General features: G+C 45.0%; 3 protein-coding genes and 1 long non-coding RNA gene across 4 annotated transcripts in view; 1 reads left to right on the plus strand and 3 right to left on the minus strand.

Annotated features, from left to right (window-relative positions):
* Positions 1-1,401, minus strand: part of LOC132385953 (gastrula zinc finger protein XlCGF8.2DB-like) — a 3,994-nt gene extending 2,593 nt beyond the window's left edge. Inside the window, exon 1 of the mRNA XM_059958184.1 lies at positions 1,382-1,401. The gene's annotated coding sequence lies outside the window, so the exon portion shown is untranslated. The remainder of the gene's footprint in view (positions 1-1,381) is intronic.
* A 26,354-nt stretch (positions 1,402-27,755) lies between these two features.
* LOC132385954 (uncharacterized) lies at positions 27,756-37,467 on the minus strand. Its single transcript, XR_009509353.1, has 3 exons — positions 36,248-37,467; positions 35,890-36,198; positions 27,756-27,931 (listed from the first exon to the last, which is right to left on the minus strand). It is a non-coding gene; the product is annotated as an uncharacterized LOC132385954 (long non-coding RNA).
* Positions 37,468-53,898: 16,431 nt separating this feature from the next.
* LOC132385952 (uncharacterized) lies at positions 53,899-55,021 on the minus strand. Its single transcript, XM_059958183.1, has 3 exons — positions 55,010-55,021; positions 54,227-54,706; positions 53,899-54,190 (listed from the first exon to the last, which is right to left on the minus strand). Exons 1-3 carry the CDS (start codon positions 55,019-55,021, stop codon positions 53,996-53,998), a joined length of 687 nt encoding a protein of 228 aa, XP_059814166.1. The 3' UTR covers positions 53,899-53,995.
* On the plus strand, positions 54,924-66,927 carry LOC132385959 (zinc-binding protein A33-like). The gene is made up of 6 exons (XM_059958191.1): positions 54,924-55,689; positions 56,131-56,226; positions 56,628-56,861; positions 59,553-59,575; positions 59,650-59,768; positions 66,364-66,927. The coding sequence occupies exons 1-6, from the start codon at positions 55,279-55,281 to the stop codon at positions 66,915-66,917; spliced, it is 1,437 nt and encodes a 478-aa protein (XP_059814174.1). The 5' UTR covers positions 54,924-55,278; the 3' UTR covers positions 66,918-66,927.
* The last annotated feature ends 5,162 nt before the right edge of the window (positions 66,928-72,089 follow it).

Raw genomic sequence — 72,089 nt, forward strand, 5'->3', positions numbered from 1 at the left:
TAAACTTTGGAGCGATGGAAGATGAGAGGTGACCTGAGAGAGTTGTATAAGATGATGAGAGGCATTGATCGTGTGGATAGCCAGAGGTTTCTCCCCAGGGCTGAACGAGCCAACATGAGGGGGCATAGTTTTAAGGTGCTTGGAAGTAGGTACAAGGGGGATACCAGAGATAAGCTTTTTTTTTCACTCTCTTTTCACACAGAGAGTGGCAGGTACATGGAATGCACCGCCAGCGACGGTGGAAAAGGTGGATACAATAAGGGTCTTTTCAGACACTGTTCGGTAGGTACGTGCAATGCACTGCCAGCGACGGTGGTAAAGGTGGATACAATAAGGGTCTTTTCAGACACTGTTCAGTAGGTACGTGGAGCTGGGAATAATAGAGGGATATTTGGTAGTGAAACTCTTGGCAGATTCTAGAGTAGGTTATATGGTCGGCATGAGGTTGTCATCCGAAGGGCCTGTAATGAATTGCAGACTTATGTTTCTGTGTTTATATGTGAACTCCCCATCTTCTAACAAGGCATGGATCAAGCCTCCTGACTGACCAACAAAATCTCTGACTGTATTCCTGTCTGTATGAGAAAGGGCTCTACTTCTGCCTTCAATCAACCTATGACTTGGCTCAGTCTGTCTCTGTCCTTTGGTATTATTTCAAGTTCATGTTCCACAACACGACAAAGTGAACTTGTTACTACATGTCTGATCCTGGAGATTTTCTAATTACTGGGATCCCCTCCCCCCAGCTGAGTGACAGTGATGAACCCATCGATGGCAATGCCAATGACTATGAAGGGGTGGGCAGTAGTTACTCTCATTGGAGTGTGGCACTTTTGTGATGTGAAAGCTACAGGTCACCTGTCATCGAGGACAAAGGTGTTTCATATCGTTATTTACCCAGAGAGAACTAAAGCTGACCGGAGGATTTTTTTTATGCTATACAATAGTAATTGACATTCTCACCGACTGGGAGGTAGACTCTTTATCTGAGAGTAACCGGACACTATATTTTTGTTCCGAGGTACTGATCCTCGGATTTACATGGCTGGAAGTCGCTGCGTTAGGGACAATCTCTATGGGGACAACGCTGGCCTGTCAACCATGGCTGCCTCCTTACCCAGAAGACAGCACGGCGGAGAAACCTGTCCATCAGCCATCCAAGGACCCAGCGATGCGCATGCGCCGGAGAAATGGCGGCGCCGCCAGCTCTCAACCGCCGTAAACTCCCCGTGACTCGGGTAAATCGTGGGACTGAGAGAGACGGAAAGGACCGGGATTGTCCTGAGGTGCGGGACCAGTGTGGACGGAGCTCATGGTAATTTTCCTTTAATCGCGGTTCAGACGCCGGTGATTAAGCTCCCACCCGCGGCCCCGCTCCTACCTGCGTCCGATCCCCGAGAGCCTCTCGTCTGCTGAGCGCATGCGCAATGTTCACGATTGGCTGTGCCGCCCACGCATGCGCATTGGTTTAAACAGGATTAAAAAATCTGCAGACGCGGAAATCCAAAGCAACACGTGGAGGAACTCAGTGGGGCAGAAAGCAACTATGGAGAGGAGAGAACAGTCGGCGTTTCAGACCCACACCCTTCTTCAGGACTGGAAAGTCAGTATGTGGGGGGAGATGAAGTGATAGGGCAAACCGGGAGACGGGGAGAGTAAAGAGCTGAGAAGTTAATGAGTCAGAGAGATAAAGGGCTGGAGAATAATAATATTTTATTGATCCTGAGTGGGAAATTCATTTCGTTACAGCAGCAACATTTAGAAATACACTTAACAGTGTGCAGACTTTACTAATAAGAAAGTAGAGAATAATAATATACACAGTAATACTGTACCAATGTGCAATAATATTGCATGAAATAATAATGCAGGGATTATTGAACTAAGATGTGTGTTCACCTATCTCAGAAAGATGAACTCTTGCAGTTGGTAAGAAACAATTTCTGTAACTATGCTTGAGACGGCGGGGATGAGTGAGTCTGTTAGAAAGAGGGATGGGGAATCTGCTGCCTGTCGGGTAGGTGATGGAGAGGATATGACAGATTGTCCATAATCGGTAAGTTTATCAAAGAATGGATCCATGTCTCCTGATGAGTTTACTTTGTCTTTTTGCACCGATGCTGCTCCCCCAACAGAAAGCAGCAAAGAAGACTGCACTCGCTACAACAGACTGGTAAAAGATCTGCACCAACCTGCCTCACACATTCAAGCATCTCGGCTTCCTTAGAAGACAAAGTCTACTCATCCCCTTCTTGAAAACAACCTTTCTGTTGGTTTTTCAGTCATGTCTTTACCCGAGGTGAACACCCAACTAATTGTCCTCCACCACAGTGACCTCTGCTCCCAGAATGTGTGCAGGACTCGTCACTGTCCTCTTCCTCCTAAAATCAATCACCATTTCCCTGGTTTCGGCCACATTCAGGAGCAGGTGATTCCTCCTCACTATTCCACAATCCTGTCCACCAGTCCTCTGTACCCCGACTCCTGCCCATCTCTAATGCACCCAACTACCGCAGAGTCATCAGAGAACTTCTGCAAGTGGCCAGACTCAGAGTTGTACTGAAAGTCTGAGGCGCACAGTGTGAACGGAAACGGAGACAGGACAGTCCCTTGTGGGGCTTCAGAGACACTCACCTCCACTTCAGGCACAGAACTACCGAGCGGTACAAACTGGGGTCTGTCTGCCAGGAAGGCAGTGATCCAGGAGAGAGTGAATTTGTCTACACCCATTCTTTGCAATTTCTTGCTCAGAAGACGCGGATAGATTACACTGAAGGCACTAGAGCGATTTAAAGTGATGATTCTCACAATGCCACCAGCATCATTCCAGTGGGAGTGAGCTCACTGCAACAGGTGGATGACAGAACACAGAAGCAAAGAAAACCTGCAGCACAACACTGAGCCCAACATGTCCTTATCGTAGAACTGCCTCGGCTTGCCCATAGCTCCATGTACCTATCCAGGAGTCTCTGAAAAGACCCTATCGTTTCAACCTCCACCACGGTCGCCGGCAGCCCATTCCACGCACTCAGCACTCTCTGCGTAAAAAACACAGGCCACTGACATCTCCTCTGTATCTACTTACAAGCACCTTCAGTATACCTCCATTCGTGCTCGCCAGTTCAGCCCTGGGAAAAAGCCTCTGACTATCCACATGATCAATGCCTCTCATTATCTTGTACACCTCCATCAGGTCACCTCTCATCCTCCGTCGCTCCAAGGAGAAAAGCCAGGTTCACTCAACCGATTCTCATAAGGCATGCTCCCCAATCCAGGCAACATCCTTGTAAATCTCCTCTGCACCCTTTCTATGGTTTTCACATCCTTCCTGTAGTGAGGCGACCAGAAATAAGCAGAGTAATCAGAGTGAGGTCTGACCAGGGTCATATATAGGTGCAACATTACCTCTCAGCTCTTAAACCCATGCACCGCGTGCCTTCTTTACCACAAATACAACTTGTGTAGCAGCTTTGAGTGTCCTGTGAACCCGGACCCCAAGATCCCTCTGATCCTCCACACTGCCTAGAGTCTTACCATTAATACTACGTTCTGCTATCATATTTGACCTACCAGATGAACTACCTCACACTTCTCTGGGTTGAACTCCATCTGCCTCTTCTCAGCCCAGTTTTGCATCCGATCAATGTCCCGTTGTAGCCTGTGACATTCCTGGGCGATCTCTACTCTCTTTCTTGGAAAAGGGAACAGCATCTGCATCCCTCCAATCGTCTGAAACGTCTCCCGTCCTCATTGATGATGCAAAGATCATCGCCGGAGGCTCAGCAATCTCCTCCCTCACTTCCCACAGTGTCCTGGGGTACATCCCATTGGGTGTCGGTGACTTATCCAACAGATGCTTTCCAAAAGCTCCAGCACATGGGATTGTCCACTCCTGACACACAGTAATCCAGAATGTCTCACAGAACACAGAAAAAAAACGGCGAAACGTAGGAGCTGCAGCAACAAGCTGTCACAAGCGCAGCACCATCTTAGAATGTAAGTAGCCTGGAGTGTCCCGTCTGACAGTGACCGCAGGTCAGGGTAGGAGACAGCCGGAGAGACTACATCTGCTGTCCCGTCTGACAGTGACTGCAGGTCAGGGTAGGAGACAGCCGGAGAGACTACATCTGCTGACCCGTCTGACAGTGACTGGTCAGGGTAGGAGACAGCCGGAGAGACTACATCTGCTGACCCGTCTGACAGTGACTGGTCAGGGTAGGAGACAGCCGGAGAGTCTACATCTGCTGATCCTGTCAGTATCAGCCCCAGGACACTGAAGGCCTGTGTGAGCCTGCTCTCTGGTACTTTGTCTCACCTTTACAATCTGAGACTGAGTCGAGAAAAGATACCGGTGCTGTGGAAGACTTCCTGTTTGGTTCCTTTGCTCAACAAGGCGACTCCATCTGAACTTAATAACGACAGACTAACTGCCCTCACATCTCCTGTGATGACGGTGACCGAGAGGCTGGTTCTGACTTATCCTGGACGCTCTAAAGTTTGCCTACCAACCTCATGAGGGTGTGGATACATAATCTACCTGTTGCAGCGAGCTCACTCACATTGGTATTGTGAGAATCGCTTTTTTTTAATTTCGCCAGTGCCTTCAATACAATCCAGTCGCGTCTTCAGTGCAACAACCTGCAAAGGATGGGCGTGGACAAACTCACTCACTCCTAGATTACTGCCTTCCTGACAGACTGATGCACCATCAATAACTCACTCTGAGACGCAAGGCGAGATATCGGCTTTTATTGATTGGAAGAAGGAACAAGCAGTGAGTGACCACCATACTACATCCTGGAGACTGAGAGGCCGGGCTCAGGCCTTGATCGCCTTTATCCAGGGGTCTGTGGGAGAAGCCACAGGAGCAGTCGGCAGGGGGCGTGTCCAGACAGGTATATGTAGTTCACCACACAGACAGACCCCAGTTTGCACTGCAAGTGGTTCTCTGCCGGAAGTGGTGATGAGTGGTACTGGAGACCCACAAAGAACTGTCCAGTCCACGTTTCTGTTCACACTATTATCTCACCTCCCCTCACATTCTTTCTCCCTCCCTTCCGTTCCAGTCCTGAAGAAGGGTCTCGGTCTGAAACGCCGACTGTTCTCTCCTCTCCATAGTTGCTGCAGGCCCCTCTGATTTTCCTCCAGCATTTCCCGTCTGTTGCTTTGGATTTCTCACATCTTAAGTTTTTCTCCTGTTTACTCGCATGCGCATGCGCGGAGGTCGCAGGTCATCCCGAATATCGCGCATGCGCTCAGTAGGCGAGAGGCACACAAGGACCGGTCGTGGGTAGAAGGGTCTCAGGGGGGGAAGTAATCTCCGGTGTCTGAGACACGATTGAAGGGTTATTACTGTGAGATCCTGCCGCACTGGTCCTGCACTCCAGGACAGCCCCGGTCCGTTCCCTCTTTCTCAGCCCCCGATCCGTACCCGAGCCCCGGGAAGTTTTCAGCTGACGAGCGCTGCAGCCGCCGCCATCTCTGCGGCGCATGCGCATCGTAGATTTTTGGTGCCTGATAGATAGGTTTCTCGTTCGTGCGGCCTTCTGGGTAAAGAGGCAGCCATGCGTGTCTCTGCCAGCGTTGTCCCGGTTCAGTCGAGGAATTGTGAGCGAATATCTCTCTCAAACACTGCCGAGGTCCAGCTGTATAAATGCAAGGATTAGAAACTCGAAGCAAAAATATATTTCCGAGTTAATCTTGGATGAAAAATCTACCTTCCAATCAGTAAAAATTTCATTTAATGCTGTATGGCAAAAAAAAATCCTTCAGTCAGATTTAGTTCTCTCTGGGTAAAGAAGGAGAGAAAACAGCTTTGTCCTCGATGCCAGCTGAGTTATGGCTTTCACATCACAAAAGTGCCACACTCCAATGAGAGTAACTACTTTCATGTCATTGCCATTGCCATCACTGTCAATCAGCTGGGGGGAGGGAGTCCAAGGAATTAGAACATCTCCAGGATCAGACATGTAGTAACAAGTTCTCTTTGCAGTGTTGTGGGACATGACCAGAACTGAAATAATACCAAAGAACAAATTGAGTCAAGTCACAGGTTGATTAAAGACAGAAATTGCCCATTCTCATGCAGACAGGAATACAATCAGAGAATTTGATGGTCAGTCAGGATGCCTGATCCTTGCCTTGTTAGAAGATGAGGAGTTCATACAGAAACATAGAAATCTACAGCACATTACATTACATGGTATGAACTAATTTAATAATTGTTTTAAATATTTACTGAACCATCATGTTACACCCCAGCCTGACTCTCTTTATACCTGGAGAAAAGTAAAAACGAGCTGCTGGAGTTACACAGCTCGTCAGGCAGCGTCTGTGGAGGGAAATGGAAAATCGACATTTTGGGTTGAGACATTCCAGATGAAGGATCCCAACCTGGAAAGTTGATTGTACATTTCTCTCCACATTTGCTGCCCGACCCACTCAGTTCCTCGTCATCACGTTTCTTACTCAAGATTCCAGCATCTGCAGTCTCTTCTGCCACTCTTTACAGAACTTGCCCCTTTCAGTCCTGCCTTAGACTGAACCGGGCTCTTCTCTCTGGCTTCATTTCTGTTCTGCTTCTAATTTAGCCCATCACGCCTACCGGGACACAGGCGGCCAGCAGCATCTCGTCAGAGTCCCCTGTCCAGGGCCTGGGATTGATTGGCGTCTGGCTTCTCCTCTCACCACACGACTTCAATCGTCAATCGTCTTCCAGGGGAAGGTCCTTCCGACCGCAGGGATGAGGCCTGTGGAGATTCATTTGACGTTTCTGTCACACTGGGTTTTTACGGGATGCCCGACCCTTCTCCTATCATATCAGGGCTTAGGCAGTCTATGGCTGAGTTTTCATTCAGTTCTGATCTGCTTAATCTATTTCTGATCCCTCACTGATCTGGAAATTACCACAATTCCTTTCCACAGAGAGCAACATAATGTTCACTCCCTAAGACTACAGCGCGCGTAGTGGACAATCGCGGTACTGCAGGGGATCAGCAACTCCCCGAAAGTGAAAGCATTCTGAATCAGGAAGTGCTGGGAATTAACATGGCTTCGAAAGGACAGGTCGAGAGTTGGACCGAGGAGGTAATTTGTCCCATCTGCCTGGATTTCTTCACCGATCCGGTGTCACTGGAGTGCGGACACAACTTCTGTCGCTCTTGTATCACACGGTGCTGGGAAAGGGAGGAGAGAAACTCCTGCCCGGAATGTAGAGAGGTGTTTGCTGACCGCACCCTCAGGGTGAATCGGGCCTTAGGAAATCTGGCTGAAAGAGCTCGAAATCTAAACCTGAATCCGAAAGGGAAGGGAAGTAAATGTCACTGCGAGGAACATAAGGAAGAACTGAAGCTGTTTTGTGAAACGGACAAGACACTGATCTGTGCAGGTGTGAAGGAACACAAAGAAAACCGATTCATGCTGATTAAAGAAGCTGTTAAAATGTACACGGTAAAATGAACGTTAATTTGATACTCAATTCATTTTCTCATACATATATACCATCAGCCTCCAAAATAAACTGATCATTCAGTTTAAACTTCTACCATCTATCCCTCCTGCTGCCCACCTCCTCAACCCGCAACTCTCCGCTCTCCATACGGATCGTGCTCTACGTACTGTATCGCCCTGATCCATTCGCTCCTCCCCACTGATCTCCCTCCTGGCACTGACACCTGCAAGCAGGACAAGTGCTACACCTGACTTCTAACCTCCTCCCTCGTCACCATTCAGGCCCGTTTCTTCCATGATCGATTGTCCTCTCGTATTAGATTCCTTCTTCTCCAGCCCTTTATCTCTTCCACCTGTCCCCTCGCAGTTTCTCACTTCATCATCCTCCCCCACATTCCCCCTCACGTTTTCTCATCCGTCATCTGTCAGCTGGTTCTTATCCCCAACCTTTTTATCCTGGCTTCTATCCATTCCTTCCCAGTCCTAATGAAGGGTCTCATCCCAAAACACCAACTGTTTATTTCCCCTGAATAGATGCTCCCTGACTCACTGAGTTCCTCCGGCATTTTGTGCGATAATCGGGTTTGATCACCTGTTTCTTTTGATGCATCTTTGTTTCTATTCCCTTCACTCTCTGACTTCCAGGATGAGCTAAAATCTTCCTTAGACTCTCTCACAAAAAAGAAATCAGACTTCCAGGAAAAGGAGCAGCAACAGAAAGAGAAGATTTCCAGAGTCCGGGTGAGGCTTCCTGAGTGGAATTTCTGATATTACTGTCGAGTTTTGCTCCATTTAACGCAGAATCGCAGAGTATCGCAGCTCCAGTGACCTGGGTTCGATCCTGACCTCTGCTGCTGTCTGTGTGGAGTTTGCATGCTCTCCCTGTGAAAACGAGAGACTCCGACACATCCCAAGGACATGCCGGATGTATGGCTAATTACCGTTAACCCTGTAAAGGTGGGAAGGGTGTGCATGAATCAGATGGGAGTTTATGGGTCAATAAGTGAGGACAGGTTTCAGGAAAATGTGAGTCTAATAGACCAAACTTAATGACAAAAGGAAACAGAATACAGCAATGCTGTATATTAATCTTCACCTTTCATTCAACAGAAAGAGTCTCACAGCCTTCAGTCCCACGTCACATCCCAGTTTGCTGAACTGCGCCAGATTATCACTGAGAAAGAGCAGTGCTTACTCAGGGATCTCAGGGAGGAGGAGAAGAGGATTCTCAATCGAATGGAGAAAAATCTTCTTGCTATTCAAGAGAATATAAGGATTGTTCAGGAGGAAATCACTAAGTTAAACGAACAGATGGATCAAAAAGACAGTGTGATATTTCTCAAGGTGAGGGATTATATTTCAATTTGTTTCTGTCAAAGGGCACTACAAGAACAGTGGTATATTTGAAATAAACACAGCACAGAGGCCAATTGTAACAGATCAATTGCCGCTGCTGGCGACCTCACACAAGTTGTTATACCTGCATGATGCACCCTCCCATCACTCAAATAATGACATTTCAAAATGTCCAAGATATGCTTTCAGTCCTTCATTTGCAAAACACAATCTTGAAGCAATGAAACTTCAGGGTAATTCATTGTAAATTAAGCTGCAACACAGCGGACAAGAACAGAATGACATCCGCCTGTCCCCAGCTCAAAACTGCCCAGAGCAAAGTACAGATACGTAACTCTTTCCCTTCGCTTTTACCACATCCCCACTCACGTGACGAGTTACCATAATAAACACGTAACACAGAATACAATGCAGATAGAAAACAGACGTGTTGCTCCTACACACAGCATTTACAAATGGCAGTAAACTGTTTCTCACCAGACAATTGATGCAACTATTCAGGGTTGTTGTTGTCCCATAATAACAAGATTATTAAGGGATTGGACACGCTGGAGGCAGGAAGCATGTTCCCGCTGATGGGTGAGTCCAGAACTAGAGGCCACAGTTTAAGAATAAGGGGTAGCCCATTTAGAACAGTGATGCGGAAAAACGTTTTCACCCAGAGAGTGGTGGATATGTGGAATGCTCTGCCCCAGAAGGCAGTGGAGGCCAAGTCTCTGGATGCTTTCAAGAGAGAGTTAGATAGAGCTCTTATAGATAGCAGGGTCAAGGGAGAGGGCAGGAACAGGGTACTGATTGTGTATGGTCAGCCATGATCACAGTGAATGATGGTGCTGGCTAGAAGGGCCGAATGGCCTACTCCTGCACCTATTGTCTATTGTCCCATAACTGGACTTCCACAACTTCTGTACATCCCAGGACTGAATGCAAACTTCTCTGAAATTATCTACTCCGATCATAACACAGAGCTGCTGACTGTTTCCTTAATTACCGCATTAAATATCCTCTAAAACTCCCATTAACACCCAGTTCCAGTCACAGGCTGTGAGTGTGTCTGGTCCGGTTTGAGTGAGGGTCTCTCTGTCAATCAGTGAGAACAAAGAATGTGACCCACACAATTAGACTTATTCTCCGTATCCGGTTTCCATCAGATTATGGAAACTTTCACTGTCTCTTTATTTTTTGGATATATTTCACATGGGATTATATCCCATTCTCTATCATAAACAGGCCATTAGGTCCATCTTCTATCAGTTTCCCTGCTTCACAATCCTCCACCCACCTACTCACCACAACCAGCAACAGTGCCCTGAACTCCCTGGTCCCTCACGTGTTTATTCAGCCTCCCCATTACATTCAATCTCTGCCGTTCCATTTCAACCACTCCTGTGGCATTGAGTTCCACATCCTCTTCACTACATTTCTTGTGGAATTTTTCATAATCCATCTGGGATTACATCACCCCACGAGTCTCCCCATAAATAGAGGTACTTCCTCCACCCGCACACAATCACATACATCACTGATCTTAAATTCCTCCATCCTATCAGACTGACGTCATATCCAGATGATAATGCACAGCCTGTCCTGTCTTCCCTGTAAGTTTCATCCTCTCGATAATGGTCTGACATTCAGAAACTTTCCCTGTAATTTACCCCGTGGTTCTGTATTGTCCGTGTATGTGAGTGACTGTGAAATTGGGAATTTTCTACGCCTTGTAATGATTTGGATGAAATTCAGGATGTGGACAGAAAGTCCAAGTCTAATCTGATTTGTGTTTTATTTATTTCAGGAGGAAGCTCATCGGAACAGAAGGTAGGACAGGCTCTTTACTGAAACCCTGAATGGATTTGTAAAATAGTTCAGAATAGCAATTTATAACCAGCAGTTTAATATTTACAGGATTAATGACGATGACCAGGAATTGTCAGTGACAGATGAGACCCTACCGGTTGAAAAATTCGATCACCTCTATTTGTTGAACACAGTGCTTAGAGAAACACTTGATGCTATTAATCGAGGTAAAACTTACAAAGATTCATTTCTCCTTATTTATGAAGCTCAATTTAGTTTCAATTTGAGGCAAAGATTGTCTATAATACTGGGCTGAAGGGGAACTGAAGTTTATTTCACATCAACCCCACCGACTGGGAGGCATCACTGTCACATGGTCAGCTGGAGATGTCAGACCCCTGAACACACCACCACAGGGTCCCAATAGAACCAATACACGGAACAGGCAGATGGACCACTGTGTCCTGATCCCAGTCAAATGCACTAACACAGCAGGACATGAGTTAGGATCTACCAGAGGAGCTGGGAATTTAATACTGATGATAATATTGTAGGGAATAAAAGCAGGTATCAGTGTGGTGACAGGGATTGTCAGGAAAATACACAAGTCCTTCATGTGTCCTGTGAGTGCAGACTCTGACTGACACAGGTCTTCCCCCTTCCGGATCAGCAACTCTCACTGTTGTTAGAGGCAGAAGAGGGGAGTGGTCGTGATCGGGGACTGAATCGTCAGGGGAACAGACAGGAGAATCTATTGATGTGAACAGGACACCCGAATGGTATGTTGCCTCCTGGGTGCCAGGGTCAGGGATGCCTCGAATCGTGTCTGCAGCATTTTAGAGAGGGAGGGAAAAGAGCCAGATATCCTGGTAAATTTTGGGACAATGACATTGGAAGTAAAAGCAAAGAGGTCCTGAAAATAGAATTTGGAGAGCTTGGTAGAAAGCTCAGAAGCAGTACCCCCAGGGTTGTAATTTCTGGATTGCTGCCTGTGCCACGTGCTGGTGAGCGTAGAAACAGGATAAATTGACAGATAAACCATGGCTGAGAAGATGGTGCTGGGGACAGGGATTCAGGTTCTTGGATCATCAGGATCTGTTCTGGTGGAGGAACGAACTGCTCAAAAGGGATGGGTCGCACCTCGACCCGAGGGAGAACAATATTCTCACAGAGAAGTTTGATAGAGCTGTTGGGGAGGGTCTGAACTAATTTGTTGGGGGGGGTGGGTTCGGGAACTGGTGTGAAGGGATAGGATTGATGGTAAAATGCAAAGATAGCGTGCAGTCAGACTCAGATAGGGCGGACAGATGCGAGGACAAAATTGCAGCCAGCAGGGTGAGTATCAGTGCATTAGGGATGCAGGATTAAAAAGGGTAGCAGATACAGTACACAAAGTGTTATGTCCCAATACATGGAGTATGAAAAATAAGGTGGATGATCTTGTTGCACTATTACCGATTGTCAGGTATGATGTTGTGGCCATCACGGAAACGTGACGGAAGGATGGTTGTAGTTGGGATTTGAATGTCCAAGGTTACACAATGTGTTGGTGGTATAGGAAGGTCGGGTGAGGGGGTGGTGTGGCTCTGCTGGTAAATCAGCAGCAAGATGTGACATAGGATTGGAAGATGTTGAATCTTGTGGGTTGAGGTAAGGAACTGCAAAAGTAAAAATGACACTGGCACCAGTCATATACAGGCCTCCCAACAGTCAGTGGGTTGAGGCCCCCAGATTACAACTGGAAATAAAAAAGGCTGATGAAAAGGACAATGTTATGATAATCACGGGAGATTTCAACATGCAGGTCAATTGGGAAAATCAGGTTGGTAAAGGATCTCAAGAGGGTGAGCTTGTTGAATACAATGTGATGGCTTTCTAGAGCAGTTTGTCGTTGAGCCTACTCGGGGAACAGCTCTACTGGATTGGGTGTTATGTATTGAACCAGAGGTGAGTAGTTAAAAGAAACCTTAGGAGGCAGAGCTCACAACATGACCGAGTTCAACTTGAAATCTGATAAGGAGACAGTAAAGCCTGACATTGTAGTATTTCACAGGAGTAAAAGAAATTACAGTGGTCTGAGAGAGGAGGTGGCCAAAGCAAATTGGAAGGAGATGCTGGCAGGGATGAGAGCAGAGCAGGAATGGTGTCAGTTTCTGGGAAAATGAGAAAGGTGAAGGATAGGTGCATTCCAAAAATAAATGAATACTCAAATGGCAAATTAGTAAAGCTGACAAGGGAAGACAAATTATTGTAAAGGCAAAAGAGAGGGCATACAACTAAACAAAAATTAGTAGGAAGACAGAGGAGCGGGAAGCTTTTAAATATCTACAGAGAGGAACTAAAAGGATGATTGGGTGGGAAAAAACAAACAAGAAATTGAGTTGAATTGAATTGACTATTAAATACATCTTCATATACATGAGGATTAAAAATCTTTACGTTACGTCTCCATCTAAATGTGCAATGCGCAATTTATAGTAATTTACGATGAATTATATGTATAACATGCTGGTCAATATAACATAGAAATACAGTTGTGTCCACACGAGTTAATCAGTCTGATGGCCTGGTTGAAGAAGCTGTCCCGGAGCCTGTTGCTCCTGGCTTTTATGCTGTGGTACCGTATCCCGGATGGTAGCAACTGGTACAGGTTGTAGTTGGGGTGACTCTGATCTCCAAAGATCCTTCAGGCCCTTTTTACATACCTGTCTTTGTAAAACAAGTCAGCAAACAATATCAAATTGTTTTTCAAGTATTGTAAAAAAATAAAACAGAGATGAGAGTGGATATAGGGCTGCTAGAAAATGAGTCCAGATATAGAATAACACAGGATAAAGAGATGGCAGATAAACCAAATATTTTGCACCAGTCTTCACTAGCACTGTGCCCGGTGTTGAAGAGTGCGAGGGAAGAGAAGTGAGCGCAGTAACTGTTACAAGGGAGAAGCTGCTCAAAAAGCTGAAAGCTCTGAAGATACATGTCACCCAGACCAGATGAACTGCACCCCAGTGTTCTGAAAGAGGTCGCAGTAGAACTTAAGGAGGCATTTCAAATGATCTTTCAAAAATCACTGGACCCTGGCATGGTGCCAGAGGACTGGAAAATGGCAAATGTCACTTAACTCTTTAAGTAAGGAGGAAGGCAACAGAAAGGAAATTATTGACCAGTTTGCCTCACCTCTGTGGTTGGGAAGAAATTGGAGTCAATTGTTAAGTGTGAGGCTATGGAATGACTGGTGACACTGGACAAGATAGGACAAGTCAGCATGGCTTCGCTAAGGGAATATCCTGCCTGACAAACCTGTTGGGATTCTTTGAGGAGATTACAAGCAGGATCGATAAAGGGGATGCAGTGGATGTTGTATATTTGGAATCTCGGAAGGCCTTTGACAAGGTGCCACACATGAAGGTGGTAACCAGGTTAAGAGGCCATGGTATTACAGAAAAGGTACAGGCATGGTTAGAACATTGGCTGATTGGTAGGAAACAGCGGATCCATTTCTGGTTGGCTGTCAGTGACCCGTGTTCCACAGGGCACCTTCATTTTATGCTGTATATCAAGATCTAGCTGATGGAATAAACCATAAGATATAGGAACAGAAATAGGCCATTCAGCCCATTGAGTCTGTTCCACCATTCAAACATGGGCTGATCCAATTCTTGCAGTCATCCCCACATCCGTGCTTTCACCCCATTCCCTTTGATGCCCCGACAAATCAAGAACCGATCTATCTCTGCCTTAAATATGACTTGGCCTTAACAGCCACTTGTGGCAACAAATTCCACAGATTTTCGACACACTGACTATAGTAATTTCTCTGCTTCTCAGTTCTAAAAGGACACCCTTCAGTCCTGAATTCATGTCCTAGAGTAGATGGCTTTGTTTCCAAGTTTGCAGATGATACAGAGATTGGTGGAGGGGCCGGTAGTATTGAGGAAACAGTTAGGCTGGACAAGGACTTAAATGAGGAGAATGGGAAGGAAAGTGGCAAGTGATATATAATGTTGGAAAATGCATGGCCATGCACTGTGGTAGTAGAAATAATGTGCAGATTTTTGTTTTCAAATGGGGAGAAAACCCAAAAAGCTGAGATGAAAATGGACTTAGCAGTCATTCTGCAGAACATCCTAAATGTTAACTTGCAGGTAGAGTCAGTGGTGAGAAAGGCAAATCCAATGTTAGCATTCAATTCGAAGGGTTCAGATAGCATTCAATCCAAGAGCAGGGATGTGATGCTGAGGCTTTATAAGGCACTGGTGAAGCCTCACCTTGAGTATTGTGAACAATTTTGGGCTCCTCATCTAAGAAAAGGTGTGCTGGCATTGCAGAAGGTTCATTTCATAAGGATGATTCCAGGAATGAAAGGATTATCATACGAGGAACGTTTGATAGCTCTGAGTCTGTACTCGCTGGAATTTAGAAAGATGAGGGGGGATCTCATTAAAACCTTTCGAATGTTGAAAGGCCTGGACAGAGTAGATGTGGAAAGGATGTTTCCCATGGCGGTGGAGTTCAGGACAAGAGGGCACAGCCTCAAGATAGAGGGGGGTCTATTTCAAACAGATGCGGAGAAATTTGTGCCAGCAGCTGGTGAATTTGTGGAACTTGTGTGTATTTCAGGCAGAGCTTGATAGGTTCTAGATTGGACTCAGCATCAAAGGTTACGGGGAGAAGACCAGGGAGTGGGGCTGAGGAGGGAAATGTGGATCAGCCATGATTGAATGGCGGAGCATACTCGATAGGCAAATGGCCTAATTCTGCTCCTATGTCTTATGGTGACCAGACCACCACATTGAAGCATTGTGAGAATGAGCTCAGACACCAGCATTGACATGGTCAGGGAAGGGAAATGCCCAAATAGTGGAGAGCACCCCTGTGGCTGCCCCCCTCAGCAACAAGTATATCGTTTTGGATGCTGTTGAGGGGGATGATCTGACAGGGGACGGCCACGGTGACCGGGTCTCTGGCACTGAGCCTGGCGCTGTTGTGCAGGAGGGAAGGAGGGAGAAGAGGAATGCGGTAGTCATAGGGGATTCCATAGTCAGGGGAACAGACAGGAGATTCTGTGAGCCTGGTAGAGATATGTGCTGCCTCCCAGGTGCCAGGGTACGGGATGTCTCGGATCGGGTCCAGAATATCCTGAAGGGAGAGGGCGAGCAGCCAGCTGTCTTGGTACATGTTGGTACCAATGACATAGAGAGGAAAAGGGAGGAGGTCCTGAAGAGAGATTTCCGGGGGTTCGGAATGAAGCTGAGAAGCAGGACCTCCAGGGTAGTAATCTCAGGATTGCTACCTGTGCCACGTGCTAGCGAGGGCAAGAATAGTAGGATCAGGCTGATGAATGCGTGGCTGAGAGACTGGTGCAGGGGGCAGGGCTTCAGATTCTTGGATCATTGGGATCTCTTCTGGGGGAAGTACTACCTGTTCAAAAAGGACGGGTTACATCTGAACCATAGCGGGAATGTTTAATAGAGCTGTTAGGGGAGGGTTTAAACTAATTTGGCAGGGGGATGGGAAACTGGAATGATAGAGTGGAGGAGGGGGAAAACAGAAATAAATCTAAGATAGTGAGCAGTAAAGATGTCTGGAAGGACAGGCAGGTGATGGGGCAAATTTGCAGCCACTGGGATGAATTGCAGTGCAATCAATGCAAAAAGTACCAAATACTGGGCTTAAGGTGTTAAACTTAAATACACACAGCATAAGGAATAAGGTGGATGATCTTGTCGTACAGCTACAGATTGGCAGGTATAATTTTGTGGCCATCACTGAGACGTGGCTAAAGGATGCATGTCTCAGAGAGCTGAACGTCCAAGGATACACGGTGTATCGGAAGGATAGGCAGGTAGGCAGAGGGGGTGGCATGGCTTTATTGGTATGAAATGATATTAAATCATTAGAAAGAGGTACATAGGATCGGAAGGTGCAGAATCTTTATGGGCTGAGCTAAGAAATCGCAGGGGTAAAAGGACCCTGATGGCAGATATCTACTGGCCTCCTAACAGCTGCAGTGATGTGGACTACAAATTACAACAGGAAATAGAAAAGGCTTGCCAGAAGTGCAGTGTTATGATAATTGTGGGGATTTTAACATGCGAGTGGATTGGGAAAATCAGGTCGACACTGGATCTCAAGAGAGAGTATTTGTGGAATGTCTACGAGATGGCTTTTCAGAACAGCTTGTTGTTGAGCCCACTAGGGGATCAGAGGTACTGGATTGGATATTGTGTAATGACCCAGAGGTGATTAGAGAGATTGAGGAACCGTTAGGAGACAGTGATCGTAATATGATTGACTTCACTGTGAAATTTGAGAAAGAGAAGCCGAAATCCAATGTGTCGGTCTTGCAGGAGAGTAAAGGAAATTACAGTGGCATGAGAGAGGAACTGGCCAAATTTGACTGGAAAGGGACACTAGCGGGAAGGACTGCAGAACAGCAGTGGCTGGAGTTTATGCGAGAAGTGAGGAAGGTGCAAGGCAGATATATTCCGAAAAAGAAGAAATTTTAGAATGAAAAAGGGAGACGACCGTGGCCGACAAGAGAAGTCAAAGCCAAAGTAAAAGCAAAGGAGAGGGCATTCAAGGAAGCAAAAATTAGGGGGAAGACAGAGGATTGGGAAGTTTTTAAAAGCTTACAAAAGGAAACGAAGAAGGCCATTAAGAGGGAAAAGATGAACTATGAAAGAAAGCTAGCAAATAATATCAAAGAAGATACTAAAAGATTTTTCAAGTATATAAAGAATAAAAAAGCGGGTGACAGTGGATATAGGACTGATAAAAAATGATGCTGGAGAAATTGTAATGGGAGATAAGGAGATGGCTGAGGAACTGAACGAGTATTTGCATCAGTCCTCACTGAGGAAGATATCAGCAGTATACCGGACACTCAAGGGTGTCAGGGAAGAGAAGTGTGCGCAGTCACAATTACGACAGAGAAAGTACTCAGGAAGCTGAATAGTCTAAGGGTAGATAAATCTCCAGGACCAGATGGAATGCACCCTTGTGTTTTGAAGGAAGTAGCTGTGGAGATCGCGGAGGCATTAACAATGATCTTTCAAAAGTCAATAGATTCTGGCATAGTTCCGGAGGAGTGGAAGATTGTAAATGCCACTCTAGTATTTAAGAAAGGTGCAAAGGCTTGTGCAGGATACACTTAAGGTTAACGTCCAGGTTGAGTCGTTGGTGAAGAAGGTGAATGCAATGTTGGCATTCATTTCCAGAGGAATAGAATATAAGAGTAGGGATGTGATGTTGAGGCTCTATAAGGCACTGGAAAGACCTGACTTGGAATACTGTGTGCAGTTTTGGGCTTATTTAAGAAAGGATGTTCTGACATTGGAGAGGGTTCAGAGAAGATACACTAGAATGATTCCGGGAATGAGAGGGTTAACATACGAGGAACATTTGACCGCTCTTGGACTGTACTCCGTGGAGTTTAGAAGAATGAGGGGGAACCTCACAGAAACATGTCGAATGTTAAAAGGCATGGGCAGAGTGGATGTCGCAAAGTTGTTTCCCATGGTGGTGGAGTCTAGTACGAGAGAGCATGACTTAAAGATTGAAGGGCGCCCACTCAGAACGGAGATGCGAAGAAATTTTTTTAGCCAGTGGGTGGTGAATCTGTGAATTTGTTGCGGCAGTGGAGTGCAGGTCATTGGGTGTATTTAAGGCAGAGATTGATCGGTATCTGAGTAGCCGGGCATCAAAGGTCACGGTGAGAGGGTGGATAGTGGCACTAAGTGGCAGAATGGATACACTTCATCAGGACCTGTGTTGCTTTAGGGTTCCTGCAAAATCATCCACTGTCCTTATGAGGGGCTGCAGGGGATGGGGTTGTGGGAACGGGGACAAATTCATCCTCATCTGCCATCTTTGCCCCCTCTAGCTTCTCATTACGTCTACACACACAGTTCACCCACAGGCTTTCCACCCCTCTCCCTCCTGGTTCAATCTGCCATTCATCTCTCCCCTACCGGTTCCCATCATCACCTCTTTTCTGTCTCAAACCATCACACTGCCCCACTTCCCACTCACAAATGAATGTGAACATTGTATGACGGGCCGGTTCCTGTGCTGTACTGCTCTATGTTCTCTGTTCCCAGTTTTGGAGAATGAGAGGAGATCTCATGGAAACACAAAATTCTTTCAGGGGTCAACAGGCAAGAGTGAGGGGGGATGTTTCCGCTGTCTGAGGAGTCAAGGGCCAGGGGTCTCTCTGCTCTCCGTCCAGCGGAAAACCCTTGGGAAGACATTAGTTGTCCATCCGCTTTTGTCGAGTCAACGGTTCGTGTCGGGCACCCGACTGCGCCTGAGGCCCAGCGGCCTTTCCCCGACCCCCGAGGCCGCGCTGCCCGCCTCCCCCCAATCCCTGGGGCAGCGCTGCCCGAGTCTGCACCCGATCCCCGAGGCCGTGCAGCCCGAGTCTCCCCCCAATCCCCGGGGCCGCGCTGCCCGTCTCCCCCAGATCCCTGGGGCTGCGCCGCCCGAGTCTCCCCCCGATCCCCGGGGCCGCGCTGTCCGAGTCTCCCCCCGATCCCCGGGACCGCGCTGTCCGAGTCTCCCCCCGATCCCCGGGGCCGCGCTGTCCGAGTCTCCCCCCCCCCCCGGATCCCCGGGGCCCCGCTGCCCGAGTCTCCCCCCGATCCCCGGGGCCGCGCTGTCCGAGTCTCCCCCCGATCCCCGGAGCCGAGCTGTCCGAGTCTCCCCCCGATCCCCGGGGCCGAGCTGTCTGAGTCTCCCCCCCACCGGATCCCCGGGGCCCCGCTGCCCGAGTCTCCCCCCGATCCCCGGGGCCGCGCTGTCCGAGTCTCCCCCCGATCCCCGGGGTTGCGCTGCCCGAGTCTCCCCCCGATCCCCGGGGTTGCGCTGCCCGAGTCTCCCCCCGATCCCCGGGGCCGCGCTGTCCAAGTCTCCCCCGCCCCGATCCCCGGGGTCGCCCTGCCCGTGTCTCCCCCCGATCCACGGGGCCGCGCCGTCCGAGTCTCCCCCGATCCCCGGGGCCCCGCTGTCCGAGTCTCCCCCCGATCCCCGGGGCCCCGCTGTCCGAGTCTCCCCCCGATCCCCGGGGCCCCGCTGTCCGAGTCTCCCCCCGATCCACGGGGCCGCCCTGCCCGAGTCTCTCCCCCGATACCCGGGGTCGTGCTGCCCGAGTCTCCCCCCGATCCCCGGGGACTCTCTAATTCTCTGCTTCTCCCCCCAGTCTCTGTCACCCTGGATGTGGAAACGGCGCATCCGTGGCTCGAGGTGTCTGAGGATCGGAAGAGTGTGAGATGGACCGGGACCTGGAGGAATCTCCCTGACACCGGGAAGAGATTCACAAACTGGGATTGTGTGCTGGGATCGGAGGGATTCACATCGGGGAGACATTACTGGGAGGTGGAGGTGACGGGGAATCGGGACTGGTTTTTGGGAGTCGCAGTAGAGTCTGTGGAGAGGAAGAGACAGGTCAGTCTGATTCCGGAGACCGGATTCTGGGTCATCGGGCGGAGTTATGACGTGTTACATCGAGGTTATGACGTGGACCGTGGTCTCATCTCCCCCGAGTCCCGTCTCGCTGCCGGTCCCATCCCCGGGAGGGTGGGAGTTTATCTCAGTTACGAGTCCGGGACAGTTTCATTTTACAACGCGGAGACCAGGTCCCATCTCCACACCTTCACTGGGAATAAATTCACGGGGAAACTTTATCCTTTCCTCGCATCCGGGGATGGAAACCAGTGGCTGAGAATCTGCTCCGGTTCCGCTCCGGGTCTGTAAACGGGTCGGGTCCCGGGACCGGCGTCAGGAGTAAAGTCCCTGTAAATATAAATGTGCGGAGAGTGCAGCTAAATACGTGGCTAAGGAGATGGTGCAGGAGGGAGGGCTTCATGTTTCTGGTCAATTGGGCTTTGTTCCCGGGAAGGTGGGGCCTGTTCCGACGGGACGGTTTGCCCCTGAACTGGAGGAGGACTAACATCCTTGCGGGTAGATTTGCCAGTGCTGCTCGAGGGGGAGGGGGGTAAAAAAGATTTTCAGAGGGAGGAGAACCAGAGTGTTAGAGCAGATAGTGAGGTGGAGGAGGATAAAGGTCATGCGAGGACTGCATGTATAGACAGAAATCAAAGGTTTGTACATTAGGTTGTAAATTAATTTTGTTTAATCTTTAGTGATTAAGTGGATCTGTTCTTTTTGCAGATTTATTTATTTTTATTATCATTTATTTTGTGATGGTCGATTGATGACTTTTGAAGAGATAATTAGCAAATATTCTCTCTCTCATACATACTTACTGCAATATCTTCAGGTTAGACATTTTTTACAAAAATAATTTTCTAAGTTCCCATATATGCAAGAATCTGATTTGTTGGATACTATTTTGAATATGAATCCTTTAGTAAGAGAATTTGTAATTCTCATTGGTAGTAGTATTTATCATTTATTCTTAATACATTAATACAAAAAGATAACCTCCTACATAAGGTTTATACATGATAGAAATATTTGTTGTTTCAGACAAGATAGAGGGGGAGGGATGAAAGGGGGAGGAGTGGCATTACTAGTCAGGGAAAATATCATGGCTGTGCGTAGACAGGACAGCCCAGAGGGCTTGTCTACAGAGGCCATATGGGTGGAGCTGAGGAACGGGAAAGGTGTGACCACACTAATAGGGGTGTATTATAGACCGCCCAATAGTCAGAGAGAATTGGAGGAGCAAATCTGTATAAAGATAGTAGACCGACGTAAGAAACAGGAAGTTGTAATAGTATGGGATTTTAACTTTCCTCATATTGACTGGGACTCCCAAACTGTAAAAGGGCTAGATGGCTAGAGTTTGTCAAATGTTTTCAGGAAAGTTTTCTAAATCAATATATAAAGGTACCTACGAGAGAGGATGCTATACTTGATCTCCTATCAGGAAACCAGACAGTCAGGCGACAGAAGTATATGTGGGTGAACATTTTGGGTCCAGTGACCATAATGTCATTAGTTTCAAGTTAATTATGGATAAGGATAGGTCTGGTCCTCAAGTTGAGATTCTAAATAGCAGAAGGGCCAATTTCGTGAAAATGTAAAAGGATCTAGGAAGAGTGGATTGGGATAAGTTTTTTTCTGGCAAGGACATGTTCAGAAAATAGAAGGCCTTCAAAGGTGAAATTTTGAGAGTGCAGAGTTTGTATGTTCCTGCCAGGATTAAAGACAAAGTTAACAGGCACAGGGAACCTTGGTATTCAAGGGAATATTGGTGATCTGGTTAAGAAAAAGAGAGAAGTGTATAGCAGGTATAGGCAACAAAGAACAAATGAGTTACTTGAAGAATATAGAAAATGTAAGAAAATACTAAAGAAGGAAATCAGGAAGGAAAAAAAGAAGACATGAGGTGGCTTTGACAGATAATGTGAAGGAAAACCTGAAGGGTTTCTACAAGTATATTAAGAGTAAAAGGATAGGAAGGGACAAAATTGCTCCCCTAGAAGATCAGAGTGGTCGTCTATGTGTGGAGCCTCACGAGATGGGGGAGATCTTAATCAGTTTTTTTGCATCAGTATTTACTCAGGAAACTGGCACAGTGTATATGGAAGGAAGGGAAACAAGCAGTAGTGTAGATTAACGAGGAGGAGGAGCTTGCTGCCTTACAGCGCATAAAGGTAGATAAATCCCCCGGGCCTGACTTGATATTTTCTCGGACCTTGAGAGAGACTAGAGTTGAAATTGCAGGGTCCCTGACAGAACTATTTAACATGTCCTCAGCCACGGGTGCAGTGCCGGAGGATTGGAGGGTAGCTCTTGTTATTCCATTGATTAAAAAAGGCTCCAAAATAAACCAAGTAATTACAGGCTGGTGATCCTGACATCAGTCGTAGGTAAATTATTGGAAAGTGTACTGAGAGATTGGATATACAAGTATTCGGACAGCTGATAAAACACAGTTAGTATGGCTTTGTGCGTGGTAGATCGTGTTTAATAAATGTTGTAGAGATTTTTGAGGATGGAGGAAAGTCTGTGGATGTTGTCTAGATGAACTTTAGTAAGGCCTTTGACAAGGTCTCTCATGGGAGGTTAGTTCAGAAGGTTCAGACACTAGGTATCCATGGAGAGGTTGGAAACTGGATTCGAAATTGGCTATGTGGGAGAAGAGAGAGTGTGGTAGTGGATGATTACTTCTCAGACTGGAGGCCTGTGACTAGTGGTGTGCCTCAGGGATCTGTGCTGGAACCTTTGTTGTTTTTTGTCTATATAAATGATATAGATTTGGTAAATTGGATCAGCAAGTTTGCTGATGACTCCAAGATTGGAGGCGTTGTGGACAGTGAGGAAGGCTTTCAAAGCTTGCCGAGGGATCTGGACCAACTGGAAAAACGGGCCAGAAAATGACAGATGGAATTTAATGCAGTCAACCGTGAGGTGTTGTGTTTTGGAAGGACAAATCGATGTGGGACATACACAGTAAATGGTAGGGCACTGAGGAGTGCGGAGGAACAAAGGGATCTGGGAATTCAGGTACATAAATCCCTGAAAGTGGCGTCACAGGTAGACAGGGTTGTAAAGAAGGCTTTTGGCATCCTGGCATTCATAAATCAAAGTACTGAGTATAGGAGTTGGGATGTTATGCTGAGGTTGTATAAGGCATTTGTGAGGACAAATTTGGAGTATTATTTGCAGTTCTGATCACCTAACTATGGGAATGATATCAGTAAGATTGAAAGAGTGCAGAGAAGATTTACTAGGATGCTGCCAGGTCTTCAGGGAGCTCCCAGTTGAGTTACAAGGAAAGATTGAACAGGACTTTATTCCTTGGAGTGTAGAAGAATGAGGCGAGATTTGATGGAGGTTTACAAATTTATGAGGGTATAGACCAGTGGCTCCCAATGTGGGGCGTAATTTGATTTTTAAGGGGGACAATTCGAGAATGAGTTATTAACAGTGAATTTTTTCTAGTCAGTCTGTGTGAGTATGAGTGTGTGCGAGTTAATACATATGTGTATATACAGTATGCATACATAAAAATACTTGTGTGTATGTACATGTGTAATTGCGTATGTACTGTATATATAGTGTATCACCATCATTACAACCATCAAATGGCTTTCATAATTAAATTAATGAATTGACTGATGTAGGAAGGAACGAATGAACAAGTCCAAACGCGTATGAAACTCGTACGAGGTCGCGCCAATACTGCTTTTTGCAATAGCTTTCGGTTCTAGGTGGTGTGAAGGTGTGTTCATTGCGTCATCTCTTTTAAACGGTGTAGCTGTCTTTGTATGCTGTAGAAACGAATCAGCATTGTTTTATTGATTTATTATTATTATTATTTTAATATCACTTAATGTTCTTTTTATTACAATTTCTCAGTAATTTCTTCCTCAGAACTTTAACAGTCCTTTGGTTCTTTTATTTTTCTCTTTCATGAATGCCATGTTCTTTGGAAGCTTGTTTAAACCAAGTTAATGGTCTTTTAGGCTTCCTCCAGGTGAATAGGAGTTTACTTTTTGAATAATAAGAATTATATATCACCACAGGGGGCATCAGGATTTTAGAGATGATTAGGTGGGGTATGGCCAAAAAAAGGTTGGGTACCACTGGTGTAGACAGTAAATGCGAGTAGATTCTTTCCATTTAGATTAGGACAGATAAATACGAGAGGACATGGCTTTAGGGTGAAAGGGGAAATGTTTAGGGGGAACATTAGGAGGAACTTCTTCACTCAGAGAGTGGTGGGAGTGTGGAACGAGCTGCCATCTGACATGGTAAATGTAGGCTCACTCTTAAGTTTTAAGAATAAATTGGACAGATACATGGATGGGAGAGGTCTGGAGGGTTACGGACTGGGTGCAGGTCAACGGGACGAGCAGAGTAAAGTTTCCACACAGACTAGAAATGCCAAATGGCCTGTTTTCTGAGTTGTACTGTTCTATGGTTCTATGGAGTGAAAAAACATGAGATGAGAATTATCGATTGATTAATTTTAACTCATTCACCGCATCCGTTAACAGAACAGAAACACCGGGGATTCAGCAGCAGCTGCAGGCGGCGGGTCCTGAGCTCCCCCGGGTCCTAAAGTCCACCCGTAATGAGACAGGTTAAATGGGACAAGTGGGGGCAGTGCTGACCGGAAAAGGCAGTGAAGATTGTTCATTAAGTTCATCTGCCATTTCTTTGTCCCCCATTACTACTTCACCAGCATCATTTTCCAGTGGTCTAGTATCAACTCTCATCTCCCTTTCACTCTTCATGTAACTGAAAACTAAACTTTTAGTATCCTGATTTATATTATTGGCCAGTTTGCCCTCAAATTTTGTCTTGACCATTCTTATGGCTTTTTTTCATTGCCTTTTGTTGGATTTTAAGAGCATCCCACTAATCCAACATCCCACTCATCTTTGCTACCTTATATGCCATTTCCTTAGGTACTGAAGACCGCATTCGATTTTTCTTCAACCTTATATGCTTCACATTGAAATAGTATGTGTTTCGACAGTTTCGTAATGACAAAATGTACGCAACACAGAATGAAGTTTTCCAATTAGTTACAAGGCATAATTAAGCATAGTGTGGGCATTTCTAAGTCGAGTCAATATCATTCCTTCCCTTGTTTTAAGCCCTTCTTGTAGAAACCCAACAGGTTTATGTATTCTGTAAAGGTGTCTGTCCTTATGTCCATTATCCTACGTCTTGCCATAAGCCCCTAATTCTTAACACTACCAACCCTTTAGCTTCTAATTTGCTAAGTGGAAGGTCTATATCCACAGCTTAACATTTAACAGCTTTTGGTACTAAACAGTCAACACTATCATTTCCCTCAACAGTGTGATGTGCAGGGCCATAATGTGTAGACATATAAATCAAACTTTATATATCAAATACCGTTTGAGGAGTTTTCAACCATCAATCTGACCTAATGCCAGAATGGACTGTTTAAGACTCATCAAAACCGAAATGTATTCTGAGCAGATTATAAGGACCAATTTCCTCCACCCACTGTAAGCCTAAACTGTTGGTCAAGAATTCTGCTTTCTATGCTGATAAATGATTACAAGTCATTTCTTTATTATTACCTGCAATTCAGGCACAAAGACAGCCACACCAACATCCCCAGTTAACTTATCATCTGTAAAAATGGCTACTGTATGATAATAACTTTCATTAATATACTGATGAACCAACAGACTCTCAGGCAGAACCGAATCCGATTGTGTAACTAAACTCAGCTGAAGTCATTGGAAAAAACAAGTTGGGGTTACGGAGAAAGCTACAGTGGGACATATTGTATCATCAAATACACCCATATTCCCAGTGTGATAAGAACCCAGCCACCCAAAACAAAAAACACTCTTCTTGTGATGTCCCCAACCATCCTCCAGCACACCTTTAACAGGATAATCATATCCTTGCCCCCGCAAAATATTCCAGTATGTTGACATCAACTTGAACCACTGTTACTTTGAGGGCAATTGTCCCATTGCAATCAGTAAAGCCAAAACAGGAGACAACATTACCGCACCAGAACACAATCTTAAAGTCTGTAATTGTATCACATACAAACATTTTTAACTTGAAGATGAAGCTGATCCATAAGCCACACAGACATAATCAAGAACAGATTAAATTAAACAAATATAATTGGTCAACAAAGATTTTCATGTTGCACCCAAGAATACCCACATAGATGTCTGAGGAGATTTAAAGCTCCTTTACATTTATCAATTATTTTACTGATAGGTGCTTCCACGTCAGCTTATTATCCATCCACATACTGAGAAATCTTACCACTGACACTTCCACAAGACATTAATCATATAATTTTAAATCAAGTGCAAGGCTATTGATGCTGTTTGTAAACCACGCAATGTGTTTTAACGACTGAAAGCTTAAAATCCTCATCAATCTGTCCACTGTTTGATCTATTAATTGTAAATTGCAATTAATACCTCTAATCTATAAAGCTACGTCATTTGTATATTGTGATTTACCCAGGCTATCCCATTTTCCCATCTCAGAGAAAAGAATCATTAATCATAATATTAAATAATGAAGGGCTTGTGGGATCCCATTCTTGGACAGTCCATCCAAAAAAAACTCAGAAAAATTATACAGTGTCCCTCTCACTCCTAATTTAATCAAAAGTCCTTTCTTCCATTTCATTTCCCTTTTCAGTATCAAGAAATACTGCTATTACAACATCTTTATTTAATTCTGTTCTCAGAATATCATTTTCCAAACCTAAAACTGAATCTAATGTCATTTTATCCTTCCAAAATCCACTCTAATAAAACACTTTATCATCACTCTTTCCAAAATATAACTCAAGTGCTTGATTACCATACATTCCGTAAGTTTACATAAATGAGACTTTCACGATATAGGCCCCATGACTCGAAGGATCAAATGGGGATCAGTCAGGTTTTAGAATAGGCACTACTATTTCCATTTTCCATGAGGAAAGGTAAATGCACAATTCAAACATTTAATATTTTCACAAAAGCGAATTATATACAATTACAATTTCAAATATCACTCTTTCCTGGGAACACCTGACCTGCATTATTAATAGACTTCTTAAATTCATACAAAGAAATCTCTCCATCAGTGATACTATCACTGCTACAGCTGACTTCCAGCACATCAGGGTATTCACTGAAAAACATATCCCTACATTGTTTAACTTCTTCACTTAAATTATCCTGATTATGAATCTCAACAAATGACCCAGCCAGTAACACAAACTTCCCTGTTTCAGTAACAATCATTTTGCCCTCATTAATCAACACTGGAATATTATGATCCCCACAAACTCCCCCATTTTCCAAATCATATCCCAAACAATTCCAAGTTTGATATCCCTTCCAATATTATCTCCATATAACCTCCGGTAAATCACCTACTTCCTCACCATGGCCTTTGCCCTTTTATTGTTAATAATGTCACTCGGAGACTGATGCACCATCACATACAAACTCACATTTCTCCCAATTTGCTTCCTGTCCCGTTATAAATCCAAATCCAAACTCATAGACAGGAAGGCTGACTGACGTTCACATAAACTAATCACCCTCGGAGTTCCCATTTGAGCGACAGTCAGTACAGCCAATGACAGCAGCGGTCAGTGTTAAGTCTGAGCTACGATAGGCTGGAGGAAATCGGCCCATGTTTAGCCCCCCCTCTTCCGCTCCGTTGCCATGGCGGAGATCAGCGAGTCGCTTCTGTCGGTGTCGCCGGCCTCGGCGCCCACAAGGACGGGTGTGATTCCCCTTCGCGCCTCGGTGGGTCTGTTTCGGTGACGTCTGTGGTGGCTGACGAAACATGCTTTGACAGGGAGCGAGCGAGGTCCAATGACTACAACTCCCAGAAGGCCGCACTGATGACGTTATGGTGTTGTTAAGGGGTAAGGTATAAAAGCAAAATGGAGGAAAATGAAATGCATTACGTTTTCTGGACTGTGTCGTACCTTCAATAAACAATTAAATTAAAAGAGAGATTCGAGCGAGAAATAGATAGAACAATACCGCACAGTACAGGCCCTTCGGCCCACAATGTTGTGCCGACCCTTAAACTCTGCTTCCCCAAGCTTAAATTCCTCCATATATCTGTCTAGTAGTCTCTTAAACTTCACTAGTCTATCTGCCTACACCACTGACTCGGGCAGTTCATTCCACGCACCAACCACTCTCTGAGTATAAAATCATCCTCTAATATCCCCCTTGAACTTCCCTCTCCTTACTTCTTGTATTGAGCAGTGGTGCCCTGGGGAAGAGGCACTAGCTGTCCACTCTATCTATTCCCCTTAATATCAACTATACCTCTATCATTTCTTCTCTGATCCCCCTTCTCTCCAGAGAGTAAAGCCCTAGGTCCCTTAATCTCTGATCATAATCCATACTCTCTAAACCAGGCAACATTCTGGTAAATCTCCTCTGTACCCTTTCCAGTGCTTCCACATCCTTCTTATAGTGAGGTGACCAGAACTGGACAGAGTACTCCAAGTGTGCCCCAACCAGAGTTTTGTAGAGCTGCATCATTACTTCGCAACTCTTAAACTCTGTCCCTCGACTTATGAAAGCTAACACCCCATAAGCTTTCTTAACTACTCTGTCTACCTGTGAAGCAACTTTCAGGGATCTGTGGACATGTAGCCCCAGAGCCTTCTGCTTCTCCACACTGCCAAGTATCCTGCCATTTACTTTGTACTCTGCCTTGGAGTTTGTCCTTCCAATGTGTACCAGCTCACACTTCTCCAGGTTGAACTCTATCTGCCACTTCTCAGCCCACTCCTGCATCCTATCAATGTCTCTCTGCAATCTTTGACAATCCTCTGCAGTATCCACAACACCACCAAACTTTGTGTCTTCTGCAATCTTGCCAGCCCATCCTTCTGCCCCCACATCCAGGTTGTTAATAAAAATCACGAAAAGTAGGGGTCCCAGAACTGATCCTTGTGGGACACCACTCGTCACAACCCTCCAATCCGAATGTACTTCCTTCACCACAACTCTCTGCTTTCTGCAGGCAAGTCAATTCTGAATCCACCTGGTCAAACATCACTGGTTCCCATGCCTTCTGACTTTCTGAATAAGCCTACCGTTTGGACCCTAATCAAATGCATTACTAAAATCCATGCAGATCACATCCACTGCACGACCCTCATCTATATGCCTGGTCACCTCCTCAAAGAACTCCATCAGGCTTGTTAGGCACGATCTGCCCTTCAGAAAGCCATGCTGACTGTCACTGATCAGACCATGATTCTCTAAATGCCAATAAATCCTATCTTTGTGAATCTTTTCCAACAGCTTTCCCACCACAGAGGTAAGGCTCAATGGTCTATGATTATCCGGACTATCCCTACTACCCTTTTTGAACAAGGGGAGAACATTCGCCTCCCTCCAATCCTCCGGTACCATTCCCGTGGACAATGAGGACATAATGATCCTAGCCAGAGGCTCAGCTAACTATTTCCTCGCCTCGGATGCAGAACTGTGAAGTGACAGATGGAGTTCAACACAGATGAAGAGATTCATTTCTGCAGGTCCAATTTGAACACAGAATGGTAATTAATGGTAGGACTCTTGGCAGTGTGGAGGGTCAGAGAGATCTTGGGGTCCATGTCCATACGACACTCTAAGCGGCTGTGGAAATTGGCAGTGTTGTTAGGAAGGGGTCTGGTGTGATGGCCTTCATCAACCGTGGGATTGAGTTCAAGAGCTGTGAGGTGATGTTGAAGCGATATTTCTCCTAACCTGTACATAATTAATTGTATTAAGATGATGAGAGGCTTTGAACATGTGGATACCCAGAGGCATTTTCCCAGGCTTGAAGTGACTAACACGAGGGGACGTAGTTTTAAGCTGCTTGGAAGTCGGTACCGAGGGAATGTCAGGGGTAAGTTTCTTACACAGAGAGTGGTGGCTGCATGGAATGCACTGCCTGCAGCGATGGTGGAGATGGATACAATAGGATATTTTAAGAGACACTTAAACAGGTTCATGGAGCTTAGAAACCTAGAGGGATATACGATCAGGAAATCCTAGGCAGTCTCTAGAGTAGGTTACATGGTCGGTACAACATTGTGGGCTGAAGAGCCTGTAATGTGCTGTAGATTTCTGTGTTCTGTGTCAGAGACAGGCAGAGGGATTAGTTTAAATGGACTGGAGGACAGCATGGAAAGGTTGGGCCAAAGGGCCTGTGTTAGTGCCGTAAGGGAGGGGTTCTGTCCCAAACATCGACTCTATTCCCCTCAACAGATGCTGCCTGACTTGACAACGTTCTTGAAAAGTTGCATTCAGTTCTGCTTAGCACTCTGTACAAAGGATGTTTTGTGCTGGAAGAGTGCAGAGGAGATTCATCATGATTGAGGGGGCTTGTGTTCATAAGTCCATAACACATAGGAACAAAATGAGGTCATTCAGCCCATTGAGTCAGCCACCTTTCCATCATGGCTGATCCCAGATCGCACTCAATTCCAGATATCTGACCTCCCGCCGTATCCTTTGATGCCCTAACCGATCAGGAAACGATCAACTTCCACCTTGAATATACCCACACACTCGGCCTCCACCGCAGTCAGTGGCAGAGCATTCCACAGATCCAATACTCTCTGGCTAATAAAAAAAATAAGCTGCTTACCTCTGTTTGAAAATGTGGCCCCTCAACTTTGTGGCTGTGCTCCACCATAGGAAATACCTTCTCCACATCCACCTTATCCAGTCCTTTCAACATTCGGTAGGTTTCAATGAGATGCCCCGCATTTTTCTGAGTTCCAGTGAGCACAGGGTCAAAGCTGCTAAATGCTCCTCATATTTTAACCCCTTCATTCCCGAAATCATCTTTCTGAACTTCCTCTGGACTCTCTCCAATGACAACACATCCTGTCTGAGATATGGGGCCCAGCACTGTTGACAATACTCCGTGCGGCCTAACTAATGTCTTATAAAGCCTCAGCATTATCTCTTTGCTGTTATATTCATGGGGCGAGATTGGACTGTGTTGATCTACAGGGGGATCTTGGAATCCAAGTTCATAACTCCCAGATAGTGGTTCCATTGTCAGGCAGTTATGTTGCAGTTGTATAAATTTCTAGTTTAACCACATCTGGAGAATTCCATTCAAAGTCAGGAATAAGGCGGAGGTTTTGGATGGTGCTTGGAAGAGACTTAACAGGATGCTGCCCGGATAAAGTGAGACCGGACAATCTCGGGGAATTTTCCCTGGAGTGGCAGAGGCTGAGGGAGGTCTGACGGACGTTTACAGGAATGTGAGAGACACAGACAGAGTGGACAGCTGGGATTTTTTCTCTAAGGAGGGAAATGTCCAATGCGAGTTGGCATGAACTTTAGGAGCAGGGGGGAACAGATCCTCATTGGTCCTTTTTGCAGTATTGAAGTATTTTGTAATTTAGTGCATTTTGTATCTTTTCTCTGCATTGCTGCTGTTGAAAAAAAACAATTAGAAAAGACGATGATGTTAAAAACCTGACTCAGAATGTTTAAAGGAGATTTGCGTTTCAAGTTTTGTTTTTCATTCCCATAGTGGTGGGTGTCTGGAGTGAATATCGGGTGGTGGGGGAGGCAGATATGATAGAGACTATTAGATACCACGTGGATGTGAGGAGAATGGAGGGATGTGTTCCTTGTGTAGGCAGAAGGGATTGGTTTAGTAAGGCATGAAGTGACCAGTTCAATTGGTTCAGAACAACACAGTGAGCAGAAGGGCCTGTTCAAGGACAAGTACAGCAAGCAGAGCAGGTAAACTGGATAAAGTGATCGCACTCAGAGAACAGACTGTGACATCAGTGGATATATGCCGGCATCACAGTTCTCTCACCAAAGATACTTCACTGCTGGATAAAATGAAGTTTGTGATGTTCATAACCGATGTGGTGAATTGTCCTGCTCAGACATCTCATCCTGCTGAGGAAATTAAAGTTATTGTGAAAGCTGCAGAAAGTTGTCTCGGTGTAACTGGTGTTTTGTCGGAAGCTTTAAATGAAGTTTTGTTGGGTGGGGTATCTGTATCCCAGTCTACTTGTGAAGATACACTATTGTAATCAGATTACAATATTGAATGAAATGCAAGAACTCTGTTTTATAATCGCCTATACTTTAAGAAGTTTATTTCTCATTTGTCAGATTCTTCTGATGTTATATCTGTTCAGGAAACCTGCACATTTTAGGTTTTTATTCCTGTGCGGGATTATATTGTCGTTCGGCTTGACAGGTTAGTTGGTAGGGGGGGTGGTGTTGCCAGATTTATAAGGAAAGGGGCCGGGTATAGAGTTGTAAATGGCAATAAAATGTTTGAGGAAATTGTAGTAGAAATTCTTTATTCAACAAGTATGTATGTAATTTGCTTTTCTGAAAATATTAACTTACTGAATCATATTTAGAGGTTCAGCCATCCACTTTCCTCATGGAAAATGGTTGTTGTCACAGTGTCCATTCTAAAACCTGCAGCTCCTCGCCTGATCCTCCTTGTTATAGGCCAATATCATGAACATCTCTGTTATGAATACTTCTGGAATGTGTGGTAATCGAGCGTTTGAATTATATTTTCGATAAAAGAGGTGATTTCACGTTTTATCAGAGGGGAATTCAGAAGGGTAGAATAACATTGGAATCAGTTTTGGGTTTGGAAGATGATATTAGGAAAGCACAGTTAAATATAGATGTTGTAACAGCAGTTCTTTTACTATTTAAAAGGCAGATGGTGTTTATGGTAGGAAAGACTTATGAAATTGTGGAAATGAGGATGGAGGAGGTGATTATCGAACCTTTTCTCAGTTTTTTAAAATTGAATGTCTTGGCTCAGGTACAGGTGGGCAAGTTATATTCAGGTTGGTATGAGATAGAGATTGGGATCCTAACAAAGCAGTATGTATTACTTCACAATATAATTAATGATACTTTTTCTGAAATAGATTTTGGAATGTGTAAATCACTGTATGCAGATAATGGAGCTTTATGCATTAGAGGTAGAAATTTTGATTTCACTATACAAGGGGTGATTGATCAGTTTGTGGCCTAAGGTAGAAGGAGTCAATTTTAGACAACCTAGCACATTTATTTTTCAACATAGTCTCCTCCTACATTTACACAGTCCAGCAGTTGTGGAGCATACGGATGCCTTCTTTGTAAAAGTTGGCGTCTCCAGAAAGTGGTCCGCAACAGCAGTGATTGATAAGTTTGTGGCCTAAGGTAGTAGTTATACAGCTCTCATTACATGCACGTGCAGTTCAACTCCTTGAGTGATTATGCAGAAAGTTTGAAGTTAATAATTTTTGTGGTATTTCTGTTTCAAATAATTGAAAATTGCAAGTAAGCACTGTCTGAGAAAATGGACAACATCGGCCTTTGTGGAGTCATCTGCTACCTCGGTCTCAAGGGCTTCTCACCCAAGGAGGTCCAAGAGGACATGGTGGCAACACTAGGGGAGGGTGAAAAATAAATGTGTCAGGTTGTCTGAAATTGACTCCTCCTACCTTAGGCCACAAACTTATCAATCACCCCTTGTATAGACGATGGACTCTCAATTAATAAGCTCAAACATTTGGCAAATTAGATGGGATTTAAGCTTTTACTAGCTACAAGACAAGTTATGTGTTTTCCAAACAGGATGAACAGACCTGCACTTGATTGGAACTGATATGGTCAAACTCCTTAAAAGGTGTCAGTGGTGAGATTTCCAGGCATGTGGACAGATAATAAGCTGACATTGAAGCACCGGATCAGAAAATAATTGATAAATGTAAAGAAACATTAAATATTCTCAGTTATCCCTGTGGGTAGTCTATGGTGTTACATGAAAATATTTGTTGACCAAATTTATTTGTTTAATTGGATCTGTTCTCGATTATGGTTGTGGTTTATAGATCAGCTTCATCTTCAACTTTATTATGTTTGTGTGTGATACAAGCACAGGCTTTGAGATTGTGTTGTGGTGCAGTCAGGTCGTCCTCTTTTCGGCTTTACTGGTTGAAATTATGGAGTTGGAATTTAATGTTAACATACTGGACTAATTTAAGGGGGAGGAAATTATCATCCTGTTCAAGGTGAGTTGGGGGACTGTTGGGAACTTCACAAGAAGAATGTTTTTAGTTTTGGGTGCCTGGGTTCTTATCACGCTTGAAACGTGGGTTGATTCACAATATGTTAAGAAAGTTACTGAGATAGTTTAACAATTTTTACAGAAGGATGAAAATATAATTGAACTGGGAATGTTGGTGTTGCTGTGTTAGGCGTGAATTATAGGTAATGATAAAGAAATGACCAACCATCCATTTATCAGGATCTACAGCAGAACTGGTCACCATCATTTCGTGCTCACAGTGGGTGCAGGGAATCTGTCCATGTAAAGTTGTCATTTGTTCAGATTCCCTTTCGGTTTTTAAAAGTCTTTAAACAGGTCATTCTCACAGCAAGTCAGATTTACTCATCAAACATTATTTCATATACAGAGGATTGGACTCGGGGTTTGAGGGACTACAGAGGGACTTAGACAGCTTCGGAGACTGAGCAGTGAAGTGGCAGACGGAACACACTGTCGGGAAATGTACGCTCATGCTCTTTGGTCTCAGAAATAAAAGGGTTGGTTATTTTCTAAATGGAGAAAAATGCAGAAACGGAGATGGAAAGGGAAGTGGGAGTCCGTGTGCAGGGTGGATTTGCAGGAGTGGGGAAAGCAAATGTGAGCTCACTATTCATTGGAAGAGGATGAGAATACAAAGACACAGATGTAATGCTGAGTCTTTATAAAGCATTGGTGAGGCCTCACCTGGAGTACTGAAGCAGTGTTGGGCTCTTACCCTGGAAAGATGTGCTGGAACTGGAAATGGTTCACTGGCTCATGAAGATGATTCCAGGATTAAACGGCTTGTAATGTGAAGATCGTCTGATGGCTCCGGGCCAGTTTTCACTGGAATTCAGAAGACTGACAGAGTGGATGTGGAGAGGATGTTTTCTCTGGTGGGCGGGTCTAAGACCAGAGAACGTAGACTCAGAACAGAGGGTTCTCCTTTTGGAACCGAAATGAGGAGGAATATCTGCGCCAGAGAGTGTTGAATCTGTGGAACTTGTTGCCCCAGGCAGCTACAGAGGCTAAGTCATTATGTATATTTAAGACAGAGGTGGATAAGACTCGTGATTGGTCGGGATATGAAGGGATACGGGGCGGTGTGGAGGGGGTGTGGCAGGAGAGGACTCCGAAAGAGAGGTAAAATGGATCCGCCGTGATGAAATGACGGAGCAGACGTGATCGGCAAAATGGTCCTCTGGGGTCTAATACAGGAATGACGAACTACTCTGAATTTATCCGGGGTCCTGGTGAGAGAGTACATAGGTCTGGTCCCCTCTCAGAGTCAGTCTGTGAGATAAAAGGAATGAAGTGGTTTCCCAGATTGATTCTGGGGCTGTGCTGGTATCCTCAGAGAGATTACACTGACTGGGACTATCTCAAAATGAGAGAAATAAGAGGTGGTCAGACTGGGACAGACACAGTCTCACAGGGTATTGACAGGGTCGGGTCAGGAAAGATGTTTCCCCTGGCTGGAGTGTGGAACCAGGGGTCACAGACTCAAAATCCGAGGTCAGCTCATCAGGATGAGGGGTATTTTTCTCAAACACAGTGTGGCGAAACTTTGGAATTTTCTCCACTAGGTTTACGAATTTAAAGAAAAAATTAGGGGCCCAGCGATTATGGGAACGTTGCAGGAAAGTGGAGCTGATGTCAAAGATCAGGCGTAATCGCAGGAAAGGACAGAACAAGCGTAAAGGGCCGAATGGCCACGCCTACTCCTGTTTCTTATTTTCTAAAGCACGGGTTTACCTTTGCGCCTTGTTCTCCTTTGTCCTTCAGCTGTTCGGATTGCACCGGAGATCCATCGGCAGCCGCTGCGGGGTAGCTTCCGTCTGGGAGACAGCTCCAGACAATAAGCCCTGATCCACGGCGGGGAAAGGGCGGGCGCCCTCCGTGTAGCTGAAACATCTCATAGTCTCTTCACATCTGCTATCGGAAGGATTCAAACACCCGGCCGGTGTTGCAGCCTTTACTCGAGATACAACTCGCGATCTGCCACCTCTCCCCGGATCCACTCGCTCCCGGTTCCATGTTCGGTGAGCTCAGCGTCCCGCCCACCTACACTCCCCAGCCAATGAGAATATGCGTCTCCCAGCGTACCGCCCACCTAAACTCCTCCGCCAATGAGAACATGCTGCTCCCAGCGCTCAGCGTCCTGCCCATCTACACTCCTACGCCAATGAGAAAATGCCGCACACAGCGATGTTCACTGATTGGCTGAGTGTGTCTGAAGACGCTCTCGGGAGCCGGAGATGTCAGTCTCCATTTGTTCCCAGGATCAGGGGGACGTTCCCTGAAACTCAAAGTGCAAAGCAAATGTTATTATCAAAGCACATCCAACAACCTCGAGATTCATTTACCTGCGGAATAGCCAGAAAATCCATAGAATGGTGCCTATAACGGCATCAGTGAAATATCAACCAGAAGAAAACAAACTGTGCAAATACAAATATAAATAAATAGCAATAAATAACGGGAGGTGAAATAACAAGATATAAATTCGCTAAAGTGCGAGCATTGGTTGTGGGAACATCTCAATGGATGGACAAGGCAGTGTAATTATCCTCTGTTGTTCACGATCCTGATCACTGGGGAAGGGATCTGTCCCTGGGGATGGCAGCCGCTGTCCCTGAACCTGGTGGTGCGAGTCCTGAGGTTCTTGTACCGTCCATGTGATCGCAGCAGAGAGACAAGAGCTTGGACATCGATGGGTTCACCACCGTCAGTCAGCTGGAGTGGGTGGGTCAGAGTCATTGGAAAGTCTCCCGGATGAGCCAGGTAATATCACGGGCTCTTTGTGGCGCTGTGGAACATGGCCACTGTTCTGGGCAGGAATCTTTCTGCATGGCCTGAACACTGCACGGCACTTCCAATGAAAGGAAATTCCATCAGCGCCGCACCGACTGCGATCTGCGTGGGAGTGTTTCAGATACTGGGCAACCGCGCACACGGGCAGCACAGCGACAACAGGGAGTAACACCAATGAGAGAATGAAATTGTGGTACGTCATAGGCTGACGTTTACGGTCAGTCCAGAGGCCACAAATCCCACAGATTAGCGACTCCCTTGGTAAAGAAATTCCTCCTCATCTCCACTCTGAAAGGATGCCTCTCTATTCTGAGCCTCTGTCCTCTGGGTCACCACAGGAAACATCCTCTCCACATCGAGAAATTTCAACACCTGATAGGTTTTCAATGAGGTCCGCCTCATTCTTCAGAATTCCAGTGAGAGAGGCCCAGAGTCATCGAATGCTCCTCATATGACAAGACTTTCATTCCCGAGATCATCTTTGTGAGCAACACACACAAAATGCCGGAGGAACTCAGCAGGCCAGGCAGCATCTATGGAGAGAAAGAACAGTCGACCTTTCGGGTCGAAACCCTTCGGCAGGACTTCAGATTAAAAAAAAATCTCTCAGAGTAGGTTGAAGGAGCGGAGAGCGAAACGGCGTGGACAGTATCATGAGCTCCCGCTTCATTAACTGTGAGTGTCCCTTTAAGAGATTGGACTGTGACGTCAAAATGGCGGAGCTGGGTTCTGAGTGACAGCCAGGAAGAGAGAGAGAGAGAGGATACATGAACAGTTTGTGCTCGAAAAGACAGTGTGACTTGTGTGGGGGGGGGGGGGGGTAACTGGAAGAAGCCAGCCATGAAGACTGGCTGAAGGCTCCCCTGAAGACTGTTACCATCTTATAAAACATCGCACCACGAGCTGACACGGCTCGTTGCAAAATCCGGACAACTTTGATTATTCTCCCTGCTCGGAGAATTACTGAAACATCGACGCACTGCCTGTGGCTAAAGTAACTGTCACGTTGATTGATCCATGTGTGGTTCTCTGAAGTATTGGTGGCGATCGCATTTTCGTTTCCCTTGTACAAGGAGTCGAGGGGTGTTGTCACGACCACTCGTGTCAAAGGATACTTCTCCGGACACACTTCTGCGTGGATTCTTGGGATTTCGACGACTTCAAACGGCGGTGCCTGTCACTCGGTTAACCAGTCTGACAATCCTCTCGTAAATATTTCTCCGAGTTATCTTACAAGTTGTACGTTTCGACACTGGATTTCAGAGACTGATTTGGGGAAAAAGCTTTTCAGACCTGTTCCTAAGCTTAATTGTTTGGGACACACACACACACACACACACACACACACACACACACACACACACACACACACACACACACACACACACACACACACACACACTACAGTTTACTTTGACTAATGTCTTACATTATAAGTAATTACTAATAAAAACTGTGGATTTAGAATAAAACCTGCCTCCGGTTGTGATCCGCAGTTGCTGGTATTTTGTTAAGATCGTAACAAGCGATTGGTGAAATCGGGAGGGAAGATGAAGGAATACGCTGAGAAGTGGATTGGTGAAGACGATGGAAGAACAAAATCGGGAGTGGAGCACCAGAGGGAGGCAAGGGAGTAACATGCGAGAGGAAAAAGGGAATGGGAAATGGCGAATGAGGGACATCACCGGAACTTTGAGAAATCGCTGTTCATGCCACCAGGTTGCAGTCTATCCAAACGGAATAGAAGGCGTTGGTTCTCCAATGTAAGTGTAGCGTGATTATGACAGTGGGGGGAGGCCATGAATGGACACATCAGAATGGGAATGGGAAGTGAAATTAAAATGGGTGTCTCCTGGGAGATCCCACGTTTTCTGGCGGACGGAGCTTAGATGCTTGTCGAAGCGATCTCCCAATCTCACTCGGATCTCATCGATATACAGGCGGCCACAGCGGGAACACTGGACACAGACTCACAGGTGCCGGCTCACCTGGAAGGATTGTTTAGGATCCTGAATGGTAGTGAGGGAGGAAGTGTATGGGCAGCCACCCATTTTAATTTGTTCCGCTTGCCAGGAGGGATATCAGTGGGGAGGGATGAATGGACAAGAGGGTTGCGTAAGGATCACTGCAGAAAGCACAAATTTGGGAGTGGGTGATTGTGCGCGGGAGGGAATGATGTGCTTGGAGGTGGGAAACATTTGGAGGTGCCAGAAGTGTCGGAGATTGATCTGGGGTGGTAGGTCTGGACAAAAGGAACCCTATCCCAGGTAGGGTTGCGGAAATATGGGGTAGGAGTAGATGTGCGTGAAGTGGTAGAGATGCGGTTGAGGGCAACGTTGATGGTGGAGGAAGGAAAGTCCCTTTCTTTGAAAAAGGAGGACATCTCCTTCGTTCTAGAAAGGAATCCCTCATCTTGAGAGCAGATGCAGCGGAGACGGGGGAATTGAGAAGGGGACGGCGCTTTTACAAGCAACACAGTGAGATGAGATCTCGTCCAGAAAGATATGAGAGTCCATGGATTTTCCACGGACATAGATGGATAAGCTGTCTCCATAGTTAGGGTCATTGAGATGGAGAAAGGGAAGGGAGGTGACAGAAATGGACCAGGTGAATTTGAGGGCAGGGTGGAAGTTTGAGGTGAAGTGGATGAAGTTGACGAGTTGCAGGAAGCAGCACCAATGCTGTCATCGATGTAGCGTAAGAAAAGTGCGGGACGCTCACCAGTGTGGGTTCAGAACACAGACTGTTCCACGGAGCCGACAAATAGGCAGGCCCAGCTGGGACCCATGCGACCCATGCGAGTGCCCATGGCTACCACTTCTGTTTGAAGGAAGCGGGAGGAGCCAAAGGAGAAATTATTGTGAGTGAGGACAAGTTACGCTAGGCGGAGGAGAGTGGAAGGGAAATGGTTGGGTCTGGTGTCCAGAAATAGACGCAGAGATTTGAGGCCTTCCTAGTGGGGGTGGGGTGGAGATGTGTTTGGACTGGACTGGATAGTACAAATAAGGTGATGGGGCCAGGGAACCTGAAGTCCTTGAACAGAATTACAGCGGGTGAGATGTCACGGATGTTGGTAGGAAGGGACTGAACCATGGGGAAAAAAAAAACAGAGTCGGGGTACCTGAACCTGAAGTCCTTGAACAGAATTACAGCGGGTGAGATGTCACGGATGTTGGTAGGAAGGGACTGAACCATGGGGAAAAAAAACAGAGTCGGGGTATGCTGAGGGTTCACTGGGGAGGAACAAGCTGAAACAATGGGTCTACCTGGACAAGGGGGTTTAGATTTAGCGGAGGAGGTAGAAACAGGAGCTGAGGTTTCCGGGAAGTTTGAGGTTGGTGGTGTTGGGAGATCCTCAGGGTCAAAAAGGTTGGTGATGGTGTGGAAGACGATGTCCAGGTGTTCCTTACTGGGGTCCAGTTGGAGGGGTAAGTAGGAGGAGGTGTCTGAGAGTTGGTGATGGGCCTCAGCAAGGAAGGGGTCAGTCCGACAGACTACTACAGCACCTCCCCTATCTGCGGGTTTGATGGAGAGGTTAGGATTAGTGCAGTGATCAATGTGTGTGTGCAGTGATCAGTGCAGTGCTATGGAGCTGTTGTTGAGGGACCAGGTGACTGAGAGTTGGCGATGGGCCTCAGCAAGGAAGGGGTCAGTCCGACAGACTACTACAGCACCTCCCCTATCTGCGGGTTTGATGGAGAGGTTAGGATTAGTGCAGTGATCAATGTGTGTGTGCAGTGATCAGTGCAGTGCTATGGAGCTGTTGTTGAGGGACCAGGTGACTGAGAGTTGGCGATGGGCCTCAGCAAGGAAGGGGTCAGTCCGACAGACTACTACAGCACCTCCCCTATCTGCGGGTTTGATGGAGAGGTTAGGATTAGTGCAGTGATCAATGTGTGTGTGCAGTGATCAGTGCAGTGCTATGGAGCTGTTGTTGAAGGACCAGGTGACTGAGAGTTGGCGATGGGCCTCAGCAAGGAAGGGGTCAGTCCGACAGACTACTACAGCACCTCCCCTATCTCCGGGTTTGATGGTGAGGTTAAGATCAGTGCAGTGGGAGTGGAGAGTCCAACGTTCGGAAGGAGTGAGGCTGGAATTGGAGAGAGGACGTTGAAGTCTAAACGGTTAATGTCACGTCAACAGATATAGTGGGGTCCTGTTCAAATTCCTGTGGATCCTTTGAGTCCCTTCCGAGGTCAGCACATCTTTTCTTAGACATGGGGCCGGAAACTGCTCACAATGTTCCAAGTGAGGCCTCTTTGTAAAGCCTCACCAATGCATCCTTGCTTTTATGTTGTCCTCTCGAACTGATTGCCAACATCACATTGGACTTCCTCACCATCGACTCAATCATCGTTACTTCCTCACCATCGACTCAATCATCGATACTTCCTCACCATCGACTCAATCATCGATACTTCCTCATCATCGACTCAATCATCGATACTTCCTCATCATCGACTCAATCATCGATACGTCCTCACCATCGACTCAATCATCGATACATTCTCATCATCGACACTTTCTCATCATCAACTCAGTCATCGATACTTCCTCATCATCGACACTTGCTCATCATCGACTCAATCATCGATACTTCCTCACCATCGACTCAATCATCGATACTTCCTCATCATCGACACTTCCTCATCATCGACTCAATCACCGATACTTGGTCATCGACACTTCATCGACACTTCTTCATCATCGACTCAATCATCGATACTTCCTCATCATCGACTCAATCACCGATACTTCCTCATCATCGATACGTCCTCATCATCGACTCAGTCATCGATACTTCCTCACCGTCGACGCAATCATCGATACTTCCTCATCATCGTCCCAATCATCGATACTTCCTCGTCATCGACTCAATCATCGATACTTCCTCAACATCGACTCAATCATCGATACTTCCTCATCATCGATACGTCCTCATCATCGACTCAGTCATCGATACTTCCTCACCGTCGACGCAATCATCGATACTTCCTCATCATCGTCCCAATCATCGATACTTCCTCGTCATCCACTCAATCATCGATACTTCCTCAACATCGACTCAATCATCGATACTTCCTCATCGTCGACTCAATCACCGATACTTCCTCATCATCGACACAATCATCGATACTTCCTCACCATCGACTCAATCGTCGATACTTCCTCACCATCGACTCAATCATCGATACTTCCTCATCATCGACCCAATCACCGATACGTGGTCATCGACACTTCATCGACACTTCCTCACCATCGACTCAATCATCGATACTTCCTCACCATCGACTCAATCGTCGATACTTCCTCATCATCGACTCAATCGTCGATACTTCCTCACCATCGACTCAATCATCGATACTTCCTCACCATCGACTCAATCATCGACACTTCCTCATCATCGACACTTCCTCACCATCGACTCAATCATCGATACTTCCTCTCCATCGACTCAATCATCGATACTTCCTCACCATCGACTCAATCATCGATACTTCCTCAACATCGACTCAATCATCGATACTTCCTCATCGTCGACTCAATCACCGATACTTCCTCATCGTCGACACAATCATCGATACTTCCTCATCATCGACTCAATCATCGATACTTCCTCACCATCGACTCAATCATCGATACTTCCTCACCATCGACTCAATCGTCGATACTTCCTCACCATCGACTCAATCATCGATACTTCCTCACCATCGACTCAATCATCGACACTTCCTCATCATCGACACTTCCTCACCATCGACTCAATCATCGAAACTTCCTCACCATCGACTCAATCATCGACACTTCCTCATCATCGACACTTCCTCATCATCGACACTTCCTCACCATCGACTCAATCATCGATACTTCCTCTCCATCGACTCAATCATCGATACTTCCTCACCATCGACTCAATCATCGATACTTCCTCACCATCGACTCAATCATCGATACTTCCTCACCATCGACTCAATCATCGACACTTCCTCATCATCGACACTTCCTCATCATCGACTCAATCATCGACACTTCCTCATCGTCGACACAATCATCGATACTTCCTCATCATCGACTCAATCATCGATACTTCCTCACCATCGACTCAATCATCGATACTTCCTCACCATCGACTCAATCGTCGATACTTCCTCACCATCGACTCAATCATCGATACTTCCTCACCATCGACTCAATCATCGACACTTCCTCATCATCGACACTTCCTCACCATCGACTCAATCATCGAAACTTCCTCACCATCGACTCAATCATCGACACTTCCTCATCATCGACACTTCCTCATCATCGACACTTCCTCACCATCGACTCAATCATCGATACTTCCTCACCATCGACTCAATCATCGATACTTCCTCATCATCGACTCAATCGTCGATACTTCCTCTCCATCGACTCAATCATCGATACTTCCTCACCATCGACTCAATCATCGATACTTCCTCATCGTCGACTCAATCACCGATACTTCCTCATCGTCGACACAATCATCGATACTTCCTCATCATCGACTCAATCATCGATACTTCCTCACCATCGACTCAATCATCGATACTTCCTCACCATCGACTCAATCGTCGATACTTCCTCACCATCGACTCAATCATCGATACTTCCTCACCATCGACTCAATCATCGACACTTCCTCATCATCGACTCAATCATCGACACTTCCTCATCATCGACACTTCCTCACCATCGACTCAATCATCGATACTTCCTCTCCATCGACTCAATCATCGATACTTCCTCACCATCGACTCAATCATCGATACTTCCTCATCATCGACTCAATCATCTATACTTCCTCATCATCGACTCAATCGCCGATACTTCCTCACCATCGACTCAATCCTCGATACTTCCACATCATCGACTCAATCGCCGATACTTCCTCACCATCGACTCAATCCTCGATACTTCCTCACCATCGACTCAATCATCGATACTTCCTCACCATCGACTCAATCATCGATATTTCCTCACCATCGACTCAATCATCAATACTTCCTCACCATCGACACAATCATCGATACTTCCTCACCATCGACTCAATCATCGATACTTCCTCATCATTGACACTTCGTCATCATCGAGTCAATCATCGATACCATCATCATCGATACTTCCTCATCATCGACTCAATCGCCGATACTTCCTCACCATCGACTCTATCCTCGATACTTCCACATCATCGACTCAATCGCCGATACTTCCTCACCATCGACTCAATCCTCGATACTTCCTCACCATCGACTCAATCATCGATACTTCCTCACCATCGACTCAATCATCGATACTTCCTCACCATCGACTCAATCACCGATACTTCCTCATCATCGATACTTCCTCACCATCGACTCAATCATCAATACTTCCTCACCATCGACACAATCATCGATACTTCCTCACCATCGACTCAATCATCGATACTTCCTCATCATTGACACTTCGTCATCATCGAGTCAATCATCGATACCATCATCATCGATACTTCCTCATCATCGACACTTCGTCATCATCGAGTCAATCATCGATACTTCTTCATCATCGACATCCTTCAGGGAATCCTACACGACGATTCAGAATGCCCTTCATTTTTCTTGTTTTAATTTTTTTCCCAATTAAAAAATAGTCTGCCGTTATATTTCTTCTGTCAAAGTACATGACTATTCCGTCTCTGGAATTTCAATTCACATGCCGGTGATAATAAACCCGACTCTGACTGCACTGGTGTTACCTTCTGCACCAAAGCTGAGCAAGTAGACTTCATCAATTTCACCCTGCCCTCAAACTCACCTTCTACATTACTCCCTTCCCCTTTCCCATTGCACTGTCTCTGGCTCTGGTCACAGTTTATCCACTGATGTCTATTTCAAACCTACTGAACTGGACTCTACCTCTTTTACAAGTTGTTACTTATAACATTGCCACCCCTCCCCCCCCCCTCTCAATTCCTCCGTCTTCGCCGCATCTGCTCTCCGGATGCTGCTTTTCGTTACAGAATGAAGGCGATGTCCTCCTTCCTCAAAGAGAGGGGCTTCCCTTCCTCCACCATCAACGCTGCCCTCAACCGCATCTCTCCCATCTTGCACACATCTGCCCTCACCCCATCCTCCTACTACTCCACCAGGGATACAGAGAGAAGAATCCTCTTGTCCTCACCTACCACCCCACTATCGTCTGTGTCCCGCACATAATTCTCTGCAACATCCGCCATCTCCAGCAGGACCCAGTGTCAAGCACATCTTTCCCTCCCCCCTCAACACGTTTTGCTTTCCGCTGAGATCGCTTCCGTTCTCCCCTCCCTACTGATCACCATTCCGGCACTTATCCTTGTAAGTGGAACAACTGTTACACCCGCCGCCTCACCTCCTCCGTCACTACCATTCAGGTCTCCAAACAGGTGATAGATAGATAGATACTTTATAGATAGATAGAGGCAACTCTTGGACTGTGAGTCGGTTGGGGTTATCTATCGTATCTGCTGTGTCTTCTTGTACATTGGTGACGTAGACTGGGACAGCGCTTCGCCGAGCACCCCCTCTTCATCCGCCAGGAAAAGCAGCATCTCCAAACGGCCCCCGTTTTAATTCAAAGGTTTCAAAGGTACATTTAATGTCAGAGAAATGTGCGAGGCCTCTTGACCCGGTGAGTATGGATTTACTGTCAATAGAACCCGATGCCAGCAACACGGCGAATGTCTCAGTCATCACGGATCACTTCACCAGATACACGCAGGCTTTCCCTCCCAACGATCAGGGGGCGTCCACGGTGGACAAAGTGTTATGGGAGAAGTAATTAATTTATTGTGACCTCCCCAGGCGGATACATAGTGATCAGGGACGGGATTTCCAGAGTAGGCTCATACTTGAATACACGATTCACTGAGCCTGCTTTGGGTGGAGAAGTCATGGACTTCGCTTTATCACCCGCTGGCTGATCCCCGGCCGGAGATGTCTCATCGGACAAGCCCAGAAACTTGGAAATCAGCAAGAACAATTGGAGTCAACGTGTTGGACATCTGTTCCACTGCATGTAAGGAAGCTCCCGGGTACTCGCCATATTATCTCATGTTTGGGCGCGAGGCGATGTGACCCATGACCTTTATTCTGGGACTGAGGAGAAGGACCGACCACCAAACAGTGATCTGAAGTGTGTGTCTGATATGAGAAGGGAGCCGAGAAGTCTTCCGAACCTGCAGAATCAAGGAAGTAAGAGGAGCTGTGATCAAAACGTTAGGATCTCCCAAATCACGCCGGGAGACAGACTACTCATAAGGAACTTGGGGCTAACCGGGAAGCATAAGATGTCTGGACACTGGCTGGCTGTGCCCTGTGTAGTGGAGAGTCAGATGCTAAACGGACCAGTTTTCCGGGTGAAACCAGAAGATGGGAACGGGTCTGTCAGGATTCTCCATGGGAACCACCTTCTGCCTCTGGGATAAGAGGTGCAGGTTGACCCGGAGCCCGAACTGGAGCGGACACCTAGTGAGAGGATTCCGTGGCGACGTGGAGCGACTGGATCCTTTCTCTCCTGGATCACCGCCTTCCTGACTGATAGACCCCAGTTTGTACCGCCGGGTGGTTCTGTGCCTGAGGTGGAGGTGAATGGATCCACTCTCTCCTGGATCACCGCCTTCCTGACTGATAGAGCCCAGTTTGTACCGCTGGGTGGTTCTGTGCCTGAGGTGGAGGTGAGTGTCACTGGAGCCCCACCAGGGACTGTCCTGTCTCCGTTTCTGTTCACACCGTACACCTCAGACTTTCAGTCCAATGAGTCTGGCCACTTGCAGAAGTTCTCTGATGACTCTGCGGTAGTTGGGTGCATCAGAGATGGGCAGGAGTTGGGGTACAGAGCAGGATTGTGGAATAGTGAGGGAGGATTCACCTACTCCTGAATGTGATTGATTCACCTACTCCTGAATGGTGATTGATTGAGGAAGAAGAGGTCATGACGAGTTCTGTATACGTTCTGGAGAAGACGTTCGGAGGTGGAGGGGTACAAATGAATATTTGTACAATTAATTTGTACATTTGTACAAGGAGTACAATGAATATTGTACTCTTGGACACGACCTCATTTTTTTAAATATAATGTATTTGTTTTTTGCACGTGTTTAAAATCTATTCAATATACGTATACTCTAATTGGTTTATTTATTCATACCATTTGTTTTTATTTCATTTATTATTATTTTCTATATTATATATTGCATTGAACTGCTGCAGCTAAGTTAACAAATTTCATGCCGGTGATAATAAAACTGATTCTGATTCCCCATTGCTTTTCAGCCCTGCAGAAGGGTCTCGGGCCAAAACGCCGACCGTTTATTCTTTTCAATAGCCGTTGCCTGAGCTGCTGAGCTCCCCCAGCGTTTCGTGTGAGTTGTTTTGGATTTTCAGCATCGGCAGACCTCCTCGTCTTCGTTCTGGAAAGCGCCGTTGGTGACCGGGCGATCAAATGCGCATGCGTGAAGGTCAGCCAGTGTGACTGTGTTTTGTGAGCTCAGCCAGCTGTCACCTGAATGCACCAGGGTGGATGGGGGAGGATTTTACAGCGATGGCGAGTTGTGTAGGGTTCAGGTGGGTTGACAGAATGGTGATGAGTGTACGGTTAGAAGGGTTTTCACTGATGGTGGGGGCTACAAGGATCTAAGGTGTTAACAGAAATGGGGAGTGGTGTCTGAGTTGGAATAGTTTTCACAGGGGGCAAGGGGTGTAGGGATGCTACTCCACCTCTGTGGAAATGTACTTCAGTACCAAAATGGTATTTTTTTTCTGTAACGAGCTGGAACAGATTGTATCAGAGTGCTTTGCTAATAATCTTCGTGCAACTTTTTGCTGATGTTTAATGCGAAATACACTAATTCCACAAACAACAAAGTGCACCCTGTCCTTGAACTTGAAGGAATGACCGTACTGTCTGTGTATTTTTTGGACAAAGCTATTACAAGTTGTTTTGCACTGCTAATCGTCCCTTCTGCAAGTGAAAATAACAACACTTATGATCGATCCACTCGGAGTTAATTGTTGTTGGTTGGAAGAAGCAGTGAAAAGCTGCTGAACACCATCTCCTACCTGGACACTCACTCTTACCTGCACCCGCAGCTTCCTCCGCATCGCTTCGCCATCCCACCTCTGTACCGCTCGGCGTAGGAACTGAAATACTCATCCCGTCCATTGAGTCTTCTCCACCATTCGAATTTCCCTCTAAGCTCAATACTGCTGCTTTCTCCACGTCAGCTTCGTCACCTTTATTAATTAACAATCCACCATTTATTGGCTTTGGTCAAACTTGGGCTGTTTTCTCTGGAGTGGAGGAGGATCAGGGTGACCGAAAAGAGTTTGATTAGATTACGAGAGGTATAGACAGAGTAGATAGCTGCCATTTTTAACCTTCTGCGTCAGAATGTCTAATCCCAGACAGCATGCATTTGGAGAGGTGAGGGACCTGTGGAGTTCATTGCCACGGACGGCTCGGAGGCCAAGTCATCGGGTTTATTTAAAACAGAGGCTGATCAGCAAAGGTGTCAAAGGTCATGGGGAGAAGGCGGGGAACGGGGTTGAGAAGGAAGATAAATGACACTGGGACAGGGACAAGAGGAGGAAACTTTAGAGTGAGACGTGTCAAGCTCAGACAGATGGGACAGACTCAGACACTGACACAGAGCAGTGGGGCAGTGACACAGAGCAGTGTTTTACAAACAATAAAACTTCAGCATAAATTTATTATCAAAGTGTGTTAACCAGGTGCTATCGAACAATTCCTTGTCTTCTTGACAAGGCAACTTAATGCTCACCCCCAGCCTGGGGAAGGGAATGGGACCAATTCCAGAGGGGAGGGTTGGGTGAGTCTGGGACTTTGTGAAGGAGCCCTAACTCCATCCTCCTCATTCCCCTTCCCCTTCTCACTCCACTGCATGTGTTTGTGTGTGAGAGAGATAGAGACCTGCGTGCCCAGTCGCACTCCTCCGTACACAGCAATCCTCACCAGCTCAAATGATCCAAAAATCTTCTGCACCAACTCCTTAGCCACGTGTTAAACTGTATAATCTTCCTAATACTGGCAATTGGCACAGATGACAGTCCTGAGATCACAGGCCTGGAGGAGCTGCCCTTTAAATTAGCACCTCACTCCCTGAACTCCCTTTGCAGAACCTTGTTACTCTACCAGCCCATATCATTGTTACCCACATGGACCACGACCTTCACTGTCCACCCTCCTGAGGAATGCTGAGCACTCGACCTGAGATGTCACAGACCTGAGCACACAGGAGGCAACATATCATCCTGGAATCTCATTCTCACCCACAGAACATCCAGTCAGGTCCCTGAACTGCTGAATCACCTCTGACCACAGCTCAACTCGTCTCCTCCCTTCCCCTCTTAGTCTCAGAGCCAGACTAAGTGCCAGAGACCCTGTTGCTGTGACTTTCCTTTGCCAGGTCATCCCACCATTCGGTGTCATAAGAGGAGCATTGGGAGAGGTCCCAAAATCAAGACACAGACACCGAACTACCAGGAACAGAACTAGGCATGAGAAGGAAGCAAGGAAAATGGGGAAGAAAGGACACTGGACATGACACTGGCCCTGGACAAGGATTCTGGGCCTGGGCTAGTACTTGACCAGGACAGCGGAACCAGAACATGGAACTGGGAACTAGAAGCCTGGACTTGGACTCCGAGACAGAGACTGCACAAGGACCCAGAATCTTGGTTTTGACTCGAGGTCGGACTCCAGACCAAGGTGAGGGCAAGACGAGGCTACAGGACGAGGAGAGGCACAGGATGGAACAAGAGACTCCTGGACGGGACAAGGGAACCTCAGCACAGAACGAGGGAATCTCAGCACCGGGCAGGACAAGGTACTCCTGTGCTGGGCGAGGCACAATGGACATGACGAGAACCCAAAGCCTAAGTGCAACTACCTCTCAAATGTCCTACCTACCACCCCTTCAGCCTCCTGAATGATCTGGAGTTCATCCAGTTCTAGCTCCAACTCCTTAATGTGGATTGTTCGGAGCTGAAGCTGGATGCCCTACTCACAGGTGTAGTTATCAGGGACTCAGGAGGGCCCCCTGTCTTCCCACATCCTGCAAAGGAGCTTTCCACCATCCCGCCTGTCATCTCCACTGTTCCAACTGAGAAAATGTAAAGAAGGGGCAAAAAAAATTCTACCGCCATCATGATTTTGCCTTCTCCGACTGACTGCTCTCCCCACTGAAACCTCAAAGAATTAAAGCCTCAAAGTCTCTGCTCCAACTCTGTCCACTCCAACAGTGACCGCTCCACTTGCTCCTGCTAATGAAGGTTTTCTTGATAATCCATCCGGACTGTGGAGTGGCCACAACTGAAAGCTCAAAAATAACCTGCCCTGAACCACCATTGGCGAACCTGAGTGAATTACGTCCTCTCAAGCTTCTGATCTCTCCGATTCACGATGGGTCAAAGCTTCATATGGCGACACAAGGATTAATTACTGATTGAAACCCATCTCTTTATTTAGTGACCACCAGTAAAGAAATTCATAAAAAGAGGATTGAACTTCAAATGGAGCACAGTTTGTCATTATCCTTCTCGAATGAAAATCAGGTAATTAAATCCAAAACCCATGTTTTATGTAAATAGAGATAAATCTGGCAAATTATTGGCTAATCAATTGAAAACTGCTTCGGTTAAACGACAAATCATTAACATTCATAAACAACATGGCACTTTGACGATTGATCATAAAGATATAAATAAAGCCTTTCATGATTTTTATAATTTTTTATTTCAATCAGAATTTGTTGAGGATTCTTCCATAATGGATGATTTTTTAAGAAAATTGAATATCCCAAAATGAACAGCAGAAGATTGTGTATTTCTAGACTCACTTATTATGGAAACCAAAATAAAAGAGGCTATTTTTCAATGAATTCAGGTAGAGCCCTTGGTCCGGACGGTTATACTGCTGAATTTTTAACTCCTTTTCTTCTATACTTGCTCCGTGGCTTTGTAAAATTTTTAAAGATGTGTTAATTGTAGGTAAATTACCACAATCTTTTTAATGATGCCTCCATTTCTCCAATTCTTAAAAAAAGATAAAGACCCCACTGAATGTGCATCCTATCAGCCAATATCCTTGCTGAATACGGATTCTAAGATTTTTACCAAAATTCTGGCCATTAGTTTAGAAAATATATTACCTCAAATTATCTCTGAGTATCAGACTGGTTTTATTTAAAAAAGTTATTCATTTTTAACATTAGAAAATTAATTAATATAATTTATACTTCTTCATCAAAAATACCAGAAAAAGCATTCGAGAGAGTTGAATGGCCATATTTATTAAATACATTGCAGAATTTTAATTTTAGCTTGAAATTTATATCGTGGATTAAATTAATATATTATAAACCTTTTACTTCGGTTCTCACCAATAATCAAAGATCTCCTTTTCTTCATTTGTCACATGGTATGAGGCAAGGCAGCCCTTTAAGTCCTCTATTATTTGATATTGCTTTGGAACCTTTAGCCATTGCCATTCGTGAATCACCTAACATTTTTGGAATTACCTGTAGGGAAGGGACATGTTATCATTTTATGCTGATGATTTGTTACTAGACATATCTGACCCTGAGAGATCTATTCCTGCTATTTTATCCTTCCTTGCTCAGTTTAGTAGCTTTGCTGGCTACAAACTGAATTTTAATAAGAGTGAATTATTTCCATTAAATATGCAAGTTTCAATCTATAAACACATACCATTTAAAGTTGTCACAGATCATTGTATTTATTTGGGTATTAAAATTACCAAGGGTTTATTTAAAGTTAATTTTTTACCTTTAATTGAACAAATCAAGCAACTCGTTACCAGGTGGTCCCCATTATCTCTGTCATTGGTTGGTCGAATTAATACTATCAAGATAATAGTATTACCCAAATTTTTATATTTATTTCAAGCATTACCAATTTTTATTCCTAAATTTTTCTTTGATATTATTGATTCCAAAATATCCTCGTATGTGTAGCAGAATAAAAATCCTAGATTAAGTAAGAAATATTTACAGAAGCCTAAGAAGGGAGGTGGTTTGGCTTTGCCAAACCCAAGATTTTACCACTGGGCAGTTAACATCAGATAGTTAATATTATGGACACAAGAATCGGTCATAGTACCTTGCCAACAATGGGTAAATTTGGAGTGTAAATCTGTACAAGACTTCTCATTGTTTTCTATTTTAGGATCTTTGCCTGCTTTTGCTTTATCTAAACTGAATAATCAAATAACTAATCCTATAGTTAAACATACACTAAGAACATGGTTTGAATTTCGTAAATTCTTCAGCTTGAATAAGTTTATCTTATCAACCCCTATTATATCTAACTTTTTTGTCATGCCCTCTTTTATGAGCCAAGCCTTTGTGTTATGGAAAACAAAAGGTATAACATGTTTTTGTGATCTATTTTTAGATAACAGTTTTATGTCCTTTGAACAGCTATCCAGCCTAAAACTCATTTTTTAGATACTTGCAAGTTAGAAATTTCTTGAATGTTACAGTCTTTTCCGAAATTATGTCGAATGGACATTACATAAAAAAATTCTGGCTCTGAATCCTTGCCAGAAGGGTTAGGTAGCCATCACTTATAGTAATATCATGAAAATACAGCCAGGAGTATCAGAAAAAATTAAGAAGGAATGCGAAAAAGAACTTCACTGTCTTATACCCACAGAGCAGTGGGAGAAAATTTTAAAAATAGTCAATTCTTCCTCTCTTTGTGCTAAACATGCTTAATACAATTTCAGGTTGTTCATAGGGGTCACATGTGAGAGGATAAACTCGCTCGATTTTATTCTCATGTTAATCCAACCTGTGATGAGAATGTGGAGAGGGTAAGGGCTACGTGTAGGGGGGAACGAGGGGTAAGTGTAGTAAAGTATGCATAGAGGACTGGAGCCGGTATGTACTGGAGGAAGCGTAGGAGGACAGGGAACATGTAACTAAATTAGTGTACCAAACGGAAATGGCAACCACAAAGAAAGGGGAACATTGTCACCGCAAGACAATGTGTCTGGCAAAGTATCTGAGCTATATAACTATGTCGAGTGTTTTGCTTGCGTCTATACTTACTCCGAGTATTTTGTGTGCTTAGCCAATCAATCGATGAATTTGATTCGGTAACCATATTTAAGAATGTAGTGCCCCATTTTGGGGTATAAATATGACCTCTGTGACCTGACAGATTGGGAGCTGGCTACCTTACGCCCCAAGTGCGTGTGGCTGCGAACTCCTCTCTAATAAATACCACTTCAGAGGTAATTTCGTGTCTCTGGTGTTTTTTCCTCGACTGAGCAGGTTGAACAATTTCAGTTGAACAGTGACAGATGTCATTCTGAAGTCGCTTCATTGCCCCACATGTTCTGGTCTTGCCCCTGTTTGCAAAATTATTGGAAAGATTTTTGGTATTATATCAACAGTTCTGAATATCAGATTGCAACTTCATCCTATTACTGCAATTTTCGGTTTACCAATGGTGGATAATAGTCATTTATCCCCCCCCCCCCAGCCCGGCGGATGATTGCATTTGTTAAATTAATGGCTAGAAGATCTATCCTATTGAATTGGAAAGAAATTAATCCTCCAACTACATTTCAGTGGTTTTCTCAAACTATTTCTTGTTCGAGATGAAAAAAATTAGAAGTGTTGTCTTTGAACCTTCAGTTAAATATGAAGAAACTTGAAGACCATTTATTCAATATTTTCATATGAGCTAAACTGACTTTTCCTGAACCTGACTTTTATTGTCCTTAATTATTTGGATGGAGGTGCGGAGTTATTGACGCTACTGTGTATAATTGATATAATGCAATGGCCCATGTTGGCTAGTTTTTTTTCATGGGGGGGGGTTATTTTCACCATTTCTTGCAACCACTATGAGATGGGAGGTTTTTAATCATCTATTTGTATCAATTATTTACTCTCAAGCTCTTTGTATTCATGTTTCATTTATGTTTGTTCAAAATCAATAAAAAGATTTAAATAGGACTATTCTGAGGAAAGGGTGGAACAGGCGCAACGGGCCGAATGGCCAGACATGCTCCTGTTTGTTATTTTCTGAAGCACGAGTTTACCTTTGCGCCTTGTTCTCCCTTGGTTTTCAGCCGTTCGGATTGCACAGGGGAGCGGTGAGAGCTCCGGAGATCCACCGGCAGCCGCTGCGGGGCAGCTCTCGTCTCCCAGCAGGACGGGACGGGTCTGGGAGACAACTCCAGACAACAGGCCCCGATCCTCGGCGGGGAAAGGCCGGGCGCCCTTCGTGTAGCTGAAACATCTCACGGAATCTCCGCCGGTCTCTTCAGCTCTGCCTTCGAAAGGATTCACGACCCGCTGGTGGTGCAGCCGAAACCCGAGGCGCAGCTCCCGGTCTCCGGCCCACTCGGTCCCGGTCCAAACAGCGTCCCGCCCACTGACACCCCTCAGCCAATGGCAGCATCCCTCTCCCAGCGGTGGTCGCTGATTGGCTGTGTGTGTGAGGACGGGCTGTTGCTGGGAGCTGGAGCGGTCTGCGTTGCCGCGAGGCGCAGTTACGTTATTGGAGAGGTGCCTGTCCGTCTGTGGCGCAGGATAAAGGGCTATGCCGAACCTACGGCGTTCATTCAACGCAGAAGTGTAACAGAAAGTGAAAGCATTCTGAATCAGGAAGTGCTGGGAGATAACATGGCTTCGAAAGGACCGGCCGAGAGTTTGAGCGAGGAGCTAATTTGCTCCGTCTGCCTGGATTTCTTCACCGATCCGGTGTCACTGGAGTGCGGACACAACTTCTGTCGCTCTTGTATCACACGGTGTTGGGAAAGGGAGCAGAGAAACTCCTGCCCGGAATGTAGAGAGGAGTTTGCTGACCGCACCCTCAGGGTGAATCGGGCCTTAGCAAATCTGGCTGAATCAGGAATTGCAAACACGAGGAAATCTGCAGATGCTGGAAATGCAAACAATACACACAAAACGCTGGTGGAACTCTGGTGCTCCCCTCCCCATCAACTCCTTTATTTCTCCTGAGGCCTCCCGTCCCATGATCCTTTCCCTTCTCCAGCTCTGTATCATTTTCGCCAATCACCTTTCCAGCTCTTTGTTTCCCCCCACCCCCTCCGGTCTTCTCCTATCATTTCGCATTTCCCCCTCCCCCCACTACTTTCAAATCTCTTACTATCTTTCCTTTCGGTTAGTCCTGACGAAGGGTCTCGGCCCGAAACGTCGGCAGTGCTTCTCACTATAGATGCTGCCTGGCCTGCTGTAAAAGCATTCTGAATCAGGAAGTGCTGGGAGTTAATATGGCTTCGAAAGGACCGGTCGAGAGTTTGAGCGAGGAGGTGATTTGTCCCATCTGTCTGGATTTCTTCACCGATCCGGTTACACTGGAGTGCGGACACAACTTCTGTCACTCTTGTATCACAAAGTATTGGGAAAGGGAGAAGAGAAACTCCTGCCCGGAATGCAGAGAGGTGTTTGCTGACCGCACCCTCAGGGTGAATCGGACCTTAGGAAATCTGACACAAGAAGTTCGGAATCTAAACCTAAATCCGAAAGGAAAGGAAAGTATACGTCACTGCGAGGAACATGAGGAAGAACTGAAGCTGTTTTGTGAAACGGACAAGACACTGATCTGTGTGATCTGTGCAGCTGCGCAGGAACACAGAGAGCATCGATTCGTGCTGATTGAAGAAGCTGTTAAAAACTACAAGGTAAAACTAACGTTAGTTTAAAACTTAACACATTTCCTTTGTCCTACAAACCATCACACGAGCCTTCATAACCAACACATCATTCTTTGCAACTTACATCATCTCCAACGGGATTCTAGCATCTCCGTCCCACGGCCCACCGCCGCACCCCGAACTCTCCGCTCTCTGTACGGATCGCTCCCCGTACTGTATCGTCCTGATCCACACGCTCCTCCCCACTGATCTCTCTCCTGGCACAGACACCTGCAAGCGGTGTCAGTTTCCCATTCCTTCCCAGTCCTGATGAAGGGTCTCATACCGAAACTCCGACTGTTTTTTTTCCCCTGAATAGATGCTGCCTGACTCACTGAGTTCCTCCGGCATTTTGTGCGATAATCGGGTTTGATCACCTGTTTTTTTGATGCATCTTTGTCTCTATTTCCTTCACTCTCGGACTTCTAGGATCAGTTAAAATCTTCCTTAGACTCTCTCACAAAAAAGAAATCAGACTTCCAGGAAAAGGAGCAACAACAGAAAGAGAAGATTTCCGGAGTTCAGGTGAGGCTTCCTGAGCGGAATTTCTGATTTTACTGTCGAGTTTTGCTCCATTTAATGCAGAATAGCCGAGTATCGCAGCTCCAGTGACCTGGGTTCGATCCTGACCTCTGCTGCTGTCTGTGTGGAGTTTGCATGCTCCCCCTGTAACCATGACAGTTTCAGACACATTCCAGGGACATGCTGGATGAATGGTTAATTACAATTAACCCTGTGAAGATGGGGGAGGGTGCATGTGAATCAGGTGGGACTAAATGTGTCAATGGGGAGAATAGGTTTCAGGAAAACGTGATGGGAATGTTTCAGAGCGAGCATGGACATTGTTGGATCAAATGGTCCCCTTAATGTCATCAGGAAATACACACAGCAACAGAGTAAATTAATCTTCACCTTTCATTCGACAGGAACAGTCACACAGCCTTCAGTCCCACATCACATCCCAGTTTGCTGAACTGCGCCAGATTATCACTGAGAAAGAGCAGAGCTTACTCAGGGATCTTAGGGAAGAAGAGAAGAGGATTCTCGACACAATGGAGGAAAATCTTCTAGCTCTTCAAAAGAACATAAGGGTTATTCAGGAGGAAATCACTAAGCTAAGGGAACAGACAGATCAAAAAGACAGTGTGATATTTCTCAAGGTGAGGGATTATATTTCAATTTATTTCTGTCAAAGGGCACTGAATGAACAGTGGTATATTTGAAATAAACACAGCACAGCAACCAATTCTAACAAATCAATTGCCGCTGCTGGTGTCCTCACACAGATTGTGAGTCTTGTATGACGAGCCTCCAATCACACGAATAATGACCTTCCAAAATGTCAAAGATTTGTATTCGATCCTTTATCTGCAACATACTATCATGAAGCAATGAACCTTCAGCGTAATTATTTGTAAGTTAATCAGCAACAAAGCGGTTAACAAAAGATATGATATCCATCTGTCCTCAGATCAAAACTGCCCAGAACAAAGCATGAATATGTAACTTATTCCCTTCACTATTACCACACACCCCCCAACACGTGACTAGTTACCATTACAATCACGTGACACGGAATACAATTGAGACAAGACTATCAAAGATAGAAAACAGATGCATTGATCCTACACACAGCATTTACAAATGGCAGTCAACTGTTTCTCACCAGACAATTGATGCAACTATTCAGCATTGATGTTGTCCCAAAACCGGACTTCCACAACTTCTGTTCATCCCAGGATATAATGAAATCTTTTTGAAATGATTTACTCTGATTATAACACAGAGCTACTAATTGTACCCTTAATTATCACATTCAATATCCTCTAAAAATCCCATTAGCACCCAGTTCCAGTCAGGCTGTGAGTGTGGGGGTCTCTCTGTCAATCCGTGAGAACAAAGAATGTGACCCACACATCAAATATCCTGTATATCAAGTTTTTGTCAGATTAGGGAAACTTTCAATGTTTCTTGAAATTTTCAGATAAGTTTCACATTAGAAACTTAGAAATATAAACATGGAAAACCTAGAGCACAATACAGGCCCTTCAGTGCACAATTCTGTGCCGAACATGTCCTTACTTTTGGAATTACACAAGGTTCCCCATCGTCCTCTATCTCTCTGAACACAATGTACCTATCCAGGAGTGTCTTAAAAGACCCTATCATATCTGCATCCTTTACTGTCGCCGGCAGCCCATTCCACTCACTCACTCAGCACTTTCTGCGTAAAATTATTACCCCTGACATATTCTCTGTACCTGTTTCCATGCACATTAAAATTGTGTCCTGTCATGTTAACCATTTCAGCCCTGGGAAAAAACCTCTGACTCTGATCAATCCTCTCACCATCTTGTACATCTCTATCAAGTCACCTCTCATTCTCTGTCGCTCCATGGAGAGACGGCCGAGTTCACTCAACCTACTCTCATAAGGAATGCTCCTCAATCCAGTTAACATCATTATAAATCTCCTCTGCACCCCTTCTATGGTCTCCACATCCTTCCTGTAGTGACGCCAAGTCTTACCATTAATACCATAGTCTGCCATCATATTTCACCTGCCAAAGTGAACCACTTCACACTAATCTGTGTTAAACTCCATCAGATACTTCTCAGTCTTCTCAGATCAATGCCCTGCTGTATACTCTCCACACTATCCACAATACCCCCAACATTTGTGTCATCAGCAAGTTTATTAACCTATCCTTCCATTTCCTCATCCAGCTCATTTACAATAATCACAAAGAGAAGAGGTCCCACAACAGATCCCTGAGGCACACCACTGGTCACAGACCTCCATGTAGAATATGACCCGTCTACAACCACACTTTGTCTTCTGTGGGGAAGCAAATTCTGGTTGAACAAATCAATGTCCCCTTGGATCCCTTGCTGAATTCCATATACACTACATCTACTACTCTACCTTCATCAATATGCTTTGTCCCATACTCAAAAAAATTCAATCAGGGTCGGAAGGCACGAACTGCTTTTGACAAAGCCATGCTGACTATACCTGATCATATTATGCCTCTCCAAATGTTCATAACTCCTGCCTCTCAGGATCTTCTCCATCAGCTTCCAAACCACTGAAGTAACACTCACTGGTCTATAATATCCTGGGCTATCTCTACTCCCTTTCTTGAAAAAGCGAATGACATCTGCATCCCTCCAATCCTCTGGAACCTCTCCTGTCCTCATCGATGATGCAAAGATCATAGCCAGACGCTCAGCAATCTCCTCCCTCACCTCCCACAGTGGCCTGGGGTGCAAATCGTCTGGTCTCCATCAGAAACAGGCCATTCGGTCCATCATCTTCTATCAATATCCAGAATTCTCCTCCCAACTACTCACCACACCCAGTAACAGAGCCCCGAGCTCAATGGTCACTCATGTGTTTATCCAGTTTTCCCATTATATTCAATCTCTGCTGTTCCGCTTCAACCACTCCTGTGGCACCGAGTTCCTCTTCACTAAATTTCTCATGGGATTTATTAAAATCCATCTGGAATTTCTTCGCCCACAATTCTTCCCATAAATAGAGGTACACCACCCCCACCTCATACAATTAAATCCATCACTGATCTTAAATTCCTCTATCTTATCACCCTGATGTCATATCCAGATGAAAATGCACAACTTGTCCTGTCTTCCTTGTAATTTTCATACTCTCAGCAATGGTCTGACATTCAGAAACATTCCCTGTAATTTACCCCATGGTTCTGGATTGTCCGTGAGTGCGAGTGTGACTGCAGGAGTGGGAATTTTCAACAACCTGTAATGATTTGGATGAATTTCAGGATGTGGACAGCAAGTCCAAGTCTAATCAGATTTATCTTTGATTTATTTCAGGAGGAAGCTCATCGTAACAAGAGGTAGGACATACTCTTTATTGAAAACCTGTATAGCTAAAAATTGCAGTTTATAACCAGCAGTTTTATATTTACAGGATTAATGACGATGTCCAGGAATTGTCAGTGACAGATGAGGCCCTACCGGTTGAAAAATTCGATCACCTCTATTTGTTGAACACATTGCTGAGAGAAACACTTGATGCCATTAATCGAGGTAAAACTTACAAAGATTCATTTCTCCTTGTTCAATTAAGTTCCAGGTTGAAGCAAGGATTGGCTGTGATAATGGACTGAAGGGGAACTGAAGTTTATTTCACATCAACCCCACCGACTGGCACTAACACTAATCCTACCACAGGAGCTGGGAATTTAATACTGACTTGATGTTATTGTAGGGAATAAAAGCGGGAATCAGTGTGGTGACTGGGATTGTCAGGAAAAAACACGTCCTTCGTGCGCTGTGAGTGCAGACTCTGACTGACACAGTTCCTCACCCCATCCCCTCCTGAACCCGCACCTCTCACTGATGTTAGATGGAGAAGTGGAGAGCTGGAGTGACAGGGGACTCAATCGTCAGGGGAGCAGACAGTATAATCTGTGGACGTGAACGGGACACCCGAATGGTATGTTGCCTCCCAGGTGCCAGGGTTAGGGACGACTCGGACCGTGTCCGTAGCATTTCAGAGAGGAAGAGAAAACAGCCAGATATCTTGGTACATGTTGGTACCAATAACACAGGATGTAAAAGCAAATTGGTCGTGAAGATAGAATTTAGAGAGCTCAGTAGAAAGCTGAGAAGCAGTACCTCCTGGGTTGTAATTTCTGGAATGTGTCTGTGCCACGTGCCGGTGTGGGTAGGAACAGGAACAGGGACCTGTTCAAAAGTGACCGGTTGCACCTGAACCCGAGGGGGAACAATATTCTCTCAGAGAGGTTCGATAGAGCTGTTAGGGAGGGTTTCAACTAATTTGGCACTGGGGTTGGAACTAGAATGAAGGGACTCTGGATAAGACTGATGTTAAAAATACAAAGATAGCGTGCAGTTAGACTGTCAGATAGGGCAGACAGATGCAAGTACAGAATTGTAGCCAGCAGGGTGACTATCAGTGCTTTAGGGACACAGAATCAAAAAGGGTAGCAAATACATTACTCAAAGTGTTAGATCTCAATGCATGGAGTATCAAAATAAGGTTATAGATTGCCGGGTGTGATATTGTAGCCATCGCTGAATCGTGACTGAAGGATGGTTGCAGTTGGGAGCTGAATGACCAAGGTTACACAATGTATCAGTGGTATAGAAAAGTAGGCAGAGGGGGTGACATGGCTCTGCTGGTAAATCAGTCGAAAGTTGTGACATTAGATACGAAGATGTTGAATCCTTGTGTGTTGAATTATGAAACTACAAATGTCAAAGGACCTTGATGGCAGTTATATACAGTCACCCCACCAGTAGCTGGGATGTGGAGCACAGATTACAACTGGAAATAGGAAAGGCATGTCAACAGGACAAATGTTATGTTAGTCATGGGAGATTTGAACATGCAGGTGAATTGGGAAAATCAGATTGGTAATGGATCTCAAGAGTGAGTTTGTTGAATGCTATGTGATGGCTTTTTAGAGCAGTTTGTCGTTGAGCCGACTGGGAAATCAGCTCTACTGGATTGGGTGTTATGTGTTGAACCAGAGGTGATTAGGAAACTCAGGGTCAAATAGCCATTAGGAGGCAGTGCTCACAACATGACTGAGTTCAACTTGAAATTTGATAAGGAGAAGGTAAAGTCTGACGTTGTAGTATTTCACTGGAGTAAAGGAAATTACATTGGTCTGAGAGAGGAGTTGGCCAAAGGAAATTGGAAGGAGATGCTGACAGGGATGAGAGCAGAGCAGAAATTGTGTCAGTTTCTGGGAAAATGAGGAAGGTGAAGGATAGATGTACTCCAAAAATAAATAAATACTCAAATGGCAATATAGTGCAACCATGGCTGACAAGGGAAGACAAGCTGATGTAAAAGCAAAAAAGAGGGTATTCAACAAAGCAAAAATTAGTAGGAAGACAGAGGATGGGGAAGCTTTGAAATATCTACAGAGAGGAACAGAAAAGTGAAATATGAAATTGAATTGAATTGAATTAACATTATTACTTACATCCTTCATTTTGTTCCATCTCCGTCTTAATGAGCAATGTGCATTTTATAGTAATTTATGATAAATAATCTGTATAACATGCTAGTTAATATAACATAGAAATACAGTTGTGTCCACACGAGTTAATTAGTCTGATGGCCTGGTTGAAGAAGCTGTCGCGGAGCCTGTTGCTCCTGGCTTTTATGCTGCGGTACCGTATCCCGGATGGTAGCAACTGGTACAGTTTGTGGTTGGGGTGACTTGAGTCTCCAATGATCCTTCAAGCCCTTTTCACACACCTGTCTTTGTAAAACAAGCTAGCAAACAATATCAAATTGTGTTTCATATTGTAAAAAATAGAGATGAGATTGGATCTAGGATCACTTGGAAATGAGGCTGCATATATACTAACGGGGGACAAAGAGATGGCAGATGAACTAAATGAGTACTTTGCACCTGTCTTCACCATGGAAGACACTAGCACTATGCCTGGTGTTGAAGAGTGCGAGGGAAGAGAGTGACTGTTACAAGGGAGAAGGTGCTCAAAAAGCTGAAAGACCTAAAGATACATAAGTCACCCAGACCAGATGAACTGCGCCCTAGTGTTCTGAAAGAAGTAGCGGTCCACATTGTGGAAACATATGAAATGATCTTTCAAAAATCATTGGTGCCAGAGGACTGGAAAATTGCAAATGTCACTCTACTCTTTAGTAAGAAGGAAGGCAGCAGAAAGGAAGTTATAGACCAATTAGCCTCACCTCTGTGGTTGGGAAGAAGTTAGTGTCAATTGTTAAGTATGAGGTTATGGAATACTTGGTGACACTGGATGATAGGACAAGTCAGCCTGGATTTCTTAAGGGAATATCTTGCCTGACAAACCTGTTGGAATACTTTGAGGAGATTACAAGTAGGATGGATAAAGGGGATGCAGTGGATGTTGTATATTCGGAATCACAGAAGGCCGCTGACAAGGTGCCACACATGAAGCTGCTTACCAAGTTAAGAGCTCATGGTATTACAGAATGTTAATGGCTTAGTTAGAGCATTGGCTGACTGGTAGGAAACAGCAAATGAGAGTAATGGTAACCATTTCAGGTTGGCCGCCAGTGACTAATGGTATTCTACAGGGGTCATCATTTTATGATGTATATCCGTATACCACCCTCTCTCTCTCTGGGAATGTTATCCCATAGATCCTTCATAAAAATGTTCTGTCTCACTTTGAATCTGAGCTCTCTGGTTCTGTACTCCCATTTCTCGGAAAAAGACTCACTTTATCTAAGTCCTTTATGAATGTGTTCAGGGGTCATCGCTCAACAACCTACACTCCAGCTAAATAACCCAAGCTTATACACACTCTGCTTTTAACCCAGGCCCCCAGTCCTAGTAACATCCTCCTGAAGCCTCCTGTCCAGTGTAATAACATCCCCCCATAGTCGGGAACCGGAAATGCAGACAATGCTCCAAGTGTGGTCTATCAACGACATCAAAGACCTTACTTCAGTTCATGTGGACAGTGTGGAATAGGGTGATGAATACAGGACTGAAGGTGTTGTGTTTGAATGCAGCAGTATATGGAATAAGGTAGATGATGTTGTAGCACAGGTAGAGATTGGCAGGGACAACGTTGTTGGCATCACTGAGTTGTGGTGGAAAGGAGATCCTGGCTTGAAGCTCAACACTCAAGGATAAACCTTGTATTGAAAGGACAGGCAGGTAGGCAGAGAGGCCGGGGAGGCTCTGTTGGTAAAGAATGAAATGAAGTTTTTAGAGAGAGGTGAGATAGTATTGAAAGATGTCGAATTATTATGGGTAAAGTTCAAAAACTGCAAGGGTAAAAAGACCCTGATGAGAGTGATGTCCAGGCCTCCAAACAGTAGCCATGAATAGAAATGGGATACAAATGACACCAGGAGATAGAGAAAAGGACAAGGAGTAAAATTGGGAAATTCATGAAGATGCTGCATTCCAAGAGAAATAATTTGTACAATGCCTCCATGATGGCTTTTTCGAACTGCTTGTGGTTGAGCCCAATGGGAGAAAGGCAATTCCAGAGTGGGATTTGTAAAATGAACCAGATATGATTTGGGAGATTATGGTAAAAGAACCTTTAGGAACCAGTGATGATAAAATGATAGAATTCACCCCAGAGTTTGAGAGGGAGATAACGTCAGATATATCAGTATCAGAGTGGAGTAAAGTTAGTTATGGAGGCACGAGGGAGGAGCTGACCAAAGTAGATTGGAAGGGGACACGAGCAGGGACGATTGCAGAACAACAAGGACTGGAACTCCAGGGGCAATTTGGATAGATAAAACCCAAAGATGAAGAAGTATTATACAGGGAGGATGAGCTAATCGTGTTTGACATGGGTAGTCAAAGACAGCATAAAAGCAGAAGAGAGGGCATACAACAGAGCAAAAATCAGCTGGATGTTGGAGTATCAAGAAGATTCTGTTCAAGGAATTACAAAGCAGTAAGGAGTGAAAATGAGATATGAGGGAAGGCTCGCCAACAATACTCAAGAGGACACAAAATGTAAAGAGTAAAAGCTAGGTGAGAGTGGATATTGGACCCCTAGAAAATGACACCGGAGAGGAGAAATGTGAGATAAAGCCATGGCAGAGTGTCAGGGGACAGAAATGAGTATTGTTGCTGTTACTGAGGAGAAAGTAAGTGGGACGATTGAAGATCTGAAGGTCCTGGATCAGATGGACTACACCCCAGTGTTTGGAAAGAGTTAGCTGAAGAGAATATGGGGACATTAGTGATGATCTTTCAAGAATCACTAGATATTTGGTCATTCAAGATGACTGGAAATTGCAACGGTCACTTCACTCTTTCAGCAGGGAGAGCAGTTGGGGGAAGAAACTTATAGGTGGGTTATGTGGATGTGGTGTGGTTGGGAATATGTTGGAGTCCAGTATTAAGGACGAGCTTTTGGGTACATGGAGGCTCATGATAAAATAGAGCAAAGACAGCATGCCTTCCCTGAGGGGGAAATCTTGCCTGACAAATCCGTTGGAATTCTTCGAGGAACACAAAGCCAAGAGAGACAAAGAATGATTTGGATGACAGAATTGTTGCCTTTGTGGCCAAGCTTGCAGATGATATGAAGATAGGTGAAGGGGCAAGTAGTGCTGCAGAAGCTCGGAATCTGGGGAAGGACAGAGACAGATCAGGAAATGGGCAAATAAGTGATAGATGGATTATTGCTTAGGGAAATCGTGCATGCACTTTGATAGAAAGAATAACGGCATAGACAATTCTGTAAACAGGAGAACATTCAAAAATCTGAAGTGCAAAGGGACGAGTGTCCTTGTGCAGGATTCCCGCAAGGTTAACTTGCAATTTGTGTCAGTGGTAAGATCGGCAAACTCAATGTTTGCTTTCATTTCGAGGAGATTAGAATACAAGTGGAAGGATGTAATTCTGAGGTTTTATAAGGCATTGGTCAGACAACACTTGCAGTATTGTGAGCAGTTTCTGGTTGCGTATATTGGAAAAGATGTGCTGGCATTGGAGAGGTTGGAGGAGGTTCACAAGAATGATTCCGGCAATGAAAAAGTTAAAAATCAAACAGGAGAAAATCTGCAGATGTTGGTAATCCAAGCTACACAGGTCCTGATGAAGGGTCTCGCCAGATCTCTCTGACACCTGTCTGAAGAGAATTGATGTTGGGAGGATGTGGGTGGGTCGAGAACGGGAAGCACAGCCTCCGACAAATGATTGTGAACATTGAATGAAGGGACTTTTCCTGTGCTGTACTGTTCTGTGTTCTCTGTTCCCTGTTTAGAAGAATGAGAGGAGATCTGAGGGAAACATGAAATTCTTTCAGGGGTCAACAGGCTGGAGCCAGGGAGGATGTTTCCCCTGTCTGAGGAGTTCAGGGTCAGGGGTCACTGTGTTTGGAATTCTCAGCACCCGTGGGGGGTGAGGGGGTTTGGGGTTCTTAGCCATTCAGTTCACTGAGCCATCGCCGTACATAGAAATGGCATAGAAATGTGCCCTTCGACCCTTCACCTCTGTGCTGACCTATTTCCCATACACATTAATCTCATTGGCCGGCATTAGGTCAGTCTCCCTCTGTGTCTTGCCTGTTGAAGTGTCTGTCCGACTGTCTCCTAAACACAGAGGACTGGAGGCCTGTGACCCGCAGAGGTCGGTACTGGGGCCGGGTTGTTTGTCATTAATATCAGTGATTTGAATGAGACTGTAAGTGACATAGTTAGTAGGTTTGTGAGAGACACTAAAATTAATGGTATAGTGGACAGGGAAGAGGATTATCTTTGTTTACATGTGGCCGTTGATCAACTGTCGAGATGGGTACAGGGAGAATGTTTTAAAATACATCTTGCCAGGGCGGTGGAATAAGAAAGGTTGGAAGGAAAAATGGGCTTTTGTCGAGTCAAAGGTTCGTGTCGGCCACCCGACCGCGCCGGAGGCAGAGCGGCCTATCCCTCGGTCCCGGGGCCGCGCTATATGAGTCCCCCCACCACGAACCCCGGGGCCGCGCTACCCGAGTCCCCCCCCCCCGATCCCTGGGGCCACGCTGCCGGAGTCTCCCCCCACCCACGATCCCCAGGGCCGCGCTACACGAGTCTTCCCCCCCCATCCCCAGGGCCGCGCTGTCCGATTCTCCCCCCGATCCCCGGGCCTCTCTAATTCTCTGCTTCTCCCCCCAGTCTCTGTCACCCTGGATGTGGAAACGGCGAGTCCGTATCTCGAGGTGTCTGAGGATCGGAAGAGTGTGAGACTGACCGGGACCCGGAGGAATCTCCCTGACACCGGGAAGAGATTCACAAACTGGTTTTGTGTGCTGGGATCGGAGGGATTCACATCGGGGAGACATTACTGGGAGGTGGATGTGACGGGGAATCGGGGCTGGTGTCTGGGAGTCGCCGCAGAGTCTGTGGAGAGGAAGGGACCGGTCAGTCTGAGGCCGGAGACCGGATTCTGGGTCATCGGGCGGGTTGATGACGTGTTACATCGGGATTGTGACGTGTTCTGTGTCCCCCCCTCCCCCGAGACCCGTCTCCCGACCGGTCCCGTCCCCGGGATGGTGGGAGTTTATCTCAGTTACAAATCCGGGACAGTTTCATTTTACAACGCGGAGACCAAGTCCCATCTCCACACCTTCACTGGGAATAAATTCACGGGGAAACTTTATCCATTCTTCCGGACTGGGGATGTAAACCAGTGGCTGAGAATCTGCTCCGGTTCTGCTCCGGGTCTGTAAACGGGGCAGGTCCCGGGACCGGTGTCAGGAGTAAAGTCCCTGTATATATAAATAATATGCGGAGAGTGCAGCTAAATACGTGGCTAAGGAGATGGTGCAGGAGGGAGGGCTTCATGTTTCTGGACAATTGGGCTTTGTTCCCGGGAAGGTGGGGCCTGATCCGACGGGTCGGTTTGCCCCTGAACTGGAGGGGGAATAACATTCTTGCGTGTAGATTTGCCAGTGCTGCTGGGGGGGGGGGGAGATTTGTAGAGGGAGGGTTACCAGAGTGTTAGAGCAGATAGTGAGGTGGAGGAGGATAATGGTCATGCGAGGACTGCATGTATAGACAGAAATCAAAGGTTTTACATTAGGTTGTAAATTAATTTTCAGAACTTATTGTAGAAAACAAAGATTTCCAAAAAGATTTTGAGGAAGAACATGACCAAAACATATGTGAAAAAGCGGCTACTTCAGATTTATACCTACCGCAATAATTGTCTATGTTAGGAAATATTTTGGATAGTCTGTCCTCTGTTAAATAGTAACAGTGAACAATTTTAAATTGAATTAAACACTCATTGGCACATATTAAAGAAGAATTGACCATCATTAACAAAGGCATATTAAGTTCTCTCTCCCAATGTTGTTTTATTTTTAGTGATTAAAGGGATTTGTATTTTTGCAATTATTTTGCGATGGTCGATTGATGACTTTTGAAGAGTTAATTAGCAAATATTCTCTCTCTCATACACACTTACTGCAATATCTTCAGGTTACACTTTTTTTACAAAAATAATTATCTATGTTTCCATGTATGCAAGAATCTGATTTGCTGGATACTATTTTGAATATGAATCCTTTAGTAAGATGTTCCATTGGTAGAATTTATAATTTGTTTTAAATACATTAATACAAAAAGATAACCTCTCACCTAAGGTTTATACATGATAGAAATATTCGTTGTTTCAGACATGATAGAGGGGGAGGGATGGAAGGGGGTGGAGTAGCATTACTAGTCAGGGAAAACATCACAGCTGTGCGAAGACAGGACAGCCCGGAGGGCTTGTCTGCAGAGGCCATATGGGTGGAGCTCAGGAACGGGAAAGGTGTGACCACACTAATAGGGGTGTATTATAGACCGCCCAATAGTCAGAGAGAATAGGAGGAGCAAATCTGTATAAAGATAGTGGACCGATGAAAGAAACAGGAAGTTGTAATAGTAGGGGATTTTAACTTTCCACATATTGACTGGGACTCCCAAACTGTAATAGGGCTAGATGGAGTTTGTAAAGTGGTTTCAGTAAAGTTTTCTAAATCAATATATAGAGGTACCTACGAGAGAGGATGCAATACTTGATCTCCTATTAGGAACCCAGACAGTCAGGTGACAGAAGTATGTGTAGGCGAACATTTTGGATTCATAATGACCATAATGTCATCAGGTTCAAGTTAATTATGGATAAGGATGGGTCTGGTCCTCGAGTTGAGGTTCTAAATAGCAGAAGGGCTAATTTTGTGGAAATGAAAAAAGATCTAGGAAGAGTGGATTGGGATAAGATTTTTTTTCCTGACAAGGATGTGTTCTGTAAGTGGAAGGCCTCCAAATGTGAAATTTTGAGGGTGCAGAGTGTGCATTTTCCTGCCAGGATTAAAGACAAAGTTGACAGGCATAGAGAACCTTGGTTTTCAAGGGATATTGGCGATCTGGTTAAGAAGAAGAGAGAAGTGTATAGCAGGTAGAGGCAACAAAGAGCAAATGAATTACTTAAAGTGTATAGAAAACGTAAGAAAATGCTAAAGAAGGAAATCAGGAAGGGAAAAAAGACATGAGGTGGCTTTGGCAGATAATGTGAAGGAAAACCTGAAGGGTTTCCACAAGTATAATAAGAGTAACAGGATAGTAAGGGACAAAATTGGTCCCCTAGAAGATCAGAGTGGTCGTCCATGTGTGGAGCCTCACGAGATGGGGGAGATCTTAAACAGTTTTTTTGCATCGGTATTTACTCAGAAAACTGGCATAGTGTATATTTTCTCGGACTTTGAGAGAGACTAGAGTAGTAATTGCAGGGTCCCTGACAGAAATATTTAAAATGTCCTCAGCCACGGGTGCAGTGCCGGAGGATTGGAGGGTAGCTCTTGTTATTCCATTGTTTAAAAAAGGCTCCAATAGTAAACTAGGTAATTACAGGCCAGTGAGCCTGACATCAGTCGTATGTAAATTATTGTAAGATGTTCAGAGAGATCGGATTTACAAGTATTTGGAAAGCCAAGGGCTGATTAAGGATAGTCAGTATGGCTTTGTGCATGGTAGATCTTGTTTAATGAATCTTGAAGAGTTTTTCGAGGAGTTTACCAACAAAGTAGGTGAAGGAAAGGCTGTGGCTGTTGTCTACATGAACTTTAGTAAGGCCTTTGACAAGGTCCCACATGTGAGGTTAGTTCAGAAGGTTCAGACATGAGGTATCCATGGAGAGGTTGAAGAGATTGAAATAGTGCAGAGATTTACTAGGATGTTGCTAGTTCTTCAGGAGTTGAGTTACAGGGAAAGATTGAACAGGTTAGGACTTTATTCCTTGAAGCTTAGAAGAATGAGGGGAGTTTTGATAGTTTACAAAATTATGGGGGATATAGACAGAAAATGCGAGTAGGTTCTTTCCATTTAGGTTAGGAATGATAAATACGAGAGGACATGGCTTTAGGGTGAATGGGGAAAGGTTTAGGGGAACATCAGGAGGAACCTTCACCCAGAGAGTGGTGGGAGTGTGGAACGAGCTGCCATCTGACGTGGTAAATGCGGGCTCCCTCTTAAGTTTTAAGAATAAATTGGATAGGTACATGGATGGGAGAGGTCTGGAGGGTTACGGACTGGGTGCAGGTCAATCTCCATTTCACTCTTCATGTAACTGAAAACTAAACTTTTAGTATCCTGATTTATATTATTGGCCAGTTTGCCCTCATATTTCGTCTTGACCATTCTTATGGCTTTTTTGTTGCCTTTTGTTGGATTTTAAGAGCATCCCAATAATCCAACATCCCACTCACCTTTGCTACCCTATATGTCATTTCCTTAGGTTTAACACAATTATTATATGCCATTTCCAGCTCAAACTGTGAATTGATTTAAAGTCAGTCTCATAATTTAATAGTTTTTATCTGAAAACTATGTACCCTCGCTAAGATTGTACTGAAGACTGCATTTGATTTTTCTTCAGCCTTGTACGCTTCACATTGAAATAGTAGGTGTTTCCACAGTTTCATAATGACAAAATGTGCACGGCACAGAATGAAGTTTTCCAATTAGTTACAAGGCATAATTAAGCATAGAATGGGCATTTCTCAGTCGAGTCAGTATCATTCCATCCCTTGTTTTAAGCCCTTCTTCTATAAACCCAACAGGTGTATGTATTCTGTAAAGGTGTCTGTCTTTACGTCCATTATCCTACGTCTTGCCATAAGCCCCTAATTCTTAACACTACCAACCCTTTAGCTTCTAATTTGCTAAGTGGATGGTTTATATCCACAGCTTAACATTTAACAGTTTTATTGCTAAACAGTCAACATCATCATTTCCCTCAACAGTGTGATGTGCAGGGCCCATAATGTGCAGACATATTAATCAAACTTTATATATGAAATACCGTTTGACAAGTTTCCAACAGTCAATCTGACCTACTGCCAGAATGACCTGTTTAAGACTCATCAAAACCGAAATGTATTCTGAGCAAATTATAAGGACAAATTTCCTCCACTTGGGAAAGAATTCTGCTTCCTATGTTGATAAATGGCTATAAGTCATTTCTTTATCATTACCTGCAGTTCAGGCACACAAAAACAGCGACACCAACACCCCCAGTTAACTTATCTTTTGATGCATCTGTAAAAATGGCTACTGTATAATAATAACTTTCATTAATATACTGATGAACCAACAGACTCTCAGGCAGAACCGAATTCGATCGTGTAACCTGAAATCAACTGAAGTCATTGGAAAAAACAAGGTGGGGTTACGAAGAAAGCGACAGTGGGACATATGGTATCATCAAATACACCTGTATTCCCAGCGAGATAAGAACCCAGCCACCCAAAACAAAAAACACTCTTCTTGTGATGTCCCCAACCGTCCTCTAGCACACCTTTAACAGGATGATCATTTCCTTGCAATCAGTAAAGCCAAAACAGCAGGCAACATTACTGCACCAGAACACAATCTTAAAGTCTGTAATTGTATCATATACAAACATTTTTAATTTGAAGATGATGCTGATCTATAAGCCACACAGATATAATCAAGAACAGATGAAATTAAACAAATATAATTGGTCAACAAAGATTTTCATGTTGCACCCAAGAATACCCACATAGATGTCTGAGGAGATTTAAAGCTCCTTTACATATATCAATTATTTTACTGATAGGTGCTTCCACGTCAGCTTATTATCCATCCACATACTGAGAAATCTTACCACTGACACTTCCTCAAGACATTAATCATATAATTTTAAATCAAGTGCAAGTCTATTCATGCTGTTTGTAAACCACGTAATGTGTTTTAACGACTAAAAGCTTAAAATCCTCATCAATCTGTCCACCGTTTGACCTATTAATTGTAAATTGCAATTAATACCTCTAATCTATAAAGCTACGTAATCTGTATATTGTGATTTACCCAGGGTATCTCATTTTCCCATCTCAGAGAAAATATCAGTAATCATAATATTAAATAATGAAGGCTACAAATACTTTTTTTTGTGGGATTCCATTATCTCATAGAAACACAAACATAACATGCCCTGTATTTGGACAGTCCATCCAAAAAAAACTAAAAAAAATTATACAATGTCCCCTTCACTCCTAACTTAATCAAAAGTCATTTCTTCCATTTCATTTCCCTTTTCAGTATCAAGAAATACTGCTATTACAACATCTTTATTTAATTGTGCTTTCCGAATATCATCTTCCAAACCTAAAACTGAATCTAATGTCATTTCACCCTTCCAAAATCCACTCTGATAAAACACTTTATCACCACTCTTTCCAAAATATAACTCAAGCGCTTGATTACCATACATTCCATAAGTTCACATAAATGAGGCATTCACGATATAGGCCCTTAACTAGGATCAAAAGGGGATCTGCCAGGTTTTAGAATAGGCACTACTATTTTCATTTTCCATGAGGAAAGTAGATGCA

The sequence above is a fragment of the Hypanus sabinus genome (assembly GCF_030144855.1).
Source record: "Hypanus sabinus isolate sHypSab1 chromosome X2 unlocalized genomic scaffold, sHypSab1.hap1 SUPER_X2_unloc_7, whole genome shotgun sequence".
Taxonomy (NCBI): Eukaryota; Metazoa; Chordata; class Chondrichthyes; order Myliobatiformes; family Dasyatidae; genus Hypanus; species Hypanus sabinus.

Coding starts and splice junctions, on each gene's coding strand:
- LOC132385952 (XM_059958183.1), bottom strand. Junction 54,191..54,226: donor CCGCCGAGGATCGGGGCCTG/TTGTCTGGAGTT, acceptor CGTCCCGTCCTG/CTGGGAGACGAGAGCTGCCC.
- LOC132385959 (XM_059958191.1), top strand. CDS start 55,279: ATGGCTTCGAAAGGACCGGTCGAGAGTTTGAGCGAGGAGGTGATTTGT. Junction 56,862..59,552: donor ACAGTGTGATATTTCTCAAG/GTGAGGGATTAT, acceptor GATTTATTTCAG/GAGGAAGCTCATCGTAACAA. Junction 59,576..59,649: donor GAAGCTCATCGTAACAAGAG/GTAGGACATACT, acceptor TTATATTTACAG/GATTAATGACGATGTCCAGG.